The sequence below is a fragment of the Gracilinanus agilis genome, chromosome 1 (assembly GCF_016433145.1).
Source record: "Gracilinanus agilis isolate LMUSP501 chromosome 1, AgileGrace, whole genome shotgun sequence".
NCBI lineage: Eukaryota > Metazoa > Chordata > Mammalia > Didelphimorphia > Didelphidae > Gracilinanus > Gracilinanus agilis.
Window position 1 is genome coordinate 237,901,374 of NC_058130.1, and position 72,089 is coordinate 237,973,462.

A 72,089-nucleotide genomic window follows, 5' to 3' on the forward strand; every position below is an offset into this window, starting at 1 on the left:
CCTCCTCGCTCACTCAAGCCTGTTTGTGTGGGAGGAGAGAGTCTTGCAGACATCTGGCCCTGCCCAAACCATCAGCTTCCCAATATTTCTGTTATTACAAACATAACACTTTCTCATCACAATTATTAATAGTTTATGAAGGAATCAGAAATAACAAGTCACTTGAATTATGAAAATATGGTCAAAGGATGATTCCAATGAACAAAGGATCAGCGAGAGCAAGATTTGGTTGTAAAGACAATTGTCTTATTGTGGCTATACATTTAATAATTCACAAAATTGATTTATACTGAATCCTTCTATCAGAGAAATTGGCTTGGGGATAAAATTTTCTGGCAAGGGAATTAAACTTCTCTTGACCTGAGGAGGATATCACATACCATTGGGACCAGCAAAATGGCACTGCAAAAAATTCCTAAAGAACAAAAATGTTTCTAACCCTTATGTGAGAAATCCTATGAGAAAAATAAGAGTAAGGAAGATTTTTTTGAATAGGTTCGAAGTTGGATACTGGAAGCAGAAAGTTTCACATCAACTTCCTTTTTCACAAAACTTGTTACCTTTTGTAAAAAACCTTGTACTCCTGTGTGAGAACATTTGTTGTCACCTTTGTTTTGAGAATTCACTGAACTCTCATTGGTCAATTTACATTTAAATATATTCCTTGAGCAGCTGCTCTGGAGCTCTGTGCTATTTTCCCATACTCTGTGTCTCTGAGTCTTTTTTCTCTATATGGCTCCAATTTCTGACTTAGCCCCTTGCTTTCTAGTCCTCAGCTTCTCTTCACAGGTCAGGATAATCCACTCGTGTCTTGTTATCAGCTGGACCATAACAGTTTATGATTTTACTTTTGAAAACCATTCACATATTTTTGAAACATCTATTGGTGAATGGTTTCTGGTTATATAGATATAGACATGTATTATAATATTCATATTTATTAGTTACCTATATAGCTTTAGATACAATTTATATATGAAGATTTTTTGCCAATTTTATTTATTATTCTAGATGGATTTTGTTTGTGCAGAAGCTTTTGAATTTCATATAGTCAGAATTATATATTTTATTTATTGTAATTTTCTCTATCCCTGGTTTAAATAGTCTCCCTTTTTTTATTGCTGTTTCAGCCATTTCAGTTGTGAATGACTCTTCATGATCCCATTTAGAGTTTTCCTGGAGAAGACACTAGAGTGGTTTGCCATTTCCTTCTCCAACACTTTTTACAGATGAGGAAATTGATGCAAATGGGGTTAAGTGACTTACCCAGCATCACATAGCAAGTGTCTAAGGGCACATTTGAATTCAGGTCTTCTTGCTCTAGGGCTAGCACTCTCATCCGCTGTGCCACCTAGCTGCCTATACATGTTGTATGCACAGCTATAAAAGGTATATGTCACATCCCATCTGCCCAGCTTTTCAGCTATCTTTTTATGGGGTCTTCCCCCATTAGAGTGTAAACTCCCTGATTGCAAGGAATGTTTCTTTTTGCTTGTCTTTGTATCTCAAATGTTTAGCACAGTGCCTGACATAGTACATATTTAATATGCCTCTCCTCCTTTTTTTTAAACTGTATCACCTTTAATATTGAGGTCATGAGCCTAATTTTGAATTTATTGAAATATATGGTATAAGACATTGGTCTAAACCTAATTTCTGTCAGACTTATTTCTAATTTTCCTGACAGTTTTTTATCAAACGGGCAATTCTTTCCTAAATATGTTATGCATCATATTTATCAAACATTATTTCCAATTTTTCCTTGTCTAGTATGTTCCATTAATCTACTTTTCTATTTTTTAACCAATGTTAAACATTTTTGACAGTTACTACTTTATAACATAGTCTGAGTTTTAGAAGTGATACTCTCCCTTCATTCTTACCTGTTTTCATTATCTCTCTGGATATTGTGGATCTTTTGTTTTTAGGAAAGAATTTTCTCATTATTTTATTGTCTGTAGAGTATCCCTTTGATAATTTAATTAGCATGTTATTAAAACTAAATTAACTTTGGTAGTAGTACAACTCAGCCATAAACATTGAATATTCTTCTTGTATTTCAATTGTTCTTTATTTCTTTAAGGAACACTTTGTAATTTAATCTATTCAAGTCTTTTGTGTGCTTTGATTAGATCAATCCCCAGATACTTTATGCATTTTGTTGTTTTTTGGAATAGAACTTCCTTTTCTCTTATCACCTCTAAGATTTTATTATACAGAAATATTATTGATTTTTAAGAGTTTGCTTTGCAATCTGCAACTTGATATTGTCTCCGTTAGCATCTTTGCTGATTCCCTAAGATTTTCTAACTAAATCTGTTATCAGAAAATGGGAAGCTCTATCTCTATTTGCCTATCTTTAAACTTTTAATTTATTTCTCTTTTCAATGCTATTGCTAATATTTCTAAAACCAAAAAAAAAAATAGTAGGGAGAACAGACATCATTTAGTGGAATTTTAATCCTATATTTATTATAAAAGCTTGTTTTTTTTTTTAATTTATACTTTCAATCTATTAACAACTCTAATACAAAAGGGCAAGAGGTAGGCAAATGAGGATAAGTTACTTGTTTGTCTCATGTCACATAGTTAGGAAGTGTGTGTGGCCAAGTTAGAACCCAGGTCTTTCTTACACCAGACTTAACACTCTATCCCCTGAGTCACCTAGCTGTTCCATTAAGGAATGGTCTACCGTATTCCCATTGTGTCTGATATTTGCCTTTGGTTTTAGATAGATGCTTTTTTATATCTATGCCTACACCCCTCTATGCCTCTACTTTTTAGGACTTTCAGTATAAATGAATGTCTACTTTGTCAATGTTTTTTTTTTCTGCATCAATTGAAATAACTGTGTTTTTATGTTAATTTTTATAAGTAATAATGTTAATTATTTTCCTAATTTTGAACCATCCAAGCATCCCTTGTACAAATTCAACCCTTTCACAGTTGTCAACTTGAAATCTTAGAGACCCTAAATTTGACCCTGTCCCATGAGAATTCATCCCGAGAGAGGGTTTAGCAGACTGTCTGGCATATAGTTCACAATAAATGTACTATCAAAAGTATATGCCTCATAAATTGAATATGAGAGAGTTTCCTATCTTAATTTTTAAGAATAATTTGTGTATTAATATTGATTATTCTTTAAAAGTTTTGATAGAATTTACCTTATGAACCCATCAATACCAAGGGCTTTTTATTAATTTCCTTTAAGTTTACATCTATTTCCTTTTCTGAGATAGTATTAATTATGATCTCTTTATTCTTTTGTGAGTGTGAGTATTTTGTATTTTTGAAGGTAATCCTTATTTTGTGTTTTCAGTTTTGTTAGATAGAACCATGCTTAGTAAGCTCTGAAAATTTCTTCTGGTTGTGATTTCACCTTGTTCATTTTCTATTTTGATTTTCTGCTCTCTTCTTTTTAATTAAGTTGGGAAAAGGTTTGTCAATGATGTTAGTCTTTTCGAAGACCCAGCTTTTTGTTTTATCTTTTCCATAGGCTTTTTAGTTCTCAGCTTATCTATTTTTCATCTGATTTGTAATATCTTCTCTTTGTGCTTATTTGGGTTTGACTTTCTAATGTTTTCAAATGTGTATTCAGTTTAATTAATCCTCTCCTATTTTATTGATGTATTTTTAGGAATGTAATTTTCCCTCTAAGGATTATTATAGTTGCATCCTAAATATGTTAATGTATTGTTTCTTCATTGTTATTTTCTATTACATCATTATTATTTCTGTGATTTATTCCTCGACCCACTTATTATTTAGGATTTTGTAGAGACTTCATTTTGTTCCATGCTTTGTTTGTATTCCCTGAACACAAACTTTTTATTATATCATGGTATACAAAAGATATGTTTACTAAGTCTGCATTTTTACATTTGTTTCCAATATCTCTGTCATAATAAATGGTTATTTTTTTTAAGTTTTATGGGATACTAATGAATACAAATATTTTTAAAGGACTCATTTAGAAGTTGCCACAAGTCATTTCACTCCAATTTCTCAAGCAATCTATTCAGTTCTTTATTTTTCTCCATCTTCCTCTTAAATTTGTCTAAATCTGAGAGGATATAAATGTCCTTTGATTATAGGGTCTATATGTCTTCTTGTAATTCGGTAAAAACATTTTTTATGAACTTAGAGGCTATAGCATTTGGAACATTTAAGTTTAATATTTATATTGATTTTTTTGTCACTTGTTCCTTCAAGCATTATGTAATTTTCTTGTTTATCTCTTTATATCCTAAATTTTTTTTGCGTTATCTGATAGCATGATTTCAAATCTTATTTTGAATTTTCTTGATGAAAAATCATTTTTGTTCCAGTCCTTCAGTTCTAATCAGTGTGTCTTTGATTTTTTTAAGTTTATTTCTTTTAAACCAAAGATCCTGTTTTTTTATCTATTCAATTTTATTGGATTATTTAAACAATTCACATTTAGAATTGTGACAGGTTAATATTTTCCCCATTTGTATCTCTAACATTGTTCCCTAAATTGTTTTTTAATTTAAAATTTTCATCAATTTTAAAAATTATCTTAAACCAATGCATTGCTCTTTTATTTATTTTTGTTTATTTTACATTAAAGCAAGCATCGTCTACAGGCTCTCTTCCCCTTTATTCTCAATCTATATCTTTCCCTAGTTTTGGAGTTTTACTTGTTGACTTGCTTTTAGTTAGTTATCTAATTCTCCCTCCATTTCCCCCTTCTTAGTCAGGTATATTTAATCAGCCCTCTTTCCTATCTTTCCCTTATATTTAATTTGTTTTTTAGGGTTGGATTTTTAAATTTTATTTTGTATTTATTTTCTATTTTATTTATTTGTTTTTTATTTCACTCATTCATTCATTTTTTTATTTTATTTATTAACTCTTTGTTAATTCTCACTACTTTGTATTCTTTGATTCATGATCTTTATATTTATTTATTCCTTCTTTAATCTTTTGCTTCTTCATATAATTAAAGCTTTTAAAGTACCAAATTTTAATTCTTTAATCTAAATATTTTGTATGTGATTTCCTTATAGATCATATGGAGATAGACAGTGAGCAGTGAGGGGCAATAATAGAAGCAGGACCTTCATATTCTGAAATCTTATATTTCTCACTAGATAGCACTAGTTAAGCATAAACTGCTAAAAAAAGTTTCAGCATTAGTCAAGCATAAATTGCAGAATCTATATTATTAATCAATTACCCATTGTTAATCACTGATTACTGTTCTTTCTGCTCTGGACCCCAGCTTTGTGCAGTTCTGCATTATTAATTGCTCATATTGTTCCATATTTACCTTAGTTCTGAACTGGTAGGCATTATTAATTACTCATAGTGGTCGTCTCCTATACTGTATCACCCCACGCCCCATGTTCCCATCTTTGAAGGCATTCTAGAAGGGTAGTGAGACCTCTCCTACACTGACAAATGATGACAAACAGGATAATGAAGGGAACATGGGATACACACACTAAGGGCTCTGGCAGTCTAGGGGAATCCCCCCAAATCTGCACATATTCCTTATTCCTGTGTGGAGTGAGAAATTAGTGTGTTATTCTCAAGTTATTAATAGTTATTAATATTGCCAAAAAGTTAGTAAAAGCCAGTCCACCATCCCTATTCTTACAATGGCTTTAAAGCCTTAAGTGAGTTTGTCTGGGAATTTGACTGAGGCAGGAGTCCCAGGCTGGACTGTTCTTAGACCCTGAAGTACCAATGCTTTGTAGTGTATTTATTGAAACTTTTTCCAAGAAGTCAAGCCCAATGGTTTGACTGATCCTCACATCCTACTGTAAAGTTATCCTCCAATTTCCTGAAGATGTTAATTTGCTTGAATGTGTCCAACCTCTTGGATTTAATTCTACTGTATCTTCCTATAAGTTGGGAGTGTTTCTGTAAACCTAGCATGATATTTTAAGTGATGGATTTCTTTGGGTATATTGTTTAATGGTGGTTAAAGAGGGTGAATTTTGGAATTTTCAAGGTCTCCTCAATTCCCAGTCCATACATTCCCTTTCTGGTGTCCTCAAAGTCACCAATGATGGTCAAACCCAAAACCACACCTCCACCTAAATTTGGCCATGTCCATTAGGAAAGGCCAGCTCTCGCCAGGCCAGTCTCTTGGGAGGAGGGCAACGTTGGTGACACGAGTGAAAACAGCCAGAGAGCCTGTGAGATTTGCAGAGGTGGTTCTGGGGGGCCATTTGCTGATCTTGATTTTTATACCTTTTTTTTCCTAAGATTACATACATGTTGGCATGATTTCCATTCCCACCATACATCTCTTCCCAGAGACAATGTATTAAGTCATACTTTTCATTTTCTAGTAACTTTTGATATTTTTCAGGGTGTGTTAGACATATCTCTTGGGCTACAGTAGTAGGAAAGTATAGGAAACAATTTCTGCATTTATCATTTCATTGTTCTTTTATGTTAAAGTACTGTTCCAAATCGAGGACTAGGGTGGGGGGGGAAACTTGGAGACTATTCTGGCCTGTTTTTGCAGGCACCTGTGTATGGGAACCTAGATTAGGGTTTTAAAATCTATAACAAGAACTCACTATTTGTTGGTTTGTTGTGAAGTGACTTCTAGGGGAATTTCTGTATTACTGCATATAAAGGTGGAAATTTCCTAGGAGTTTGTAGGAGGGCTGTAAGGGCTCTAAAAATAGCCTGTATTTTTTTTCTGTGTTTTTTTGGGGCTGAGTAAGGATATTGATTATAATAATTCCAATAAAAGGGAGTATTAATGAGAAAAGAATCACATAGGGGAATCTGAGTGGAATTACCATCCTTCTGTCATCTGCTATGTGAGTTTCAAAACTCATGTGGAGCTGTGTGAATGTCATGAATTTTGATGGCTTCCAGCACTCATTTTCCAGGGTTTTCCAGTTTTAAGGAAAAAAATGGAGATTTTCCTGGAATAGGAGATGACAAGCCCCCAGATCCTAATAAATATGCAAACCCTGATCCATAGGGCTATGGAGTTGCTAATCTACACCTGGGATTGTTAAACTATTCTTCTAGTCCCAAAACTACTCTATTAGCCACCAAGCTAATCTACTAGTCCCTAATTCATCAGCCCTAAGGCTATCCAGTTAACCCTGAGGCTATTCTGCCAGCTATTAGGCTATTTCACCCCCTTAAAACTCTTCTTCAACTAAAATGGGGTGAGACCCTGCTACAAACTTGATGTGTTTCTTACACAACATATTTTACTCCCTGACTATTTTCTGTTGTTTCTCAATCTTAGACAAATCAACAGGAAATAAGAGAGTATAAAAGTTTTACTGCCTCATGGCAGAAATTTCTCTTTCCCTGGTCATGCAGTTGAATTCTACCCATTACCCTTTCCATGATGATTTTCTTTTACCTTTGCAAATTAACTTCCTGTCTTGGTTCTTTCTTTCCAATCTTTCTAGATGCTGGTTACCCCCTAGAGCTCCAGTTTCTCATTTCCTGAGGTTGGATGTTATCCTTGGAGGCAGAAAATTCTCTTGTAGGTAGCAGTTTTTCTAGGGACCGAATTCCTGCAGATTATAGCCAGTCCCCATATCTCTATAGAATACATCTGTCCTTACCATAGTGTATTTTAGTGGCATCTCTTTCACTGCTGAATCAAGATTTCACTCTTTTCCTCCTGTTTCAATTCATCTCTTTGTCTCACCTATTCTCCCTCCTTTCTTTTAAACCTTTATCTTCCATCTCAAAGTCAGTACTGTGGCTTGGCCCCAAAGCAGAACAGTCTAGACAATTAGGGTTAAGTGGCTTGTCCAGGGTCACACAGCTGGGAAGTGTCTATGGTCAAATTTGAACTCAGGACCTTCCATCTCCAAGCCTGGCTTTCCATCCACTGAGCTACCTAGTTGCCTTTACTCATCCCTTCTCTTGTAGCCCCAATTCATAATGAAAAAAATACAGGAGTTATCTTCCCATCACTATTTACCACTGACTTGATTAAGATACAAAATATATTCTCCTCTATCTTTTTTCTCTCATCTTTCATTTTGTGCCCTCTCTCTGTAGTTTTCTCCCACAAAATACATTGACATCTGTGTCAATATACATCTAGAGAGATATGGTTAAGGTTTATAAAATCCATGGTATTTCAGGCCTGTTCCTCCATAAATTCTTCTATCTCTTTAAGTTTTGCTTTCATCTTTATTCCCTTTTGGTCCTTGTAGTAAGAAATTTCTTAATAATCTATTATTTATCTCCAAAGATGGCTCTTCTTTGTTTTTCCATTCCTTTTAATAGTTTTGAAGATTAGAATTAATTTATTTCATCACTTATTCTTTCCTTGGTAATTGCATTTATTTATTTTACTTGTGTTTCTATAGTTCTAGGTTCTTACCAATACAGTAATTTGCTCATATCCTTTTCTATTGGTAAAAATGCTTCAAATTCCTCTTTTTTAGGGAATGTCTATTTTCATTGATTAGATTAGCAGGACATGTTGCTGTTTGAGTTCCTTTGATTTTATGAATATATCATTCCAATCTTTTATGTAGTTTCCAGTGCATAAAGAATAGTCTTATATTAAAATTTCTGTTCCTTTATCTTTTTCTTGTTAACTTGAAAAGTTTGTTGTTTGTCACTAGCATTATTCGACTTAAACACAGTTTGTAACAGGGAGTATTTTTTCTGGAGGATATCTGTGAATTCTTTTGATTGATACTTTGTTTTCTATATTCAGAAGGTTTAGGGAAATTTTATTTTTTATTTGCATTATGGTGTTCAAGTTTCTTTACTTGTATGCTGAGAGACCTAAGACCCTTAACTGTGTGCAACCTTTTCTCGAGATCAGTATGCTTTACATGTTTAGATATAATGATTTTTTTAGTTACTGCTTTTACCTTTCTTCTTCTAGACTCTTTAAATTAAGTATTTTTATATTATCAATAGTTTTTTCTTTTGCTTCTTTGGAGAGACTTGCCACTGTGAATTTATGTTTTTTTTTGATTTGCTGAGGTTTTTTCCTATTTATATAGGCAAAGAATTCTGCCATTTGTTCCTTTAATTAATTAATTACTCAATGTATTTATTTTTAAAATGTTTAATTTCTGTCTTGGAAACAATACAATGGTTCCAAGGTAGAAGAGTAGTGAGGTATAGGCAATGGGGGTTAAGTGACTTGCTAGCCACCCAGCTGCCCCTTATTTGTTCCTTTCAAATTACTTTCAAGAACCTGAATTTTTTAAAAATCCTTTTGGAAAACCCTGCTGTGACTTCACTCACTCTTAAAAATCCACATGGTAGCTGTGTGACCCTGGGCAAGTCACTTGACCCCCATTGCCCACCCTTACCACTCTTCCACCTATGAACCAATACACAGAAGTTAAGGGCTTAAAAATAAATAAATAAATAAATAAATAAATAGATAGATAGATAAATAAATAAATAAGTAAATAAATGAATGAATGAATGAATGAATGAATGAATAAATAAATAAATAAATAAATAAATAAATGAATGAATGAATGAATAAATAAATAAATAAATAAATAATCCACATGGTACTTTGTCTCACTGGGAATTAGTTCACTTTCTTTTGTCTTGCAATATTTATTTAATGACATTTTTAATCATTTAGATATCTTGCTACCATCTTTCTAATTTATCTGCTTTTGTAGGTTTTTAATTGTTTTTTCCCACTTCTTTCTGAGATTTGTTGAATTTAGTCTTTTTCCTTTCTATTCCCTTATTAATCATTTTCTAACTCCTACCTTTTGATAGTATTCCCTGGGGCTAAATTAGCTGTGGACTCTTACTTTAAGGAGTTCTTTTCTTATGGGTCAAGTCTCAGTCTCTGTCCTATAGGCTTTTGCTGGGAGAGGACTGGATCTAGCTGAATACATTTCCTTTCCTTTAGACCTGGTGCAGCCCCACACATGTATACTAGTGTCCTGTACCAGTTGCCTATGTTATTTCTATGGCTGACAGCTTCAGGCTAGGCAGCAGACACCCCCACTTTTTTATATTTCCCCTTCTTCCACAAGGGGATGGACAGAATTGAAATCTGGTTTTTGCCATTGAATGGTGGGCTAAGGGGCAGGAACAGACTGATCTGGCAGAGGATGTGGCAGCCTTTTATTTTAATTAGCCCCAATATCTCACATCCCTCTCCACTACAGTCTATCTTTCTCAATGCTGCCAAAGTTATTTTCTTAAAGTCTAAGTCTGATTATGCTACATCATGTGCCCTTTGTCTGGCTCTCCCCTTAATTTAATAATTCCAGTGATTCCCTATTACCTCTAAAATCAAATAATTTAATCTCTTTTGCTTGGCAGTTAAAACTCTGCACAGCCAGTGCCCTTCCTATCTTTCCAGGCTTGTTATATATTTCTTTCCTCTATGGTCAAGACATGATGGCTTGCTTAATCAGATGAGGTTATGCCTCATAAGAAATTAGTCTCCTTTGTTCTCTTATCAACTGCTTCAACATATCCTTGGAATGGTAATTCTAATGGGAATCTAAGAAAGTATATTTTTACTGGAGTTTTCCTTGTCTTATCCTACTCTTCTTTGATGTGTCTCCTTTCTCTCAGAAACCTAAGCCCTCTCTAATCATTCTGTTGTTTCTGTGATCTCCCTGTATGGATTTTCCATATGACCTATGGTTTTATGTTCTCACACCTAATTTTCCTGTATATGACTTAATTTCTTTACTTTCAGGAATAATCATTTCCATAGTTGATTTTGTGCCAAAATATCCCCCAAATAATCAATGTGTAATTTAGTTCTGTTTGATTAATGAGCATATACAACTATTTTCAAAGTAAGGACTTGTATGAAAGAGAGTTAATTACAGGAGAGTATACTTTTCACGAGATGAAAGGATTCTAAGTTCAAAAGACTTCTGAATTACATGTAAGTGAGGTAAATGTCTTAGGAAGAAAATTTAATAACAAAAGGCTGAAAAAAGTGTTTTTAAGATTAAAAATTAATATCCAAATACTTCAAGTATTTTATTCTTATAAGAATGTATTAATTAATAACTTGAAGAAAAAGGAAAATGATAGTATTAGCAAAAAGAGATTTTCCCAGACTGACAAAAGCAGGAAGAGAGCCAGGAGGAGAGCGTGGGAAAGAGAGTTAAAAAGGCAGGGTTACAGTAAAACTTTTATGTACAATACTTAAGGACTCTAAGTGGATGAAGGGAAAAGAATTCTGGAAGATGAAGTCCAAGGGTTCAAGATTTCTAATTACACATTTGAAGACTAAAAAATGAAGACATGTGTACATGGAAACTTGTTTAAAGAGACTAAGGGTTAGAGTTAACAGAGAATGTGAAATAAAGAGGAATAAAGATGAAGACTGGCTCATGATTTCATTGGTATGGAGAAACTGGATCCCTTCACCAATGCAGGTTAGTACTCTCTCCACAGATTGTTCTTACAGAATTGCCTAGAAACAGAGTGGGAAGAGCAAAGAAAGGAGAAAAGTAGTAATGTATAAATTTTATATATCTATATATACATATACATTTCTATACACATAGGCACATACAACCACTAAGAGTTACTCTTCTGAGTCAAGAAAAACCATTATTGTTTAGGACTCCTAATACAGCAATGCAGAATAATCTGCATCATGATATGAGAGTTGTAACTTAAAAGAACGCTATTACAAGTAAGAAGACTTGAGCCGTAATTCTATTAAGGTTATTATCAATCAACATTTATTAAGCACTTATGTGCCAGGCACTGTTTTAAGCATGCAAGACATTCCCTGTCCTGCTCCAAGGAACTTACAATCTAATGGAGGAGACAAAGAAGTTTGGACAAATAAGTCAAATACAGGAAAAATAGGAAATAACAGAGAGAAGGAAATATAATTTAGAGAGGTTGGGAAAGGCTTCCTGTAGAATATAGGATTTGGGTTTATGATGTGACCTTGGGCAAATCAGTTTGCCTGTTTCCCCTTCTCAAAAGTGGGGACAATCTCTCTTATAGACCTGTGCTCAAAACCCAATGATTTGAAAAAAATAATTAATTTATGTAGTGCTAAAATTTTCTTTTTAGCTATTTAATTTAGAATATTTTTCCATGTTTACATGATTCATATTCTTCCCCTCTCCTCTTCCCTAAACCCTCCCATAGCCAATGAGCAATTCAACTGGGTTTTACATGTGTCATTGATCAAGATCTATTTCATATTATTAATATTTGCAGTAGGGTGATCGCTTAGAGTCTATATCCCCAATCATATCCCCATCAAACCATATGATGAAGCAGTTGTTTTTCTTCTGTGTTTCTACTCCCACTGTTCTTTCTCTGGATATGGATAGTATTCTTTCTGATAAGTTTCTCAGAGTGCTAAAACTTTTAAAAGTCATACAGATCAATTCATTGACAAGCATTTACTTCACCTACTATGGGGCCAAACACCATATTAAAGATATAGAGACACAAATGAAGGAAGTAATAGTACCTGCCTACAAGGAGAGTAGCTTGGTGGTACAACGGATAGAGTGCCAGGCCTGGAGTCAGCAACACTTCTCTTTCTGAGTTCAAATGTGACCTTTCCTATTCCTACACTATAGCTGTGTAAGCCTGGTAAAGTCACTTAACCTTGTTTTCCTCAGTTCTTTCATTTGTCAAATGAACTGAAGAAGGAAATGGCAAACCATTCCAGGATCTTTGCCAAGAAAACCTCAAATGCAATCATGGGGCTCACATCCTATTAGAGGAAGTGGGGCGGGGCTATACACAAGTATATGGAATACAAACTAGTTTGAGGGAAAGGCACTATCAGCTAGAAGAATGGCAATAGGAGCTGGAAGGAATCAAGAAAGGCTTCCTAAAGGCCTTTGAGCTGTGCTCTGAAGAAAACAACGTGCTTCACCTATTTTATTTCATTTGCTCCTCACCACAACCCCTTTAAGAGAGGTTTAAGAGAGATACTATTATTTTCATTTTACAGATGGGGGAGGCTCCGGGAAATTAAAGTGACTTGCCCAGTTATACTATTATCTTGTCCTAGACCAAAAAAAGCTTTCAACTTTGTGGAGTCATAATTGTAAGAAGATCAAAAGGAATGAATTCCTGAACCTCTGAGTTGTAAAGAATCTGAGATCCAGTTGAACTAGTTCAATTGATAGTCTCTCTACAAGAAAACTCTGCTTTCATTGGCTGGTGGTTTGTTGTTGTTTTTTTTTTTTGTTTGTTTAAATCACCTTACATTCATTAACCAAAACAGGAGCTCTAGCTGGGGAAAGTTCTGTCATTCACTTTCTTTAATTTTCATTACCTGGGGTTATTTTCTCTCCTAGGATAAAGGAAAGCTAAGGCTTAATTTGGGAAATTGGGGGTGGGGGAAAGAGTCTCGGGGAACTCTGGCAGACGTCATGGCTTTCGCCTCTTTGCGCAGGCGAGACGACGCGTGACGTAACACGTCAAACTCCCAACTTCCTCCTCTTTGGCCAACTTCGACTTCTGTCATTGGATCTTGGAATCTCCCCTCTTCCCTCCGGGTGTCTGGGTGTCCAAAACCCCGCCCCACTAAAATAGGAAGCGGTAGACTACGGGTCCCGCCCATACGCATGATGGCGTATCTAGGTTCCCTTTCCCATTTCTATTCTCTCTGTCGACGGAATCAGCAAAGGATTAGAACGTGAGTGAAGAACACTGTCTTTCTTCTTGACTTGTGCCTGGCCGGAAACCTTCCCGGACTCGTAAGGTATTCCCTGGAGAACTAGGGTTTGTCAATAAAGCTTGTTGACTGACTTTCGAAGAGAATAAAATGGGGTCCGTGAGCGGACGGTGGGCGGATACCTTCCTGTGCTTGGCCAATCGCTGCTGCATGAGGCTGGACAAGTTGAAGGTTGGTAAGAAAAAAGGAGGGGGCGGGGTCAGGGCGGAGCCCTGCAGGGAAGGGGCGGGACTGCGGTTGCGGTCGTTAGCTGGAGGCAGCTGCTGCGGTGGCGGCTGCGGGTGAGTGAGGAATGGCTGGGGGGAGACGGGGGCGGCCTTCGACTTGATGTAGAGCAGCACAGCGGCTCTGGAGACTTCGCTCCCTGTCGGCTTAGGTCTCTCGTTCGGGTTTTATGTGTAAGAAAGTGGGTGTAAAAATTCTCTTGAAGACCTCTCCCGCCCGGTGGGCTTTTGGGGAGAACATAGCCTGGCGTGTAAGGTTCTGGTCAGTTTCGTTCCCTTTGCTGTCCCCATCCTCCAGGCCAGCAGGGTTGGGATTCTGGATGGTGACTCGAGGCTTGGGGGCACCTTTCCCCCGGTAGGGGAGCGAGACTTGTCAGCTCCGTGCCGCCCCGTTTGGCTGTGTAAGTCTGAGAGATAACGTGGCTGTGGCGGAGACGGAGTCAAGGGCTGGTTATCTGTCCCCTCTTTCCCGCGACTTGTACCCTTTTAGCAACCCCTTCCACACCCGGGACCGTTGTCATTCCCTCACCCCGTTCACCTAGATCATCCACCCACGGGTCAGGGCCCCCAGCCAAAAACTTTAGGCCTGTGTGGGATGGGCTGAACAGGTGGTGAACAGGAACCACTGCTGGGGGTGAAAGTTTACATTTTAGCTCCCCAACTCTTTGGGGCTACCCATCCTGACGAGGTCTCTTAAAGGTAAGGAGAGTAGAAAGATAAGATTGGGTTATGTTCTGTAACTTCAGGCAGCACACTTGTCTTAAAGCTTCTGTTTGCTCTTGTAGGGGAAAGGGGAACAAAACTTGCCAAAAAATGCTCCAAATGCTGCTTGATCTATAAACTTACAGCAGAGATTCTTCACCTGAGCTCCTTGTGGGTAGATTTTAGGGGGGGAGGAGGGGAAAAAAATCTCCATAAATAATCGCTTATTGTAATTTGACATTTAAAAAAATGATGGGTAGCTTTTATAGAGCACTTTTAGGTTTGCAAAGAGCTTATAAATAATAATGCCTTTGATCCTCGTTTGAGGAAACTGAGGCAAACGGATTTTTAAAAAGGATAAGAAACCCTGTGTTTAAACTCATTAAGATGACTGCATCTGGTTAGTTGTTGGTCTCTTGTATATAAAACTTGTAAAGTTAATTTATTCTTATGCAAAGGAAATAATCAGTGTGTATAAGGGCATCAAGATCCTATATTACAGTATTTTTGAAATTATTACACTATTATTATTACAGTAATTTTGTAAGATTGCACTGATTGTGAATTTACTAAATATAGAATATTTTATTTTTAAACCCTTACCTTCCACTTAAGAATCAATACTGTGTATTGGTTCCAAGGCAGAACAGTGGTATGGGCTAGGCAATGGGGGTCAAGTGACTTGCCCAGGGTCACATAGCTAGGAGGTATTTGAAGTCAGATTTGAACCCAGGATCTCCAGTCTCTAGGCCTGGCTCTCAATCGACTGAGCCTCTCAGCTGCCCCCTTAAATACACCTTTAAAAACAACAACAGCAACTAAAAGAGTCTGGAGGATTCAACAGCTGGGGATGAATTATATTTAGGAAGTCAGAATGAGTGGAAGCATCAAAGCAATATAAACAAAATGGCTGATGCTTGCAGGTACCTTAAGGATAACTTTACTCAAACCTGATGTAGAAGCAAGAATTTAGGAGCTAGTTGATATATACCAATATCAGTACTCAAAAAAGAAAGAAAGAAAATCTCAGTTTTTAAATAGCTATTATAACCAAACTAGATATTAAGTCCCAGGTATACAGATACTTAATTTAGACAATCTCTGGCCTCAGGGAGCTTACAATTCTATTGTGGAGACTTCCCAAAGGAGGGAAAGTTTGTCTGGAAAGTCCTCTGCTATGGTAAGCAGATCTTAAGTAGCTATTATGTGATTAGTTAACTGTTACCACTGCAAGAATTTTTGAGGAGGGATGCTCAGCATGCAGCAGTACAGTTAATAGGATGCAACCAAGTGAATGAATGGGATTCTCTTCACACAAATACTTAAAAGGCCATAGTAACTAACATGGCAATTTAAGACTTAGAAAACTATTTCCTAAGAGATATCACTGTCAGCAAAGGTCATGAAGCTTGAAAAGAAGGAAGTCATGTACACTAGTGAAACTGTACACAACTAGAAAATTTCACCTGCTTTAAAGAAATGAAAGTTGTCACTGGATTCACTCATTTGAGCAGTCCAGGACTGTATGTACTTTCTAGACAAGTAAAGACAACTGAAAAAGAGTTACACATCTTTAGAGAGATCAAATATAACAAATGGCATTGAGTTCCATGCTAAAGGACTATGTTAGTGATGCCAAATGTTCAAGTCTTGGACCTGTATAACAAGTGGAGATAATGTGTTTGAGAACTATTTAATCAGTGTCATCTATGAACTCTGCTTGATATTAACTGAATATTAAATGTCAAGAAAGTATAATGAGTGTACCAATGTTAATAGTGCAGAAAAGAAGTTTAAGAATACTGTAACAGAAGGCAGCTGGGTGGCTCAGTGGATAGATAGTCAGGCCTGTATTACAATTACTTAACCCCAGTTGCTTAGCCTGTACAGAAGAATTTCTGACTTGGAACCAATACTACAGGTCTATTCTAAGAAAGTAAAAGGTTTTAAAAATAATACTGTAATAGGATGCTAATACAAGTTGCCATGTGTTAGTCACCATTAGGGGTTATGGATGTTCAGGGTCCAAAAAAAATACAATATGTATTTACAGAAACACAGTTTCAAATAGGGTGAATTGATCACAGACTTTTAGTTAGCAAGAATCAGCAGACTGAATACTGGGCCTGGAGCCAAGAAGATTCATTTTCCTGAGTTCAAGTCCAGCCTCAGACACTTGATAACTATGTAATCCTGGACAAGATACTTAACTGTGTTTGTTTCAGTTCCTCATCTGAAAATGAGCTGGAGAAGGAAATGACAAATTCCTCCGATATCTTTTCCAAGAAAATTCCAAATGAGATAATGAAGATTCAGACACAAAAAGACTTGAACAAGGGTCAGCAGACTAAATGAGACTGTTGTACAAATCATAAATAAGGTAGTCCTTTTTAAGCAAAGGCTTAAGAAACAACAAAACCATAAACAGCAAAGACTCAAAAAACTTCAAACAGATGCTAACCAAAATTGTCTATGTAAAATGTTGGGTGAGAAGCAACATGAAAATGTCTTCTGATTCTAGACTCAGAACTATTATTACTTAAGGATCATTAGGCAAAACACTTAACCACTTTCAACTTAGGTTGCTTACGTGTAAAATAAAGGAGTTGTAATAATAGTTAATGATAGCATTTATATAGAGTTTTAAGGGTTGCAAGGCACTTTTTTTTTTTAATTTTAAACCCTTAACTTCTGTGTATTGACTCATAGGTGGAAGAGTGGTAAGGGTAGGCAATGGGGGTCAAGTGACTTGCCCAGGGTCACACAGCTGGGAAGTGTCTGAGGCCGGATTTGAACCTAGGACCTCCTGTCTCTAGGCCTGGCTCTCAATCCACTGAGCTACCCAGCTGCCCCCAGCAAAGCACTTTTAAAATATTGCATTTTTGTCCTCACAACCCCAAAAAGTAGGTGGTGTTATTATCATTTTGCAGATAGAGAAACTGAGGCAGAGATCAGTTAAGTGAAATGCTCAGCATCAAATACCTGTAAGTGCCTGAGGTTAAATTTGTTTTTTCTGACACCAAGTCTATCCCTCTATCCTCTATAGTACTATGTAGGTGTCCCTGGATGACTTCTCAGGTATAGTTTATGAAGACTTGTCTTTTTTTTTTTTTTTTTAAGAATGCATACTTCCTGGCAGGACAGTTTTTGTTGTTATTTTAAAAATTCTAATCTAGAGACTAGACGTAGGGACTAGCTAGATTTTTCAATTTTTAGTCAAAGAAAATTGAGTGTGTGTGGGGTGGGGTGGGGAGGTATAACCAGAAATTATTGATTCCCAACATACAAAATGAAATTCAAATTGAGAAGATGGGAATGGAAGGTGAGGATCTATGTAATAATCTTTATTTTTTTTTTATCAGTTACATGTAATAACAATTTTCCTCATAAGTTTTCTGAAATTATAAGAGCCATATTGGCTCCTTCCCTAGCTTCCCTCCCCCTTCTCAGAGATGGTAAGCAATTTGATCTGTGTTTTACATGTATTATTGTGCAAAATCTAGTTTTATATTGTTCATTGTGGTAAGAAAATGCTCATATAAAAATCAAAACCCCCAAATAAAAAATAAACTAAAGTGAAAAATACTATGTTTTGATCTGCATTCCAACTCAATAGTTCTTTCTCTGGAGGTGGATAGCATTCTTTGTTATAAATCCTTCAGAGTTGTCCTGAGTCATTGTATTGCTGAGAGTAGCTAAGTATTTTACAGTTGATCATTGTACAATATTGCTATTACTGTAGTGATCTCCTAGATTTGCTTTTTTTCAGTCTATATCAGTTCGTGTAGATCTTTCCAGCTCTTCCTGAAATCATCCTACTTATCATTTCTTGTAGCACAATAGCATTCCATCACCAACATATATCAGAATTTTCTCAGCCATTCCCCAATTGATGAATATGCCCTCAAATTCCAATTCTTTGCTACCACAAAAAGGGCTGCTATAAATATTTTTGTGGAAATTGGGTCTTTCCCCTTTTTTCCCTCTTTGGAATATATACCTATTAGTGGTTGTACTGGATCAAAAGGTAAAAACAATTTTAAACCCCTTCAGGCATTTATGCAATAATCTTGAAGAATCTCTGCAAAATCTTCAAGTATATCCTGGTCTAACTGTTTCCTGAAGGACAAAAGGGGAGAATGAAGAAACTTCTGTAGATTGTGGTCACAGCATGGTTTATCATAAATACCTTCCTTTGATTCATTTCCAAGGAGAAGACCAGGCAAGCTATAGTGAGTAAAGTGCCAGCTGAAAAAACCAAGGATTCTCCAGGTGGAACTCCATTACTTCTTTGCTCAAACAAGTTATTTGTTAGAATACAGAATGCCCTTCTGGCAATAGCAAAATTGTACCAAAAATACCAGGTGCTAGTTTAAAATTCTTATATATCATCTTATTCTGCAAGTGAGAGAGTGACCAATCCAGTCATATTGGATAAATTCTTATAATAATTTTAGGACACAAAAAAACAGATTATAATATTAACAAAACATTCTTGCTCTCTCTTTCCATGCAAGTTGTTCCAGGAGACCTTTATGATAAATCACCTCATTTTCTTAGGAATATACTCTCTAATACTGTATAAGTAGTATATTATATTGAAAAAAGGTCTCTGGTCTTATATCGGCCTTTTTAGATACATTTCCAAATGTGGATTTTCATCACAAAAGAAGACAGCATGCATGATAAGGGAAAGTGTCTACTAAACTTCCTGCCTGATAGATGGGCTAAAATCTACCCCACATAAATCAGCCTAGGTTTTCCATAAAAAAATCAGAAAGCCACCCTCAGATTTAATTGGGCTAGAGTGGCCTAAGTGCAAAAGCCAGCCCAGGAAGAATTTGTGGCTCTCACATTGATGTGAGCACTCCATGAAACTGCCCAACTTTGCTAAGTATTCCTTCTAATCTGTGACTAAGTAAACATTGTTTTGTAATTATATCATTTCATTCCAGTCTGGAACTTGAAACTGCCATATAGCCTGACAGGATTTTAGTGATAAATATTTTAAATGAACTTCTTTATAGTCATTATAGTATATAATTAGCATTACATTAGTTTTAATTTTTTAAGAAATATTTACCCTTAATCAAATTTTGCTTTATTTCAGTTAAATTTCTAAAAGAATATTTTCAGTTTAAGTAGTATAGCGGATGAAACACCATGGTATATGAGATAAAGTCAGTGCTTTCTGCCTAATACTACCTCTGTGAACTTGGTCAGGTCATTTAATATTTCACTGCCCTCAGGCATCAACACTCTAAAGCTATAAGTTACATATTAGTTGCCAATCTTCATCATGGGATAGAGATACACAACAGGAAAATAGGCAACATTGTGGAGGAAAAAAAAAAACAAGTGACAAATGATTTGATATAAGCTGGTTGAATTGTGTGCCCAAATGCAACAAGAAACAATCCTATAAAGGTCTTTGACCCCCACCCCCTTTCCTCCTTTTCACTACTATATACCCAGTATCTCAAGTTCTTTATTACCTTCTCTCCTCAACCCATTAGTTTGGGTTCTACACTCACCATTCTACTGAAATTGCTCTCTTAAAGGTTGTCATTGACCTCTTTATAGTCAAATCAACCACCCTTTTTCCATCTTCATTCTTCTTAATCTGCTTACACATGCTCATTTGGTTTCAGAGATGCCACGCTGAAAGAATCATGTTCTGGATTGCAACTCTGCTACTTAAGCACTTATAAGACCCTTAAGGTCATTTTTCTCTAAATTAATAATCCTCCTGTGTTAAATGATGTTCTGACTTCCAAGAGGCAGTGCAGTTCAGTGCAAAGAACTCTGAACTAGGAAATCTATGTTCAAGTAGATTATAATCTCAAGGGTAGAAACTCATTTATTTCTTAATATCTGTAGCATCTTTAAAAGAGCCCTGCACATAGTGTTTAAATATTTATTGAAGTCTCATCTATTACTTGTGTGACCTTGGGTAACGTATTTGACATTTCCTATTTCCTCATCTTTAAAATTAAGAGACCATAGGCCCCTCCTAACTTCACAATTTTATGACTCTTCCTCACTTCCTTTTTTTAAAAATTCTTACTTTTTGTCTTAGCATTAATAGTAAGTATCAGTGGGGGCTAAATGACTTGCCCAAGGTTACACAGAAGTGTCTGAGGCCAAATTTGACCAGCCTTTCTAGATTCCCAGCCTGGTGTTCTATTCACTGTGCTACCTAGCTGTCCCTTTCCTCACTTCTTAATGTGGGTCTGTTTCGGGGCCACTTTTCTCTTTATGCTCTTTGTTTTGGTAGTCTCATTTTTCCCTCCACTAACTTCATCTGTCACCTTTATACAGATGACTGACTCTCGCATGTATGTCTGTAGTCTTAAACTCACTTCTGAACTCCAAATCTTATCTCCATCTGCTTTTAGGACATCTCAGGTTAGATTGAGAAGCATCATGGAACTGTAGAATGCTGGTCTTGAAATGAGGAAGACCTGGATTTTAGTGCTGCTCCAGACACTGATTAGTCCTTTAAATTTGAGCAATAAGTTCTGAGCCTTTGTTTCTTAATCAGTAAAATGGAAGTCATAGCAATTACCTCTCAGAGATTTTTGTGAAGATCAAATGGAATAACGTATGTGCTGTACTTTGCAGACCTGAAAGTTCTAAACTTGAGGTGCTGCTATTTTTTTTTTTTAAACCCTTGTACTTCGGTGTATTGTCTCATAGGTGGAAGAGTGGTAAGGGTGGGCAATGGGGGTCAAGTGACCTGCCCAGGGTCACACAGCTGGGAAGTGGCTAAGGCCGGGTTTGAACCTAGGACCTCCTGCCTCTAGGCCTGACTCTCACTCCACTGAGCTACCCAGCTGCCCCCGGTGCTATTATTTATGATGATAATATTACAGCCCCACTAACATTTTGAATTCAACATGTGCTAAACCAAATTTACTACCTTCTTAGTTGTTTCTCTTTTTCATGTTACTCTTTCTGCCTATGGTTCTGTCATTCACCTTGCCTTCTATATTCTTAACTTTGCTATTATTGTCAACTTCCCACTTGTTTACTTTTTATATCTAATCAGTTGCCAAGTCCTACTGATCGCATTTCCATGACATCTCTCACATCTATCTCTTCTGTTTTCCCAAAGTCATCATCTTAGTATAGAACTTCATTACTGATTCACCTAGATTTTTACAGTAGCCTCATGACAGGGCTTTCTATCTGCACACATTTTTCCAATCTGTCCTTCATATTATTGTCAAAATCATACTTTTTTGTACATGCATTGTCACTTCTGTTGAAAAATCTTAAGTGCCTATTTTCTGTTGAGCAAAGTACAGATTTTGGTTTTCAAAACTCTAAAATCTGGCATCACTTATCTTTTCAACCTTATCTCATATTTCTTTGCACATATCCTAGCCAAACTGAATTATCTTCTAATCTCCAAAAATACATAACACTCTTCTGTCTTCTTGGATTATTTTTACACTATTCCCTAATCATTTCCTCCCATTGAATTCTGTGTGTCCTTTAAAATCCAATTCCCATATCATTTCCACAAAATCTTTCCTTTTTTCCTCCCCCCTATAGGTTTTCCTCAGATGTGATATGTACTATGTGCTTTGGTAGTGATAAATAATAACTCTAAGCCCCATGAAAGTATTCTTTTTGTCTTAGCTAAACCGTATTTTCCCTAGCGCACAACTGACTACAACTGTAGGTGACTAATAAACATCTTTTGAATGATTAAACATTTTACAGGACACTTCATAGAGTCTCACTTTTCATTTTTTATGAACATAAGCAAATATACTACTATGAAGAACTGTAGAACATATTCCAGTGTCTATTGTAGTGGATAGAGAATTATATGAAAAACCTGGCAAGATCTTCCAACCTGAATGTATAATTGGTGACTTTATAAAGGTGGATGTGAGGGAATATGGTGAAAATTTGTTTCAGAATGAAGTAGGTCAAAGTCTTAGAGATGCCCCAGAAACCTCATGCCTTTACATCATGAATGTTTTATTGGAAAAGTTTCTACGTAGGCTTGAGATATGACAAGCACTAATATAGGGGTTAAGATTAAGGTTAGACTAAATATGAGAATGTGGTCACTGAAATTAATATATCTCAAGTCAGATTACTTTTTAGCAGCTTTATTTACAAAATAGAGAGAGAGAGAGTAAAGTAGAGAAATGAGAAAGAGGGTAGTGAAGGTATCTATCCTATCACACTAGATAGTTACTCAGGCTCGGTTTGAACCAGGCAGGACTCGTTAACCTTCCACTGGAGGACCCTCAGCCAGAGGGCCTTTTAGCTGGAGGACCTGGTGGTGAATAACTTACGTGGCCTTCTCCGGCAATTAATCTCTCCAGAAGCCAGGAAAGTAATCAGCCTTTTCACTCACCCATGTGGTAGTACAAAGGGGAAAATCCAAGAGCTGCCTTACCAAATGCAGTTCAAGTGCCAAAGTCTCAGCTCTTCCACAATCCAGATTCAGGACAAAGCAGCATGATCACAGGAAGTTTTTACCACTTTTAAAGACACTTCTTTGCATCACTTCCTGTGCTTTCCCCCACTTTAATGGGACCAATAGTAGTCTATAACTTTGCTTAGGACTGCCCAGGGGCAGTCAGTCATTTCTGAGTTATCACCCACTTAGGAGTTAAGTAGGATGTATACTCTTCTGGTGATTAAATTTAAAAGTAGGTGAGGGGAGAGTTAATCCCATCTTCACACTAAGCATCACAAAAAATGAAAATAAATCTGCACGACAGGAAAAGACTCATTGTAGTTGTAGCAGTTATTTCAGAAACAATTAAACATGTGCCATCAATGGTCAAAATAAATATCACTCTTTAGAATTACAGCACTTAGAATATACTCCAAAGAGATCACATAGAAGGAACAGGACCCATATTACAAAAATATTCATAGCAGTATTTATTGTTGTATCTGTTATATTTAAGGAGGTCACTACTATCTTTTGATGTATATGAAGATGATGTACAGAGAGGATAGGATGGTACTTCTCCTTTATAACAGTTGCCCAGGCAGGATCCTTCAGGTCAAAGTGGTTTATCCCTTCAGGACCCACCTGGGGTTAATTGATATTATTAAATTGGGCTCTTCAGCTGGGATAATGTTGGTAATCTGACTGCGTTGGCTCCCTTCCCAAAATAAGTTATAAACCGATTTCAGGAAGGTACTTTAAACTTTAAATATATTTGGTAAGAAATATAATGGTAAAGGATTGAGGTATTAGGAGACCCTACTTTAAATTGCTACTAATGAATCTCTAACTGCAGGCAAATGAAGGAATCAGGATGATAGCTTCCCTCTGGTCCAGCCTGGCCAGGGCAAAACCAGAGTAGGTAAACTGCTGGGAAATCTTCAGCTTCTTCTTCTGTAGATCTTAAGTCTTAACAGTTGAGCTATATCCACCCTTTCCACCCTCTTCTTCGTCTCCTGCCACTTCCCGGATTCCTCCGGGCCCTGGGAAGCCTAGATAGCTAAGATGATGAAACTCCTAATATCTAGGGCAGTAGAACAGAGATGGTGGTCAAGTACAGGAAACACAGGCGGAGCTTGCAGGGTTGAATTTGCAAGTCACTATCTCCAAAGACCAGGATCTCTAGCCTCAGGACAGGAAAAAGACCCCAGAACCTCTCTCAGGGTTCTCAACTGCTCTCTCTCCTGAGTCCCGCATGCCTCTCTGGGAACATTCTATCCAGCTGACTTATCTGTCAATCAAAAGTGAACTTCAAGCTCCCAGAGATTCAATATAACATATCAAAAAAAGTAGACTCAGTATGGGTGCCCATCAATTGGGGAATATTCAGCTGAACAAATTATGATAATTGTTGGAATAAAATATAAATGTACCATTAGAAATTGCAAAAAGGATAGATTTAGAAGAACTGATACAGAATGAAATGAACAGAACCAGAACAATTTATACTGGGATTGACTTTGTGAAAAGAACCAATTTTAAAAGACTTAAGAACTGATCAATGACCAAACACATCCTCACAGATCTAGTAGAGTGCTTCCTTCCTCTTGACAGAGATGATGGACTAAAGGTTCAGAAAGAGGAATTTGTTTTGTTTTTTAGATATGGCCAGTGAATAAATTTTAATTGCTTTCCTTTCTTTTGTTTTTACAAGTGAAGGATTTTTATTCATGAAAAGTGGGAAAAGAGGGCACACACTAGCAATGCCAAAAAAAGCATCAGCAAAGTATTTTGATCAGAACATAAAGTCAAAGGGAAAACAGAAAAATGAGAAACTGGAATTAGCCTGCTGACTTATATACTTTAAAAAAATGTGTATTTTATAGGATGTGGCTACTTAAATGCTCTTCCTTTTTCTGTTCTTTACATAGTTAGAATAACAAACTCTTTAAAGCGAATAAACAGTAACTGATTTTTATAAAGCAGACCTTTATAGTCACAATGGAGAAAATACAAGATCTTGTCAGACTAGTTGGTTTTTTAGTCTTTGGCTCAAAGGAAGAATTGCTTTTCTTACATACATAAAAATAATATAGAATTCCTCGGATTTAACTACAAGAAAACTATTTGATGAACTAAACAAAAGGAGGAATGCAAACAGAAGGGACAGGCTCACCTGAACTGTTCACTGGTGAAAAGGTATCTTGTGCTCAGTCAAAACAGATTAACTTTCTATGTTTGAGTTCTCCAAATGATCATAAACAGTTACTGTTGTGCTTACTCCTCTGAGCCTTGGAATACTTGTTTTCCTTAGTTAATTCCATAAAAAAAAAAAAAAAAAAAGACTGAAAAGACCATCAACAATGGATGAAAAATGCTTGATACCCAGACTTGCAGCTTGATAGAAAACCCATTTACTTAATCCCATCATTGTGTAAAAATTCCATCAGATTTAGAGCTAGAAACCATGAATTTAATTCTAGATTCTAGCACTCAGACCTCTCAATCTCTCTCTCTCTCTCTCTCTCTCTCTCTCTCTCTATATATATATATATATATATATATATATATATATATATATCTCCTTTCTCAAAACACTCCATTTTTCAACCTGTTCACCTCCATATTCTCCCACCCCATCTTAGCCACACACACAGAGATGGTCACAGACTTGATCTTGTCATCAACCATCAACCACACATTGTTCACAAATTCCAAAATCCCCTAATCTGTTGGCTTTCTGCCTTTTCCTCCCCTTGCCTTCCTTACATAATCCTCATTTGTACAGGCACCTCTCAATTCTACCAAAAACCAGCTTTCCCATAGTAACCATCTTTAATCCATCTTGACCCTTGAGGGAACCAATTCAATTGTATATTACACTCTTTTTAGATTCCCTAGGTGCCCTATCATTTCACTGACAGGTCTCTGCCAGGCTTCAGCCTTGGATCACTCCCACCATATGCAGTTTTCAGTGCTACACACATTATACTGAGCAAAGCTAGAGAAAATGATGTACTCAGAGTTCACTATAATTGTTACACAATCTCAACTGGGCCCTCACTGCCATTAGACAATCCGACTATACCTTGTAAAAGTGAAATTTGGGAAAATGTATCAAACTACATTTCCCGTGATCCAATGTGGTCCAACTGGTTTCCGTTTCCGGGGCTTTGGGCATGGGGAGGCCTACGTCGACGCAGAGAGGAGTTTATAATCTCCTGGGTTAGGAGGGCTCGCTCTCTTGGCCAGTAGACTCAGGTAGAGACGGAGACAAAATGGGAGCGGCAGTTTTGAATGCTTACAAGCGCGTGGTCTAATAACTTATCTATCAGCATGGCTTTAATTAAAATACTAATATATATATTTATACCAGCCTTTATCATTTTTAATATTTATAACCTTTGATCAACTCATTATCCTACTCCACAGGCACTCCTCAAACCTTCCATGGCTTCTCTTTCTCCCACCTCATATTTGAATCCTTCCTCATACCAAAAAAAAAAAAAAATGGAGGCCATTCCCAATGTACTCTCTCCTCTCCTCTCTTTTCACTCAGATGTTTTCTTCCACTTTTTCCTCCTTCACCCCTGTTTCACATGATAAAGTGAACTTATACGTTATCAAAGCTAACTCCTCTACCTGCTCAACTGAGTCTGACAGATTGCTCCACTCTTTCACTTATTTTCACTTTCACAGCTTATTTCCTACTGTCTACAAATATGGCCCTCCATCAAAAACAAACAAACAAACAAACAAACAAAAACTTGATCCTTCTATCCCCACTAATACCTTATACTTCTGCCCATTGTGGCTAAACTCCTTAAAAAGACTGGCTATAATAGATGCTTCTGCTTTCCCCCCCCCCCTTTTTTTTTAACCCTTTACAATGTGGCTTCTGACCTTAACATTCTACTGAAAAAGTTACGAGTGATCTCCTAGTTGCCAGATCTAGTGTCCTTTTATCATTCCCATTCTTAAACTCTGCACTTGGGCACTGTTAACTATACTCCCCTCTTCGATACTCTCTCTAGGTTTTTGGGACATCTCTTCAGCTCCTGCGCATTAAATTACCATCCCAGGGCCCATATTTGATGGAGATGTAAGACTAGCTCATATTTGGGAATTTACAAAGTGTTTTTATTGATCCTAAAATGTTTGCTTCTATTAAAGTTGGTCTCTAAGAGTCTCCTGGTGGTGTTATATGGAATCACTATGATGTCAGAACAATAAAAATTTCTGATAGTCTGAAAATTGCAACGGAAAGACTTGGCATATATATTACTTGCAAATAGGAAGTAATGTTTAGCCACATATGAGCAGAATAGGGCATAAGGAAGGAATGGTCATGTATCAAGAATGAGAAGTAGTATACAGGTAGCCTAGATACTAGGCCAGTGATCACTAGGCGGTCAGCACTGACACATGTAGCCATTTTCGATGACACGGCCGCATGAGGCCTCATACAGAGAAGTATGGGGCCACCTGCCGAGGATGAAACATTTGTTGTGATGTAATATAGACACTCTGTGCACTATAGATGGCAATTCTACCTATATTAATTTACCTATTTTGTTTTATTAAATATAGTTATGTATTACAATTATACATTTTTGTTTAAACTATAAATATCATGAAATTATGGTGTTTTTTTTTCTTGAAGTGACACACCACCTGAGTTATTCTCATTTTTTTGGTGAATTTTGACACACCAAGCTCAAAAGGTTGTCCATCACTATACTAGGCCCTCCTTGATGAGTCCTTGGTGAACCATTTCTGAGTTCAGGGGCTCAGAGGGCAAATTCAGACTTTAAGTGAGCCCCCAGATTAACAGAGAGAGCTGAGCTTGCTTTAGGCAGCTGGACATGGGATGGGGCATGCAAAAAATGTCCTCTGGTACTGGGAAGAGGAAGAACTAATCAGTTCCCTTACTGCCAGCTCTGCCTTCACCAACGGTGTACCAGGCTGTTGTGCTTTTTAAACCTTACCTTTTATCTTAGAATTCATATTAAATATGGGTCCCAAGGCAGAAGAACAGTCAAAGCTAGGCTATAGGGGTTAAGTGACTTGCCCAGGGTCACATAGCTAGGAAGGGTCTGAGGCCAGATTTGAACCTTGGCCTCCCTGTCTCTGGTCCTGGTTCTCAATCTATTGAGCCACCAGAGCTGCCCTCTGGGTCCACTTCTGCCCTAATACCCTAATATTGCACAATTCTTGACACCTTTTATACTTTTGCCTGCTTTTTAAAAGGCCTATGGATTGATTTTTGTCAAGTGTCATTTTTTACAACTCATATACATGCTACTATCATTCTACCTTTTCTAATTTTCTGCTTATAATCTATAATTATGGGGAAATATAACCATACTTATTAGAATTCTATAAAATGAGAATAAATGGGTTCTGAATAAGATCTAAAGGGGCTAGATATGTAAATCTTAATGAGATTTATAGGCTTCTTTTTTCATTATTTCTTATTCTTATTTTCTATCCTATTACTATTGGCTATTTGAGTTTGGTAGATAAGTGATTGCTGGGAAAGTGAATTTATTTACTTTATCAACAAATATTTATTGAATATATGTTATAGTATGTATTATCCTAAATCTGTATATCTATCATTATCCAAATGGAAGTCACATTTGAAAATCTCTTTACTTTAAAAAATGAGAAAACAATGTGAAGACTGAGTCAAAATTATCTGTTATTATGAGGGTTTTTTTTTTTGTTTTTTGTTTTTTTTTTAAACCCTTAACTTTCGGTGTATTGTCTCATAGGTGGAAGAGTGGTAAGGGTGGGCAATGGGGGTCAAGTGACTTGCCCAGGGTCACACAGCTGGGAAGTGGCTGAGGCCGGATTTGAACCTAGGACCTCCTGTCTCTAGGCCTGACTCTCAATCCACTGTGCTACCCAACTGCCCCCTTATGAGGTTTTAAAATTTTAAGATATTAAATTGTGCTTTAAGGAATGTTGAGCAGGATGATTTCAGAAAGAACTAGGAAGATCTACATGAACTGATGCAGAATGAAATAAGCAGAACCAGGAAAACAATATTATAGATCAAATGTAATAGACTTTTGTCAACCTTGAAAAAAACAACCACCAAAGTAGTTAGAAAGAACAAGTCTTTAATCAGGCCAAGGAATACAATGCTCTGTTGAACACTACACAGAGTCAAGCTCTGGGACTCTGGGAGTGTTGTCTCTGAACTGAAGAATGTGTGTGTCTGTGTGTGTGTGTGTGTCTGTGTGTGTCTGTGTGTGTCTGTGTGTGTATCTGTGTGTCTGTGTGTGTGTATTGAAGGGGGTTTGATGTTGGAAAGAGTGACAGACCTGGTGTGAATGTCTGTCAACTCCCCTCTCAGTACTCTACTTTTATTAAAGACAACAGAGGAGGTTTCTCTGGAATGGTGGACATTGTTATAAAACTAGATGTAGATGTTGTTGATAGAGAGGGAGAGGGACCTAAACTGGATACTACCACTGGTAAATATGTGACAACAGTGATAGCCCAGATAGGTGGCTAGGGCAAGATCAACTGAGGCTTGCCCTAGCTAGATGATATGACATCTCCCTCCTTTATAACAGTGCCCAGGCAGGATCCTTCAGGTCAATGGGTGATATCCCTTCAGATCCCACCTGGGGTTGATTGATAGTGTAAATGGGCTCTATTAGCTTGGTAAGGATTTGTCTCTGACTGCGTTATCTCCCTTCCCAAAGAAGCTATGAATAACCACTTCAGGAAGGTACTTTAAAAGGCTTTGACTGTATTTAACAAAGATGGGGTATGGAGATTGGATAGAGGTATTGGGAAACCCTAACCAGATTTGGTAATGATAAACCCTTAGGACTATAGGCAAGTAATGAGTCAGGATGGTTAACTCCTCTGGTCCAGCCTGGCCACAGCCAAACCAGAGTAGGCAAACTGCTGCTTGATGTTTCAGCTTCTTCTTTGCTAGATGATAAGCCTAACCAGTCTTTGGGATATCCACCCTTTCCACCCTCTTCTTCTTCTCCTGCCCACTTCCCAGATCCCTCCCGGGCCCTGGGAAACCTAGATAGCTAAGATGATTGATTTCCTAATATCTAGGGCAGTAGAATCAGAAGAGTGATGGTCTGGGTACAGGTTGATGATGTTAACAGGAACAAGACAGGAGGATCTTACAAGGTCGAGCGCAGCAAGTCTCAATCCCAAAAGACCAGGATCCATAGATCTCTGGTCTCAGGGAAGGAAAGGAACCCTCAGCCAGGGCTCCCAGGGAATTTATACCACCCTGGGCCACCCCTGTCCTCACAGCCCTCTGGGAACATTCTGATATCCAACAGATCCACCTGTCAATCAACTGTGGACTCCTGGCTTCCAGAGATTCAATATAACAACATCCAGAGAATAGGAGCCAGCCCTGGCTGCTAAAGGGAAGGCTTTTCTATTTGGAGAGATGGGTGGTAACGTTGGTTGATCAAGCAGGGACTCTCTCCCTACAGAAACCTTCCCCACGGCCAATGTCGGCACTGCAGGGGGTCTCACTCAAAATGGGGTCTGAGCAAAGCAGCTGCTCAACCCCTTTCCCTTCTTTGCCTTGTGAAATGACTTCTTGATATGACTGCAAATTGGTTTATTTTGTAGATGAACAAGGTAGCTGGAGAAGGGATAGAGGAATCAAGGGGGGATAGGTTTGAGGGAAAAGGAGACCCTATTTGGGGTTTCTTGTTTTCTTCAGCTGAGCCAAGATGGCCCCGCTCCAACTTAACTCTCCTCTTCTTATCTAATTAAAGTCTCTCTCCTACCTTAACCAATGGCAAGTGTCCTTCTTGGGAATGTCAAGGGATAGAAAGGATCTTCAGGGTGACCCACTGAAGTAAGGGATCAGCCCCTTCTCAGCAGTTGTAGTTTTTCGTTCTTCCTCAGTTTTTGTTAGCTCAAAGTGCTCTGAGGTACAATAGAGTCACAGGTTTATTATATAGGAAGTTTAAGATCCCTTTTACTCAAAAGCCCAAGGAAAGTTTCCCACAATTACACAGAGCAGTATTTTTACCATAGACAAAACAAAAGCCTTAGAAGCTTCAAGGTGTAGATAAAATCTATGCTAAACCATCAGCTATATTTGTTGTCATCAAGCGAAGTCTGGGACATTTTGGTAGGACGGAAAGCCCCTTAATTTCTCAGCTTTGATGGTATTAAACAACTTTTTTGAGACCCATTAGTTTATTCTAAATCTGGGCAAAATGCCCCTACTAAGGGTTTGGCCTTGGCTGTATCAGGCAGCTGCATTCCTGGCCAAAGGGGAAGAGTGTTAACCTCTTTACTGCTGGTTTGCTGAGAGCTCAAAGCTTTTTCAGTAAGATTATATTGCTTTTTAAAGAAAGGTGTGAATTATGAAAGGAGTCAAAAGAGGAATCTCAGATTTTTATCTTAGATAACCCGATCCAGCCTTACCCTGGGCTCTGCCACTCTGCTGGGCTGTGTTGACCTTTTGATGGGGTCCATCCAGATAAAAATGTCTATTTGACATTATAATTTCTCTCAATGGCTTCCCACAGGTTTTCAGTTCTTTTGTTTGTTTGTTTTATAAGATTATTCACTTACAAAAATGAACAATATGGAAATGTTTTGCATGATAATATATGTATAACCTAGATTGAATTGCTCTTGGAGGCAGGGGGGAGGGAAGGAGACAATTTGGATCATATAACTTTGGAAAACTTATGTGAAAATTTATTAAATTGTAATTGGTAAAAAATAATTTTTGAAAATGGAATATATTTCAAAAAGACAAATTTAGTAACCTTTTTTTGTAATTTCATTTTTTAGGTTGTCACCTGAACATCATGATAATGTGACAGTTAGGATGCAATCATGTCAACTCTCTGTCCACCACCATCTCCAGCTGTTGCCAAGACTGAGATTGCTTTAAATGGTGATTCACCTTTATTAGCAGCTACTTTTGCATACTGGGACAACATTCTTGGCCCTAGAGTAAGGCACATTTGGGCTCCCAAGAAACAACAACTACTTCTTAGTGATGGAGAAATAACATTTCTTGCTAATCATACTCTAAATGGAGAAATTCTTCGGAATGCAGAGAGTGGAGCCATAGACGTGAAGTTTTTTGTGTTGTCTGAAAAAGGAGTAATTATTGTTTCATTAATCTTTGATGGAAATTGGAATGGAGATAGGAGTACATATGGACTGTCAATAATACTTCCACAATCTGAACTCAGTTTCTACCTTCCCCTTCATAGAGTGTGTGTTGATAGATTAACACACATCATCCGGAAAGGAAGGATATGGATGCATAAGGTTAGTAGATTGTTGAGTCCAGCATTTTATTTACTTTATTATTGTTTTCTATTTGATCTAGAGCAGTGATTTCAGTTGTTTAGGGAATAAATTTCTTCTCCCGATGCAGATCAGCACTTGTTCTACATTTTTAGTTTTAGTTGCCTATGTCATTGAGAAATTAAGTTAATTGCCTAGTTGTTCAATACCTACTACTTGAGTGGGGATGGTCTCCACTCCTAGGAATCCTAGTCTACTGCAATATTTCTTGAAAGGTCAGTGTTTCACAAGTTAATGGTAACAAAATACTTTTCAAGGATAAAATAGAACCAAATATCTTTTATTCAAGGGAAGAATTTTGGAAACAAAGAAAAATTCTTAAGATAAGAGGAAATAAAATAATCTTAATACAAAGTCGGTTGATCCTTTTGAAATTCTAAACTACCAAATGTTAGTTTTGCCATTTCATGTTGTATAATTCATATGGTACTTGTACTGTTAAACATAACTTTTTGATAATCCATCTTATTACATTTTATACCTCTATACCTGCTATATTCTTACTTAACTTTGTTTAACCACTTATTTTTGTCATTTTAGTATTTATCTTTATCATTGTTTTTTCTTTGTCATCATGGAAACGGAAGTGCCTAGATCCAAGGTTTTACCTGGAAATAGAGGCATTTCTATACTAGCTCTGACCCATTGTTTGTGTATCTAACTTAATTTAACTACATGATTCCAAGAGATAATACCATATAAGAGTTATCCACTTCTGCACTAACCTTTAAAAAAGCTATATGCTTAAGTCTTTCAGTAGTCATATAGCCAAATCTTTTAAAAATATATTTTATCTATTTGATTCTGACCTGTGATTTTATTGATATAGAGAATTCCCAGTGAGGAAATTCCTTCTGTAACTTTGAGAGTTGCCTAGAACTCTGATAAGTTAAATTCCTGGTCACACAGGAGAGACATTTGTCAGAATAAACCAGAATCCTTGTCTTCTGACTAATTCCAAGACCTACTCTCTATTTATTAAAGTTTAGCCACTCTATTTGGGATTATTAACCTGGTACCTATGAACTTTTTCTTTTTTAAAAAACATTTTGATAGCTTTATTTCCATTTAATTGATTTCCTTTGCAATCCTGTATATTTTAATCATTTAAAAACATTGTTCTGTATAGGTATCCATGGCCCCTGAAAAATAGTAAGAACCCCATCTTAGAGTAATGAAATAAGTTTATTACTTATTTTGTAAAATGGGACTTGCTTGGTTAATATGATGTGGGAAGGGAAATGAACCTCAATAATTTGAAATGGAATAAAGCAATAGTATTTTTTATATTCAGATAATTAGTAGGACAGACAAGTATAAATATTTAAAAACCATTGCAACAGATGGATTGTGAAATATTGGGAAAGATCTCTGATCTAAAATAGAAATCCATTACAAATAGCAATGTAACTTGTTTTTCAATTTATTCATCTCTAAAATGAATTAAAGTAGATTATGTCTAAGGTGATTTCTAACTCTTAAATTTTCCTAATAGTTGAACTTGGAAATGGAAAGTGTTTAAAGTAGTATGTTGCTTATAATTTCATGGAAATTTTTAGCCAATGAAGAAAAAAACAACTTAACCTTTTTTTTTTTTAAGTTTTACATATGTCAAGGTAAAAATCAACAAAAGTATATTCTTGACCTTTAATTTCCTGAATGTATTTTGATTCAGATCTATAAAGGAAAAAAATTTTCCCTTAATTTTAGGAGCATCCAGCTGTATTTCTCATTTAGGCATTCAACAAGCTTCCTGTTAGAAATTCTTATTGAATTAAACATTTTACCCCAACTCAGTTTGGTTCGATTGATATTGAAGAATGACTATATTTTGAGATTTATTCATTTATTTTGTTTGTTTGAACAGAAAATAACTATACTGAGTAATCTCATAGGATCATAAGAATTAAGTATAGAATATCCTTATAGATATCTATATCCTGACAGCTTTTTTCTGGTCTTTTGTAATCTTTAGTCAAATCTTATCTATTTCCTTATCTTTCTTCCAATTTCTTTTACACCTAGTGAAGCATCAATTTTCACTTTCAGGGAGTAATTTTGGAATATTACAAAAATGCTATTTAGATTAAACATGAAATTTTCCTTTCCATTAAGTAATTGGCATTTACTTTCTGGTGTTGTAAGTAATCTTTTTAGGAGTATATATTTCATTTCCTATGCAGTAGGAGCTACCTGAGGGCATGGCCTGTGCTTTATATTTATTTGTATCACCAACAGTATCTTCTTAGATAGCTTCCAGATAATAAACACTTGGTAAATATTAGTTGATTGACTACTTAAATTTTTTGATGACTGAGAACCTAGCATTAGACAACAAGCTTCTATTAAGTAGTCAATCAGCTAGCATCTATTTATATATTTATATATTTATTTTTGCCAGGCACAGTGCTAACCCCAGAGATTTGAAGGAAAGAAGTATATATTAAGTACTTATTATGTGCCAGGCATTGTGTTAAATGCTTTCCAGCCATTATTTCATTTAAACTTCACAAAAACACTGAGAGGTAAATACTATTATTGTCCCCATTTTACAGCTGAAGAAACTGAGATAGAAATGGGTTAAGAGAATGTGGCCAGAGTCTCACAGTAAATATCTGAAGTTTCAGATCTTCCATCTAGGCCTAGCACTTTGTCCAATGGGCCACCTAGAAAACTGCCCTCAAAGGACTCAGAATTTGATAAAAGAGACAGCTTGCCAAAAACAAAACAAAACAAAAAACAACTACTACATGCAAACAAAGTGTATTCAGGATAAATTGGAGGTAATCTCAGAGGGAACGTACTGAGATAAAAGAATCCTGAGGAAAGCTTCTTGTAGAAAGTGAAACTTTAAATAGACTTAAAGAAATCTAGGAAAGCCAGGAGATATAGTTGAGGAGGGAGAGCATTCTAGTCATAAGGAGATGGTGAAAACTGGGTAATAGAATTTTCTTTGTATGAGCATTATTAAAGAGGCACATATCACTGGGAGTTGTAAAGGACTTTAAATGTCAAACAGATTTTATATCTAATCCTGGAGGTATTAGGGAGTCCACAAAGTTTACTGAGTTGAAGTGGGAGGGAATTGGGAGAGGGTGGCATGGTCAAACCTGTACTGCAGGAAAATCATATTGGCAACTGAACTAGGATTAGAGTAGGGCAAGATCTGAAAGAAATTGAGGCTGTCAATAAATATTTATTAAGCCTCTATGTGCCAGACACTGGGGATATAGAGAATGGCATACTATATAGTCCTTGCCCTCAAGCAGTTCACAGTCTAATGGGGGAAGACAACTGGTAGACTCAAGAAAGATTGGGGTGAGACTTGGAGAAGAGTAACCAGCCTGGGGGTTATATAAAGTCTTTCTGGGTTGGGACTTAATCTGCAGAGGTGTGAGTTTCTCAGTTGATTTTGCAGTGATGAATTTCTCGTGGTAATCAAGTCCAAGAAAGCAGTTTGGTGAGAGATGGTGAGAATTCCTAGAATGCCATCCTTAAAAGTAGGTGGCATAGAAGATCTGAGAGGAACTCTCCAGTGTCCATCCTTTCCAATCCGTGGGAGGGAGATTCATCCCCAGGAGCAGGGAGTGGTGGGAACATTTTGAGTTGATTTTATCTTGCAGTGATGAGAGAGAAGGAATGAGGGAGGATCAGTCTGTTGGAGAAAAGAGAACAGGGATGCATGTAGAGGAGTTTGTGTAGATGAGAAGAAAGACCACATTCATGTGAGATGGATAAAGGAAGTGATAATGGAAAAAGATGATTGAATGATGTTTGATAAGGAAGGGAAAAGAGGGAACTCAGCAAATGGACTCAATATATTTAGCCAAGAATGCAGTAAAAATTTTCTTAAAGGGAAAGAATGCAATGGGAAGCTTGAAGAAATATGAGATTGTTTAGAAAACCTGCTATAGTGAATGGGATTGCATATTGATTAGGAAGATTTGAAAATTACTTTGCTACAGTGAAAACTGAGGTGAGATTATGTAACACAGATTTGTAGTGTACTAATCAATAGGATTTTGTCATTTTCCCCAGCTGTCTCAAGCAGAACATTAGGAACAATGGAAGCAAATAGTGCTAGTAATCCAAGGTTGGGGTTTGACATGGCATGATTGACTATAAGAAAGGGGTTTGAATGCAGAGGGGAGTGTAGAGCCAAACATAGGGTCAGAATAGGAAAGGGAAGACAGTGTGGCCAGTTCAAAGGTGACAGCTGATGAAAGACCTGGAAGGATTGGAGGGCACAGTGAAGTTGAATAGGATTGGAGATCATAAGACACAGGGAAAGATGGAGTGATTAGAGTACAATTAAGTAAAATAACTCCAGAGTTCATGAATGTGGAAATGAAACACTTATAGATAATGACAAGTTGAAAGTGTTTGATTCTTATGTGTAGTGAATTGAGTGGAGAAGGGAGGAGGAGGTCATGGAAATCGATTCAGGAAACTGGAACTAAAAAGAGATTTGGAAGTATCAACAATAAATACATTTATTTCCTATAGTCTAAGGGCAGAAGCTGAAGTCAAAAGAGGACTTCCTTTATGGAGGAATGAAGGAAGGAGAATGTGGTTGGGGTCCATAGATAATATCCTTCAGGATCTAGTTTTATTGTTATTCAGTTGATCTTTGTGATCTCCTGGACTATAGACAGCAGGCTTTTCTGTCCTCTGCTATCTCTGGAGTCTGTCCAAGCTCATGTTTATTGCTTCCATGACAATATCCTTCTCACCCTCTGCTATCTTTTGCTTTTGCCTTCAATCATTCCCAAACATCAGTCTTTTCCAAAGACTCCTGTCTTCTCATTATGTAGCCACAGTTTTTAAACTTCAGTATTTGATCTTTCAGTGAGTAGTCAGAATTAATTTCTTTAAGTATGGATTGATTTGATCTCTTTGCTCTCCAAAGGACCCTCAAAAGTCTTCTCCATTGCTACAATTTGAAAGCATTGATTCTATAGCATTCAGCTTTCCTTATATTCCAACTCTTATAGCCATACATTGCTACTAGAAAAATCATAACTTTGACTACATGGACCTTTGTCAGCAAGGTGATGTTTTCTGCTTTTTAGTCTGGTGTACAGATTTGCCATAGTTTCTCTTTCAAGAATCAAGTGTTAATTTCATTGCTGAAGTTGCTGTCTACTGTGATCTTTAAGTCCACTCATATAAAATCTGATACTGCTGCTATTTTTTCTCCCACTGTTTGCCAGGAAAAAGTGATGGTACCAGTTACCAAGACCTAATGGGGTTTTTTTTTTTATTGTTGTTGTTGTTAAGCTTCAAACCAGTTTTTACACTTCAGTTTACCCTCATAAAGGGGCTTCTTAATTCTTCTTCACTTTCTGTCATCAGATTGATATCATCTGCATATCTGGCATTGTTAATTTTTCCTAGCAACCTTAATTCCAGCTTTTGATTCATCCAGCCTCTCTATGTAAATTAAATAAGTAAGATCACTATACAGCCTTGTTCTATTCCTTTTTCAGTCTTAAACCAATCAGTTATTCTATATATGGTTCTACCTTTTGCTTTTTGACTTACATACTAGTTCCTCAGGAGATAGGTAAGATGATCTGGTACTTTCATCTCTTTGAGAATTTGTCACATTTTGTAGTGGATCCACACAGTCAAAGGCGTTAATATAGTCAGTGAAACAGAAGTAAATGTTTTCTTTTTTTTTTTTTTTTTTTATGGAACTTCCTTGCTTTCTCCAATGTAAATGTTGGCAATCTGGTCTCTAGTTCCTCTGCATCTTCAAAAAACATCTGCTGTTCAGGCAATTCTGGATTCATATATTGCTGAAGCCCAACTTGTAGAATCTTAAGTATTACCTTGCTGTCATGTGAAATGAGTGCAATTGTTCAGTCATTTGAACATTCTTTAGGATTGGGACTTAAACTGATCTTTTCCAATCTAGCAGCCACTGCTAAGTTTTCCAAATTTTGTGGCATAATTGAGTACAGAATTTTTTTTTAAGATTTAAATATTTTTTTTTAGAAAAATTTTCCATGGTTACATGATTCATGTTTGTACTTTCTCCTTCACCTCCACTCCCCCCATATCCAATGCACATTTCCACTGGTTTTAACAGGTATCATCAATCAAGACTTATTTACATATTATTGATAATTGCATTGGTGTGGTCATTTTGAGTCTACATCCCCAATCATGTCCACATCAACCCATGTGTTCAAGCAGTTGTTTTTCTTCTGTGTTTCCACTCCTGAAGTTCTTCCTCTGAATGTGGGTAGCATCTTTACCATAAATCCCTCAGAACTGTCCTGGGTCATTGCATTGCTGCTTCTAGAGAAGTCCATTACATTCGATTTTACCACAGTGCATCAGTCTCTGTGTATTGAGCAAAGCATTTTAATAACATCATCTTTTAGGATTTTAATAGCTTGGCTCGAATTCCATAACTTCCACTAGTCTTGTTAGCAACACTTCCTAAGACTCACTTGATTTCATTCTCTAGGATATAAGTAACCACACCATCTCTGTGATGTTAAGATCTTTCTCATAGTTCCGTGTATTCTTGCCACCTCTTCTTAATCTCTTCTACTTTTCTTAGACAGTAATTTTGATAATGTGGAGGACCTTAAAGGGAGAAAAGTTAGTTTTAGGCAGTAGTTAACAGGGAGTATTCCAATTCCCTAACTACAGTCAGTGGATTGGTGATGCACTGGAGGAAGGGAGGTGATAGGAGTTTGGATTTTACTTTGTAAAAGTCCCTTACAAGTTTTATTAAATCTTGGAAGACTTTTACTAGGTGACAAAAGAAAACTATTTTTTCCCCATAAAAAAAGTTGTTTTTCACTATTCAACCATATCTGTTATATCTAACTTTATCGTTTTCATTTGAGAAGGTATATAAGTTACTATAAGATCAACATGATATTCTTGCAAACGTGTTCTTTTTTTTTATTGGAAAGCAAAGCTTCTTTTATTTTGTCCTTTCCTTGTCTGTGTGGACCATAGTAGATGATAGCATAATTCCATATGCTTCTTCTTTCTGCCCAGAAAATGAAAGCCATCCATATCAGGCTCTGGGAATGTCTGAAGTAAAATTTTGCCTAAAAGTGATTTACCAATTTATTTTGTTTATATTAACATATACCTACATATATTATTTTGTTTATATTAACATATAGCTACATATATTATTTTGTTTATATTAACACATAGCTAAATACTAACACTGTTCTAAATTAAGGACTTTTTTTTTGCCCAGGAGAGGCAAGAGAATGTCCAGAAGATTGTATTAGAAGGAACAGAGAGAATGGAAGATCAGGTAAGAAGAATATGCCATCAGATGCTACTGTTGTTAAAGATAATTAAAGGTTTCATATCTGTATGTATATATATACACACACATTCATACAGATATATGTCTTTGGGTAAGGTTTGTTGGATCTTTTGGTTGACCTAGTAGTAAATTGGATTAGTCAGCTGCCAAGAATCTTGAACCTTTGTGAAGAAGGAATTAAAAAATTACTGAACAAACTAAAGGAATCCATCCAAACACTTTATCCATAAAGTAGAATCTAAAGCACAGATTGAAGGGTGGGGAGTGGTGGGACAGTCAGTGTAAGAATTATTTTCACAGATGAATGCTTTGCTGCCTTTATGCTTTCTTTTCCATAGGTTGTTTTGAGTAATTTGTTGATCAGCAAAGCCAAAATCCTCACATCTAAGACGATTACATTATGTCTGAGATACTGTAAAGGACAAATGTTTACTTTTGGTTCAAGAAGAAGCATATTTCATAACTCTTTATCTTTGACCTGTACTAATGAAAAATGTTCTCTTGAGACCAGAGGATAGTTTTTTATTCTTAAAATTAATATAATTATGTATGAACTTCCTTTTACTTGTAGAAATAATATTTTATCAAGTCATAAGGGTCCTGGTATGAGTCCAGGCTTCAGTATTTGAAATTATTTGATAAAAAAGATTTTCAGATCTATGCTGTCTTTTAGCTTCCCTAGCTGTAAAATGTGAGAAGCAGTAAGTGTCCTTGTAATTAATTTTTATATCTCAAGTAATAAATTAGAAATATTCATTTTTAAACCAGGGCGCTCACATAATGACATTCAGCAGTGTATGATAAGCCATGGTTGGCTGTGTGTGACAAATTCAGTGATTGAAAAAGACTCTGGAAAAATTAAAATCATCTTTGATTAGTACATAAATCCCTAAAAATGTTGAGTGGGAGACTTGTTTTATTTGGTTATTTTTTTGTTATCAAGCATTTCTACCAAATGAAAGTATTGGTTTTTGCATTCCTGCCATTTTACTATCCAGGACAATCTCATTTATCCCTTGATTTCCTTGTTAGTAGTTTTATTACCAAGATCTTCCTGTTTTGCATGATCTTTTTTGACCTCATTTTACTTTATTGTGTAGGGTCAGAGCATTATTCCAATGCTCACTGGAGAGGTTATTCCTGTAATGGAACTCCTTTCATCTATGAAATCACATAGTGTTCCTGAGGAAATAAATGTAAGTTCATATTTGTATTATGAATTCAAAGCAGTGATACCTTTTCACAGTTAGCAAACTCTTGATGTAAAGGAATATATTTGTAGGGGGAAAATCCTTTAGCAATGAAATAGAAATATTTTAGGTAATTTGTCCAATGTAAATCAATCATTTTTTCTCATATTACCTATATTATCTTTGCCACTCACCTACTAGCTGGTAACACAAAAACTCTTATAATATAGTGCTTATTTTTACAAATGACAAAGTGTACTTATGAAATTTTAGTATGGATGCATGCACATTTATGGTGGCCTTTTGTCACCATGATCTGACTTACTATTAAACATACAAGTGATTTTTTCATGGCATTCCTTGATTTAAAGTAGTGATGCCAATGTACCCTTTCAAATCTTCATGCCACAAATCTTATTCAGCAAGCATTTCTTAAGCACCTATGTACCACACAAATGCTAGTGACTAGATTAAAATGTTAGGGACAAAAAATTCTTTCCATATTCTGTTCTAACCTGGTTAATTTTTTTTTCTTTGCACTTTAGATAAGTGATACAGTACTAAATGATGATGACATTGGGGATAGTTGTCATGAAGGTTTCCTTCTCAAGTAAGAATTTGTTCCATTTCATAAAAGCCAATTAAAGTAATGTTTAATATATAATGTCAGGCATTTGATTTTGGTAGTTAAAAAAATAGGATTGAAAAACTTCCCTAGTTTCTCTGAAAATGACAACTAGCATCTGTTTTCTGCATATTTTTATATGATTATGTCTTTTCCAAAGTTATTTTGGTTATCCGAAGTTAATAGGTAAAAGAAACTATTAAATAATCTTTATGGTTTGCATTTGTTTGATTTTCAATATATAAAATTGTCTTACTTAGCCAGTATTTTAAAAATCTCCCTTCATTTAACTTATAGTGCCATCAGCTCCCACCTGCAGACCTGTGGCTGTTCTGTAGTAGTAGGTAGCAGTGCAGATAAAGTAAATAAGGTAAGTCACTTTACATTCAGTGACTTATATTAGAATCATTAGTATTGTCAGTATATTGTATACAGTAATTTAAAGCTTTAAATTAAAGAATTAGTGTACCATAAAAACATTTGGAAACAACACTCTGACCAAGTTGCTGTCATGTACCATGACAAAAAGTAAGAAGTCATCATTTGGTTTGACACTTCAAAAAAGCCATTTTTAGTTGACTGTGAATTAAAAATAAACTGTACTGAGATTTTTTTTTAATATATTCAAAGACATTTTACCCTAAATGTTCCATACTTTCTTTACTTTTTGTGTATCCTTCATATCCTTTTGCATTCTTCTTTCCTACATTCTAATTCTTTTCCTTTTCTCTTCCTACCTCTTACTTTATTCTTTTTTTATTCCCTTCCTACTTTTTCCCACTTACTTTTCTACTTCTTTGAGTCCCAAATTAATCTATAATGTACATTCTCAGAGAAGAATTGAGATGTAAATAGCGTCATTGCTGTTTTGATTGCTCTCATTTCCTTTTATTTTAATGAGGTGACCAACAGGATCAGACCTATTAGTTTAATTATTTTCTAGAGTTGATTATTTATAATAATGGTAGAAGAAAATTACACCAGTAATTTAAGTATTTATATTTGGTTTGGATATGCATTATTTTACTTTTTAGTAGCATATATGTTCCTACTTTTTTTCTTAAATTAATATTAAAATTTATTTTGAATTTTCTTATTTATATATGGATTGATGGTGGAACAAGCAGTCTAAAAGTATATGCTAGTGACCACAAGAACCCAATTTGAAATTTTAATATGCAAAGTGAATAATCCATATTTTAATTCATTTTTAATATAGTTTTAATGTCCATGTTGTTCACAATATAGTGTCATATCCCCAGAAAAATGCAGTGCTTCTGCTCTCAAAAAAACTTTCACATTTTTATATTCACTTAATACAATGAGATTATTTTCAGTTCTCAATATTAGTAGTCTCCAGACCTTGATTGCTACACTTTCAGTAAAAAAAAAATGCCAGTAAAGCTCTACTTAATAAATGTGTACTTATTTTTAAAATATATGCATGCATTACTGTTAAAATAATTCTGTTTGCTAAACAACTCTTAATTTTTAAACAAGGTAATAAAGATAAAAAAAATTGTTCTTAGAACAAATGAATGTTAGTATGTTAGTTATGTTCATTAGTTAAATGAACTTTAGAAACAAATGCTAGTGAGTCATTTGAGCAACTAATTAGAAATGTAAGATGAGAGAAAGTAAGAAGTCCAATAATAATAATGCCATTTTTGAGAACTTAGGTGACTAGAGAGATATTCTTAACAGAAATAAGGACATTACAAGAGGAGTTGGAGTTATAAGTTCTACTTTAACAAATTAAGTTTGAAATGCATATGGGACATCCAGTTTGAAAAAATTGATAGACAGCAAAGATTGTGGTATAGACGAATCATCAAAAAATATTGAAGGGTAGTCAGACAAGTAAAAAGAGAACCAAGAAAGCAGTGCCGTTCTCATCCTTTTACTTGACTAGGATGCCAACCAAGAGAGAACAGTGTCATGAAAACCTAGAGAAGAAAGCAACTAGGGGGAAAAGGTAGCCAGTAATGTCAAATGCTGTAGAGGAGTTAAGAACATACAAAGATTTAGAATAGACAATGAGATTTAGTAATTAAGAGACCACTGGTAACTTTAAAAAGAACAGTTTCAAGTCAATCAAGTATCAAGGGGCTATGATGTGTTAGGCAGTGGGGATTTAAGTACAGTGAATGAAATACTACTGACAAAATAGCTTACTACTAGGAGCTACTAAAGATTTATATAAGTCTATGTGAAAGAGAATAAATACAAAGAAATGAAGGAAATTAGATAGAAGGTAATCCAAGACAGAATGTACCAGCAGGGATTAATCACTAAACATTAAAGTCCTTACTATGTGCCAAGCATTATTTTAAGCTGGCTCAGGAAAATTTCAACACATCCCTTTGCAAATGTCCAGTGAAAGCACAATCTTTGCTTGCCCAAAAGAAATGAAAAGAAAGATTGTAGAAAATCTCAAAACAAGCCCAATTGACAAGCACTCTCACATCCTTTCATGACTTGGGTAGGCCAGAGGAAATGAAAGATAATGGAACCATTAAGCCTTGATGGCACTGGTTAATGAACCAATATACATCAATTCAACCATGTTGAAAATAAAGAAGTATAAATAGCCAATTGAATTATTTTTGATAGCTATAAGAGCCCTGCAGAAATAGCACCTCCAGATCTGTTGCCTAAAACATGCTCCAATAATTTCTTTTCACAACAGTATTCTTGATACAATAAAAAGGATGTCTGAACTCTAGTCATTGGACCTTTTTTTTTAACCAATATTTGATAGAACAAAATTTCATTACTACAAATCTTCATCACTACAAAAATCTTTGGACCAGGATAGCTCCGTGGTGGTCTTTTTAGAATTATATTTGTATAATTCTTCAGAAGTGATCTTTCATTGGAAACTTGTTACTTTTGAGGGATTCATTCTTCAATGAATGTAAATTAAGTTTCTAGCCAGGATTTCCTTCTTTGGTAAATCAATGACCTTTTTACTATATTTTTTTCCTACTGAAAATCTCTTTTGTTTTACAGATAGTAAGGACATTGTGTCTTTTTCTAACTCCTTCAGAACGAAAGTGCTCCAGACTTTGTAGGAATGAGTCTTCATTTAAATATGAATCCGGGTTATTTGTACAAGGTCTGCTCAAGGTACAACTTGTGCCCTTTTCTACAAAATGAAATCTCAAATCATTTTGGAAACTCACTAAAAAGATTTACTGTTTGATGTGTTATCATTTAATGTATGTTATTTGAATTTTATATCTATCCTTTACGGAAATAAAAAAAATTTTAGTTGTGGAATATATTCCAGGGAATATAAACTCTCATTGTTCCTAGCATGTTTCCTGGGATATGTTGATTGTCTAATCAGGGGGACAGCACAATATTCCCCACCCACTACTAAAGCTCTACATACAATGCTTTTCTTATCTACTTGGTGTTTTTTACATACCCAGCTTGCAAAAACCCACTACAAATATATATTCATTTTGTTTTTGTTTTGATTTGAGAGGAAATTTCCATCATTTTATATAGCTCAAATTAGAATATTTCTCTTTTTTCCTCAGCAAACTTAGTAGTTTTGCTACATAAAGTTTATGCCACCTTGGATATTAAGAGGAAAAAAAAAAGCTGTTTCCTATAATTTCTGTTTGCATTTTAAAAATTTGTTCTGCTCTTCTCTTTTTTCTACATTTCAGGAGTAGAGGACCAAACACTTAAAATTTAAGTACTTATTTGGATGCTTAATGATACTAAAATATCCAAAGATGAAATGTCCCTGTTTATTTCTTTGAATTTTTTTTAACTGTAATGAAATTATCAATAAGATATGAAATAACAACTTGCATATTTTTCCGAGACCTTTATTTTATCCTAGGACTGCTTTCTTAAAGCAAGGCAAAGTGAAAAAGGAGGAAAATGATAAAAAAATAAGTGCAAATAGAACATTGTACCTAACCCATATCCTACTGGGCACCAACAATGACAACTTCAATGTGAATGCACCTTGGGGACTATAAATGCCAACTTAATTTATGCAAATTTATCAAAAGTTGAAATTTTATACATGCTTGGAATGTAATCAATCGAAGTATTCAGTGTTCTTTGTTAATAGCTTCTCCTGATCAAAAACTCCTAGGACATTTAAAGCTGGAAGAAATCTTAGAAATCATTTAGTCCATTTTCTTTCCTCTGTGTCTCTGCCTGCCCAATTCCTGCTTGTTCCTAAATTCAGATAAGTTGTTATTTCTTCCCTTTCCCAATCCCATCTGCACATAAACACACACACACACTTCCCCTTCCCCAAGTCATTTTGTATCTCACTAAATTTATACTTTTCCCTTCTCGTTATATTATGGTTATTGGTATAAATATGCTAACCCTCATGAGAAGTAGCAAGGTTATAGTGAAAAAAGAAAAAAACAAACAAACACTGGATTTGGAGTCAGAACCTGAACACAAATCCTTTTTCTCTGCTACTTATTAGTTAGTTGTTTGTTATTGGTGAAGTCCCTTAATCTCTTAGAACATCAATTTCTTCATCTGTCAAATGAGGAAACTGGTTCAAATGATTTATAAGATTCTTTCCTGCTCTAAATTCTCTAATCTAGTAATATTTTTATCTCTCACAGTACTTAATTTAGTATATAATGGTTATATTGGGATTTGGGCTAAATAAGAGAGTTATAAAAAGTAGTTACTGATTATTATCCCTTAAGTCAGGAAAACTATTAGCAGTTTTTAGCAATTTTGTTTAATTGGAATATTAGTAAAAGGAAGGGAAAGAGGTAAAGAGACTGCCTAGCCTACCTTAAATGCTAATTTGGTGAAATGAAGCTCGCTTCCCAACAGAGTTCCAGTCTCCATGTGGGAATCCTAGTCACTTACCAGCAAACCAGGCAGGGTCCAGGCAAGGTTCCAGTGCAGAAAAACCCTCATGAACTAAGCTCACCAAGGCAGCAGTGAACTCAACAAGATAGTCCCCGACTCCAAGAAGCTCCAAAGCCAAAAACTCCAGTCAAGAGGCCCAAAGCTTCAAGTCAAAGACAAAGTCCAAAAGCCCCAAAGGAGCCATCTTCCAAATAAGAAGTCCAAAGGAGAAGATCCAAGGAGCAAAAACTCTAAAAAAGAACTCCAGAGTTAAAGTCTTAAGAAGTCCCTTGGACAGGAAGTTCAGGACTTTTTATAGTCCTTTTCCCACATCAATTCCTGTCTTCCTCACTTTACAGGAACCAATTGCAGTCTTTCAATTTGCCTAGCACAGTGATGGGCAAACTATTCCCTGCAGGCCAGATCCAGGTTGTAGTTTACCCATTACTGCCTTAAGCAATTCCCTAATTCCCTAATCACTAGCATTACCTGTGTGGGGAGGGGCAATGGCCTCTGGAGTTGTCACCCACTCTAGCAAGTGACTTATGAACTCTCATACTTAGTGACTGGTAAGGTACTAAGTAGGGGTACTTAAGTTTTTGATTGATTAACTTAAAAGTCACTGTTTGATAGACAAAGAGAGTTTGATTCACTCTTCACAAGTATATGAATGAATAATTAATGAATGAATGAATGTTTGCAGATAAAAACCTAAGTCTTAAAGAGTTAAAGTGACTTGTCTGCAGTCACCTGGAGAATTAGTTTATCCAGACCTTTTGGTGTACAGCTGGTATACAATAATCTTGCTCTGTATGTGCCACAGAGTTTCCCTCATGCAAGGAAAAAATGTTTTTATCTATTAATAAGTTAAACACCTACGTTGAGGATTTGGTAGGAAGGGTGATGGATGGCATTGATATGAAAAGAGTATAGTTGGAATTATCTGGAAAAAAGATAATTTTCCAAAATGGGAATCATAACTAAACAGAAGCTTAATAGGCTTTTTTGGTAGCTTTTTTAAAAATAGGAAAGTTTTGTCAGCATGCTTATTAATTTTTATAGAACAGGGAAAAATCTGAATCCTAAAAAACAATTGAAAGCATGGTAAAATTATCTAAAATTTTCATAGTAAATTGAATTTATTTTTTATTATGACAGGATTCAACTGGAAGTTTTGTGTTGCCCTTCCGACAAGTCATGTATGCCCCATATCCTACTACACATATAGATGTGGATGTTAATACAGTGAAACAGATGCCACCTTGTCATGAACATATCTATAACCAGCGTCGTTACATGAGATCAGAGCTGACCGCATTTTGGAGAGCCACTTCAGAAGAAGATGTGGCTCAGGATACAATTATCTATACAGATGAAAGCTTTACTCCTGATTTGTATGTAATGGCTTCCAAATTATACTTACTTAGTATTGCTCAATTTCTACAAACTTAATTATTAACTCATTGTTGCCAATAACATCTTTTTTTTTTAATTTTTATTTGTTTTTTATTTTAAACCCTTAACTTCTGTGTATTGGCTCCTAGGTGGAAGAGTAGTAAGGGTGGGCAAAGGGGGTCAAGTGACTTGCCCAGGGTCACACAGCTGGGAAGTGTCTGAGGCCAGATTTGAACCTAGGACCTCCCGTCTCTAGGCCTGGCTCTCAATTCACTGAGCTACCCAGCTGCCCCTGCCAATAACATCTTAATGCATATAATTCAAATAACATGTTCAAAATAAAAGGAACATGATTAATGATAATGTGTGAAGGAACATTTTCTAAGTTAAATGGAATTAACTGCAATTTCCCTTTTTATCACTGTCTTTTCCTCAAATGATGCAAAATTAGTTCTTTAAAATATCAGTAGAATTAGTATTAATTTTATAGCTTGGTGAATAAACAAAAGGAATGGAAGTAGGCGGTATGCCTTGATCATAGTACAAAATACATTTCAATAAATGAGTTTAGCATTGTAGCTCTTTTTGTATTTTACAGTGAATTATTTTTTATATACCATTTTATTCATTTCAGTTATGGGATGTGGCTTTTAAATTCAATGAAATGAAAATCTATGATTGTAAAATTATGGATTGAATATCTTTTTCCCAAAAAGAAAAATGGGGACTATAAAAATGGATAATGCTCCATTATGAACAACATATAAGTGATTACACCAAAAATAAGAGATTATAATTCTCATCTTTTAATATTATCAATATTATCAATTTCTCTAATAATGTAAATCATCAGATTAAATTGTCTAAACCAGTAAAGATGGGAAGAAAACAGAAAGTTCAAGGTGTAATCTTAACCTGAATAATTATCCAAAAAAGTTCTTTCTCCATTTGTTCATGCCAAGAAAGGTAGGGCTATAACAATGTTATTCTTGGTCACTAGGATAAAATTTGGCCTAGAAAAAAAGAGAACTGATGTCTGGATGAAGATATAGAAAATGGAAAACTTAATTACCAACTAATTAACCCCTTATCTCATATACAACTTCCATTGAGACCAGCAGAGAAATAGAGCCTACCTTGTCTTGGTTCTAGTTTTCTTGCAGCCTCCCTTAAAGTAGCATCAGTAATTTATTTAGCTTAGCAAGTTTCCTCAAGCAAGTTTCCAACTTAACTTAACCCAGCTTAAGGTTCATCCAATGCTACTCAGTGTCTTGGAAATGGAAATATTGGTATAATTTATAAACAAGTTGTTAGAAATAATCATTGCCTTAATTAACTGCCTATGTTTGCTTTAGGTATGGCTTCTATTTTCAGAGACAAGTTATATTAATCCACATAGTGATTTGATTATAGTAGAAAAAAGAAAATGAACTGACCTGAAAATTTCTATTGGAAATAATCCAAATACTAAAAATTACATTTCTTTTCTACTATCTTTAAACTATTTCTCTATTGTCATTTTTAACTGTCTGATTTATATTCTGTCTTTATGCTATCTTCCCAGGAATGTTTTTCAAGATGTCCTACACAGAGACACACTAGTAAAAGCCTTCCTGGATCAGGTAATAGTTGAATTAGAATCAACAACAATAAAATCTTTTATCTAAAACAGATGTCCATTATCCTCCTATCATCCATTACAAATTTAAATACTTTTTTTTAATATTGCCAGTATTTCTAAATAGTTTCACAATTATTTTCTTCTGCAGTACTAGGTGTTCCCACATCAGATACTGTGTATTTTAATTACAGTCCCTAACCATAGATATAATGCTAAAAATTCCTGGGTTTTGATTCAATTGAAATAAGTAAACAATACTTTCTCACTTACATAGCAAAAGAAGGAAAGAAAAAGGCATTTTTTGGCCAATTCTTTAAATGGCCAAATGTAAAATCCCTATCATTATAAAAAGAATCAATCAGCAAAAATTCATTAAATACTTGTTTTGGGTTAGGCATTGTATTAGGGCCTGGGAATATAAAGACAACAAATGAAATCATCTCTCTCCACAAGGAGCTTATATTTTGGTGGGGGAAATAACATGTGTACACATAAATATATACAAAGTAAGATAATGGAGGTGGGAGAATTGAGATGGAGATATACAGTATTTTGTTTCAAGAATATTAAAACCAGTTCAGCCAGACTCCTGAGTGCATTAAAGGATAGGAAAAAAAGATAGTAGTTGAATAAAGGTTTTAAATGCCTTTAAATCCTATCCTTAGAGGTAGGTGCAATAAATTTATTGAGAAACCAAGGGACTTGGCCAGATCTGTTTAATTAAGGCTTGAATTAGGTTGAGAAGTGAGACTGACAAGACTTCAGAGATGATGTGAAGGTAGAATCATTAAGACTTGGCAAGCAGTTGTTATTCAGCAAACATTTTTTAAGTACCTACTGTGTGCCATGGGGATCAAAGGACAGGATAATACAACCCCTGTTTTTAAAAACTTTACCTATTTGGGGGAATGTGGGAAATGAGGGCAGGGAAGATGACTAGAAGGTTGCAAACCTGAAGTGCCTGGAAGAATGGTGATTTCATTAACATAAATGATGGAATAATTAGAATTTTTCTTATTTTACTGTGATGCCATGTTGGAAATTCATATGATAGAATCATACTGGATTAATGAGTTCCTTCTAGTACTACTAAGAATTAAAAGACTCAAATAAACCTAAGGTTGTTTGTTTGTTTTTTAAACCCTTACCTTCCATCTTGGAGTCAATACTGTGTATTGGCTCCAAGGCAGAAGAGTGGTAAGGGTAGGCAATGGGGGTCAAGTGACTTGCCCAGGGTCACACAGCTGGGAAGTGTCTGAGGCTGGATTTGAACCTAGGACCTCCCGTCTCTAGGCCTGACTCTCAATCCACTGAGCTACCCAGCTGCCCCCCTAAGGTTGTTTTATATAAGGTTCAAATTTCACATTCCTTTAGTACAAATTAAATTACATTCTCTTGCTCTAAGAAATATCCTTCAGTACTTCTAGTCTTAAAGATGTGGTCAAATATTGGTCATAATTGAAACTCATCCATATGCTGTCATACTTTGTCATTCTTACTGGTATTATCTGAGAGATTCTCTTCAGATGGCCTAGCTAGAGACCTTTTTGGTTTTTGTGAGTTACCAGCACAATATTCAGACTCTCTCATCTTTTATTCCTCAGTCTAAAGAATTGACTGGTCCATTTTTTTCTATTGTACTTTTTCTTGATTAAATCCCTTATGACTTACTTCTTAGACATAGTTCATTTTTTGAAATATTCTTTATAATTTAATTCTAGACAAAACTCAATGTCCACCTCCAATATGTATATACATACAAGTAGATGTGTATATAATATATATAGCCACATGTAATGTGCATACATGTTTACATCCATATGCAATAAATATGCTAACTCAGCAAACTGACCATTCCAGTATACATGCTATAGAAATTTTTATCCATTTAGTTTTTCCCAGAATTGAAGAAGCCTTATGATATTCTAGGACTTGATGGAATCAACACAATACTATCAACATTATTTCTTGTTTTTTCCCTCTAAAGCCCCTACCAATTTATGAAAAAGTCAACAAATATTTGAATGCCATAAATTTCTAAAGCTGTCAAAAGGACAACATATATACTAAAATAACATTTGAAAATACAAAAAAAACCAAGCAACTTGTAAAAACAATTTTCTACAAAAGTCTCTCTTCTCAGTCAAAAAATTGACTGGAAGTGTAAATAACTATGAGACTTCATTATATTTGCTTGCTGACCCCCCTCTCCACCCCAAATTGATTTGACAGAGCAAAATACTTAAAACTCTTCTCCTATAAGGGTTCTTATACACATACTACAATCAGACAAAATTCCACAACACATGTAACTAGTAGTAATGCATGGAAAAAGATTTTTTTTACTGTTAGAGATATTAAAAAGTTTTAGAGCCTATGTGGAAGGCTAGTTCATAGATTAGACCACTAGTATGTTTATCTTCATTTAGATACTATAAATGGGCAATGAGCTACACAGAGCTGAACAAGAGGAGAACATGTTGAATTACCTTAGGGAAATAGTGTAGTGTTTTTAATGACCTTCAAGCTTCTCCTCTTTTTTAGAAGTCATGGAATACAAGTTTCAGGGAATGAAAATTGATGATCTGTTTCCCAAGGTCAATAGAGAGACACTATCGATGTGAATATAGGTTGTAACACATTCCAAATGAGGAATTGTGTGGGAGAAGCAGCATAAAGTATATCACTTTCTAGTGATAGATTTATGCCTAGAAAAAAGGACTGATTATGTAGCAAGAACAGAATAACCAATGAACAACTTTCATCATCCACTGGAATCCATCCAATGTCAAGATATTATGTAAACTCCCTATGCTACATACAAAATCATGTTAGTTTGAATTACAGTCTGTTCTTTGGAGGAAAACCCACATTAATGTGATTACACATCTATCAAAGTGTTAAAAGTGTTTTCTTTTTGCTGGAAATGGTTATCAGCAATTCTGTCATTGGCTTTAGTCAACAAATGAGCTTTTGGTTATAGTAGAATTTTACATACCACAACTGAATCAGAAATAGATTTTATGTAAAGCTTATCATTACAACATAGCTTCTTTCATCTTCACCAGTAATAGGCTGTACCTAAAAGTGACAAGGCCAGAAGCAATGAGGATTTCTAGCCTCTTTTGACTTCCTCCTTTTGATGACTGACTAAATGGTGATAATCAAAGATAATCTCTGCCTTTTCCCATTTTTCATCTTTAATAGTTCATTTGAATAGGGCAGGCTGAGGCTGTTGCAGTTGTATCCTATATTTTATCTTTCTTTTTCTAATCTGACATTGAGTTTGATCTTCTTTGCTGTAACCAGATAAGTCTGACTACATACAGAAAACTGATTCTAATAACTTCCACATCAGTGAACAACAATTTCTTGCCTAAGATAATTGTTTAATTTTTTGTGATGTTCTTAGGATCATAGATGTTGATCTGGAGGGGACTTCAGAGGCCATCTACTGAGTGCCCCTTATTTTACAGATGATTAAACTGAGGCTCAGTAAGGTTAAGTGACTTGCTCAGTGTCACACAAGTAGTAAGTATTAAGGCAGAATTTAAGTCCAGGTCCTCTGATTCCAGAGTTAGTGTTCTTGCCTTTGTTTCATACTTTCATCCAGGACTTGTTACATCCTATCCCTTATCTTTCTCTCTCTCTCTTTCTCTCTAGATGAAAGTATTGGTGGTACTACTTGGGCTTAATTTCCAGAATAGTCTATAAGCTTTCTTTTGGCTCTTATGTTTTTCTAACCTAAGCAGCATTTACCAACATTTTCTGGGATCAGCACCCATCTTAACATTAATCTCAAAAAGTATATAAGTTGGTTATCTTGAAGACCAACAAGTTCTTAGTAAAAAAATTTTCTTAGACACTTCCCAGCTGTGTGACCCTGGGCAAGTCACTTGATCCCCATTGCCTACCCTTACCACTCTTCCACCTAGGAGCCAATACACAGAAGTAAAGGGTTTGAAAAAAAATTTTAAAAAAATTTCTTGCTTTTGTAAGAAGAGGGGTTGATTTAGGAGGATTAGAGTATAGTTGAGAACCCACTAGTAAGATGTATAATATCCTCTCCTCCCTCACATCCACCCCTCTTTACTAGAAGACAAATGGGGTTCATGGAGTAGAAATGGGGAACCCCTGTAAGGTCATGCTGGAGTATAGGGGTCGTAGGTGTATGGTCCCCACAAAGGGAAATGAGTGAAACCCCGAAAAGATGTTGGTGCCAGTCGGGGTGCACAGAAACTTCCCTCTTACTCACAGCAGGGTAGTCAGGCTTAAAATGGAGAACAGCCTGTCTCCCTTCACTACCCTTACACTATGCCTCCCACTAATAGAATTCACACAAATCTGACTTGCTAAACTTAAGGATTTAATTCAGGAACTTATAACAGAGGAATAGGAATAGGGGTTCACAGGAAAGAGGGAGCAGGGTAATTCCCTAAGTCCAAGTCCTTCACTACTCCAGGTACCCCCAGAGAGTCAGATCCCAAGATCCGATCCCCGTGTTCCGCAAACGCAGCTTCACTGTCCCATGTCCCCTATTGTATTTGCTAAACTATAGTTGATATGAGACAAGAGGGATACTTTGGGCAATGCCCAAGGCAAGTGGGTCTGGGGATCAGCTTCCCAAAGGAAGTCCAGACACCCCTCCCCGCCACCCACCCAAACTCTGTTATCACTGTTGTTGGTATCAAGGAATCACAGGACCCAAGGATTGTAACAGGAGAAACGCTGGTCTTCTTTGAATATCTGAGAAAAACCTCCAAAGCTTACTTCTGAAGGATCCCATTGCCAATTATCAACCACCTCCCTGGTCCAACTGTTACTGGTTCTCCTTCCTCAGCATTCTAACTGCCAAAGTTCCAAAATGCCAGAGTGGCATTGCATTCTTACAGTATCCCCCTTTGTGTTTTGTGGGATCTTTTCCCAAAAGTCCCACGTGCAGTCTCTCTAATCTTACTCTATTCCCTTACTATTTTATGTTCCCCCCTTCCTCCAAAATAACAAAACTTCATCTTGTCTTATCCTATGCTAAGCATGTATTTTTCTTCTAAGATGGGTTTAGGAGAGGTTGGTAGGAAAATAAGGTTTGCAATTTACATAAAACTATTTCTAGGGTGTAAAACAGTTTGTAACAAGAAGTTTTCCACTGAACACAATGTCTAATTTTACAGTGCGACAGTTCTTCTATCCTTAAACTCTTCTAAGTTATTCTTTAACCTGTCTATGCTTTTAATAGAACTTCAACTTGTTTCTACTTTGAATGCATAAATCTATCAAATAATGCACACAATTCTCTTATTATTCCTAACTTATCTAAGTTATGCTTTTACGCTAGCTATGTATTAACTGCAATGTTAGTCTTCCTATTGAAAATCTATGTTAATATGTTAGTAACCTTACTTATTTTGTCTCACTACACTATGCTTTCCCTACACTAGCTTGCTAAAATTTTGGAATTTCCCTAGCTAATTCTGCCTTTTCCCTGAATTTAATGTCTAATTTGTTAGTATGCTACAGTATCTACATGGTTAAGGAATATTTACACTCCTGCTCTACTTTTTTCCAACCTATGTTACAGATATGTATAAGATTTACAGTATTCATTATGATACACCATGTACAATACTCTCTTCATCCTCTACAACCAATGTTAGCACACATGCTACAGTTATCTTCATGTTATTTTGTTTGTGCTTATCGTGAGTACAGTAAGAAAAGTTGACCAACTGTCCCATAAAATGGTGTTTCTTGTTGCCTTTGTGTGTACAATGAAACCAGCTCCTCCAACTTCATTTGCCTCTTTCCAAGGAGAGCATGTGAGCAATCATCCATTTATGTGCAACAATATTAATGTATATTAGTTTCAGTATATAGATTTGTTGGTCCTTGGACAAAGATCTCATGATTAGAGTATTGGTAGTAAAGTTAGTTTATAAATGGTCAAAAAAATTTTTTTAAATCACTGTCTGTATTGCTTACTCCATCTTTGCCACCACAGAAAGCATAATAGGTTCCCACTGGGTGATAGAAATGAAAATTTATGGAAAGAATTCTAAGAAACATAAATGTGAACGAGGTAATTTTAAAGTGTATTTTGTTTAATAAAATATTATTGTTTTTCCTATAGGTCTTTCATTTGAAACCTGGTTTGTCTCTGAGAAGTACTTTTCTTGCACAGTTTCTACTTGTCCTTCATAGAAAAGCCTTAACGCTAATAAAATACATAGAGGATGATACGTAAGTAAAATTCCTAGTAAAATGAAGATAATTTTATATTTTTTCAGGTGAGCATTTTCTGAAATGTAACAGGGTTTTTCCTTGTAATTTTCAGGCAGAAGGGAAAAAAGCCATTTAAATCTCTTCGAAACTTGAAGATAGATCTCGATTTAACAGCAGAGGGCGATCTTAACATAATAATGGCTTTAGCTGAAAAAATCAAACCAGGCCTACACTCTTTTATCTTCGGAAGACCTTTCTACACTAGTGTACAAGAACGGGATGTGCTAATGACATTTTAAAAAAGTAACCTTTTAAGTTTATTTCATCATACTCATGAGTGCAGCTCAAAGAAAATTAATGTTATGAAAAACACTCTTTGGGTCATATATCCAAAACTCTGCTCTACATTTGCAGCTAAAAGTTATACTGCAGACTTTATGAGATAAAATACTTTATAATTACATTATCAGTTACATCATTTATAAGTGGATCCCTTTTTGACATGCACTTTTTCAGAATTGCTTTTTGTTTACAATTACAATATTCCTTAATGTTAGGGCGATATATAAATTTTGACAACAGCTGCTATCTTCAGAACCTAAAAATATTTTATTTATTTAAATTCATCTCAAGGTTTTCTGTTAATTTTTCACACGTTATTCCTTTCCTAAATTTTTATTTTTCCTGAGGGTGTTAGATTGCTGTACTTTGTATTCTGTAGATTAAACAATTGAAAATCAGACCAGTTTACCAAAATAATTTATAGAATAACAAAAAGGGAAGGTGAACATAATTTAAATTTAGAAATAAAAATATGAATCACGCAGTTATTAAAACTATAATGCTTAGATGCTACTTTAAAACTGAGTCTTTAAACTTTATTGAAAAGCCAAATAATATTCAGGGTCCCTAATGATAATGGGCTACCCTATATTTCTCATTTTATCCAGGCTAATTGAACTATGAAGAAAATATGGGAACTTGAACTTTTTAAGGAAGCATTTTTCTTTATTAAGAGCCAGACTGAAATATTTATGTTGTCTTCCCCTTGAAAATAAAAATTTGAGGGAGAATATAAGATGTTCCTAAAGTAATTTAATTTTCCTTTTTCTTATGTTTGTACTGATCTGGTTTTGCAATCACTGTAGTTCTGAAGTTCTAAAAAGTTGTATCGAAATGCATTAGAAAAAACCTTTTTGATCACTGAGAGATTTCTACCTGCTTACATCTTCAAGTCCAAGTTCACAAGGGTCTTGTATTGTCTTTTCTGGAGCAAGAAGTATTTTTGCTGTTATGTATTTCTTCTTCTTGGGCTTTTTTTGTTTTGTTTTTTAGAAACACTCTGACTAACAACTTTAAATGGATGATATAAGTGCTTTAGAGGACTTGGAATTTTGCCAATTTGTGACTTACACTGGAGTCATTGAACTATTGACTTTGTGGTGCTGACATTTTCTTTACCTTTTATTGTTACCCCAGAACCCAAAGGTTTTATCATACACAATTGTATTGCTGTTTGGATCTCCAGTGATACTTTAATTATTATTCTTAGAAAACCTTTTATTGAGATTTTTCTTAGAGCGGATTATAAGAGATTCCCTTGCTCCATTGAGTAATTTGTTCTTCCTCTTGAGGCTAAATGCCACTTGTTACTAAAAGAAAAAATGGAACAATTTAATTGAAAAAGAAATAAAATGTAAGTTTTTAAATATCCTGAAAGGGACTGTCTTAGGCCACAATGAAGGTCAACATACCTAATTGGTAATACTTTCTATATTCTGCATATTCAGTACATCTAATTTATCCTGAAGAAATAGATACTATTTTGGCAGAACTTGGATATTGTTTGATTCCGTTCTTGTTTTGGACTCTACTGGCAGCTGTACAATAATTGATTACTATTTTTCCACGTTTAGAATGTTGTTGATGTGAACATTGTACTAGTGCCCAAGAAAATATTTCTATTTTAAATTGTACTAGAAACATAGAATAAAAAGAATTAATATTTGGAAGAGAAACAGAAGGATAAGGTTTGTGTCAACTCCTTTCTAAAAAATTTTACCCACAAAGATATATCTTGTTTTAAAAGATAACAGCTTTTTCTCATCACTGTTAGCAGCTATCAAAATCTTAATTTTTAGACAGAACACCAATTTACTTACATAATGCACTAGCTCAGAGCTTTGAATAAATTGATAGACACTACCAACTTCAATGTCTCATAGCTCAATCAAAGCCTTGATTCTTAATTTAAATGCTGGATGGTTGTTCAAATGCTGGTTTTGTTGTATAGAATATATAATGTACAGTGAAATAAGTTATTAGAGCATGAGCAGATTCTATGTCATATATCTTGTTTTTTCAGGCAGGAGAATTTTGAATAAAATATATTTGAAATTATTTTTGTCTTTGAAAGTCATTTGTTCTAGGCCTATCAGTATTTAGGTCATTGGAAATCTGATTGAGCCTGCTTAAGCTATTCAGTGTGTTTGTGATAACCTTTTTATTAGTCATTAGCATGCTTGCTATTGTTTTTCTTTTTTTAAAAAACCCTTACCTTCTGCCTTAGAATCAATGTATTGATTCTAAGACAGAAGAGTGGTAAGGGCTAGGCAATGGGGGTAAAGTGACTTGCCCAGAATGACACAGCTGGGAAGTGTCAGGCCATATTTGAACCCAGGACCTCCTGTCGTTAGACCTGGCTTTGAATTCGCTGAGCTACCAGCTGCCCCTAAAAGGAAATAGATTGTATTTTGAGGTCATATTTGATAACAAGAATTCTTCTATGGAAGAATCAACTAGTTGACAAATTTCTGACAGGATAATTTTCCCTTTAGAGAAGCATAGTCATCTCTCCATGTGTTTGTCAGCCTTCTCTACAGGAAAATTATTCTGTCAGAATTTTGTCCAAGGTTCTAAAATTAGTTTCTTAATACACTGATAGCCTCATTGTTAGGAAGTTAATCTAAAACTTAAAAGACATCTGTATCATGATAAGACTATTATAACTTTTATTTTTATCCAATAAATATTCAATTGCTATTGTCTTAGCTATCTATAATTTAAACCAGGTTTAGATAAGCTCCTGAAAATTACCAGAACACCTTTTTAATGCACTTTATGTACTTTGTACTTCATAAAATGTTTTCATTTTTTCTTTTCATGATAAGTCTGTGAGATATCCATGATCCACATGGAAACAAATGTTATCACCAAAAGGAGCCCAGAAAGCATTGCTAGTGATCCTGGAGAAGAAAGTAAAAGACTTCAGGAGGCAAAACTTATTGTTTTGAAGGGGGTCAGAAGAGATGGCAGATTTGGGATGTGAATACCTGATTAAGGTGATGTCAGAGAAGAATTTGTATCTCAAACCAGTATATTTTTTTAAACCCTTTCCTTCTCTCTCAGAACCAATATATAGTATCATTTCCAAGGCAAAAGAGCAGTAAGAGCTAGGCAGCTGGGCTTAAGTGACTTGCCCAGGATCACAGCTGTGAAGTTCCTGAGACCATATTTGGAACCAGTCCCTACCATCTCTAGGCCTGGCTCTATCCACTGAGCCAACTAGCTACCCCTAGTATTTCCTTTAAAATGGTTGTTGGTCAGAGATGGAATCTGCCTAGTGAGGGCCAATGAAAGTGTTCACTCAAAGATGTGTGAATCTTATCAGCTGGGCTGCAAATTAAGTAGAGATCAGAAGACTTATCACATGTCTAATAACCTAGAAGGAGAAGAATATCATAAGATTTAAAGGCCAGTAATTCATAACATGATATCAAAGAAAGGGGTGTAAGAATTAAAATTTAGTTATTATATTTATATATTAAAATTATGTGGCCGCCAGGAATCAACAATTCAGGTTGATTCCGTAATTAAATCAGACCCAAGTCAGAATCGGGTTGAGGAGTTTATTTACAATCAGGAAGGTGAGTAGGGATAAAGAGAAGAGGGAGGTTAGAAGTCTAAATAAATGAAGCTGTAAGCCGCAAGGCCCAACAGCCGGATAGGCAGAGTTTAGAATTGGCCAACTAGGCCAAGGAAGCCAGCCTAACTTACCCACGTGACAATACAGAGTGTAATCTGTCTGTGGTCTCAGGAGATGCTTCTTCTTCCAGTTCCAGACGCCAACTCCCTCTACAGGAAGTTCACTGACTTACTTAAAGAGAATGTGTCTTTCATCACTTCCTGTGGTCCACCTCTAATTCAAATGGACAAATGGCAGTTTCTACATTGATTTGGACTGCCCAAAGGGCAGTCCCTTATTCTTGATTTGTTACTTATTGTCACGTGTGGGTCACTCTCTCCCCTCCCCACTAAGGGAGGTGGGAGTGACATCATTAGCACGCCCGGGTTGGGTAGATTTTTGACTATTAATGGGATAGAGCTAATTTCTATTTACACAGGGGTTAGTAACAGCAAAAGGTGGTCCTAAGTGCCTGTACATCAGACTTAGAATATGAGTGATAAATCGAGTCCCCAAGCATTGATTAAGTGTGTGCTGTGTGCCAGACACTGTGCTAAGTACTGGGGATATACAGAAAAGCAAAAACATCCCTATCCTTAAGGGGCTTATCCAGTGGGAAAACACGAAAACAACTGCATACATACAAGGATAAGCTGCATTAGATACTAATGACCATATAGTAGAATTCTGTATCAAAAACATATGCTTATGAGCAAATCCAAGTATTAGGAGGTGCCATGAAAAACAGCATTTGGTTGAGGAAAATTTTAGAAAGAAGCAAGCAGTTGTGTGGTGTGAATATGCTACCGTTCCCCTGGCCAAAAGGAAAAAAGGGTTCACTAAGCAGGCACAGAGAGGAACGATGGGGGAGGTGTTTGCCAGACCCCTCTACCAAAAGTAGAGCAGCTGAAAAGCTCAATCCACCATCATTTCATTCTTTAAAAGGTGATGGAGGTGACAAGGGGCACTGCTCTTCTGGATCCGAGTGACTGGTTTCTGATGTATAGAAAGGATGCGAGCTTTGGAATAAATGATCACTCCATATTAGATTTGTGATCTAGGAGATGAAAGGTGGGAACAGTCAGACATAAACCATAAATTTTGGTAATGGTGATTTTTTTTCCTAAGTATTTAATGAAAGGATTGGCAAGATTCCTTTGCTTAAAATATTATGGGCATTGGCTCAGTAGATAGAGAGCGAGACCTGGAGACTGGAGGTCCTGGGTTCAAATTTGGCCTTAGACACTTCCTAGCTATGTGACCCCGGACAGGTTACTTAACCTCCATTACTAGCCCTTGCCAATCTTCTGCCTTCTGCCTAATACTGATCTTATGACAGAAGGTAAGGTTTTTTTAAAAAAAATGTTATGGAGGTATATGTTCATGAAAAAATCTGATGACAGAAACAAAAAGTATTCTGAAGAGAAAAGAGCTGACAGAAGGGCCTATACTTAGGGAAACAGGTAAATAAAAATCTAAATACAAAAATAGGGCCAGGTCCTATATGAATAATATGAATATTGAAGCTCAAGACAAAGCTATGGCTAAATGCTAGGAACATTGAAAGGGGACTTCAGCTCTGTTGGTAACAGAGGGAAAACAAAAAGATAGATCTCCTTTGTGGCGGTGATCAGTTGTTCATGTTGTGTCCGACTAACCCCAGGGTTATCATGCGAGACCCTATTTCCTGAAGTCTGTCCAGGCTCACGGTCATTACTTCCATGACGATATCTATCCATCTTCTGCCCTCTTTCGCCTTTAGTCTTTTCCAACCTCAGGGTCTTTTCCAATGAGTCCTACCCTTTCAATATGTGACCAAAGTATTTCAGCTTCAGTATTTGATCTTCCCATGAATAGTCTGAATTAATTTCTTTTTAAATATTGCCTGATTTGATCACCTGGCTGTTCAAGGAACTCAAAAAAACTTCTCCCGTGCCACAATTCAAGTGTCGATTCTGCAGTGATCAACATTCCTTGGGTTTAGACCTTTACTTTGCTTCTGTCTTACCTTTACCAGGCTACCAACCTTTGTACTCCCAGCCTTGCCCCTCAAGTCATCGTTCAAGGGAGCAATACTTGGAGAGATGGAATTTATGAATTGCCTATGCATATACTAGAACTCACCACCTTTCATTTCATTCCTCATTCGCAACAGTTAGATACTGAAAACCCAGAAAAGAAAGTTCTCATCATTAATGTCATTGGCACAGTCAAAGGATTCATTATCAAATGAAATGTACAAAATATTTTTCAAAAACAATGTAAATATTTGCTATAATATATTGTCACAAATTAGATTATGGTTTTCTCAGTGGAAATGACACCAAAACATTACCATCTGCTTTGCTTCTACACTCTCAAAGATGAGAAGAAGGCCTTTCCAATCTGACTTGCATTGGAAACCTCCTGTTGAATTCTGTCATTATAATATGAGCTCCCAGAGGGCAGGGACTATCTCTTCCTAGTCTTAACGATGAATGAATGCTATGTGCAAAGCATTATCCTAAGCACTGGAAATACAAATTGAAAAGCAAGAGATGAGCAAAAATTGTTTATAGGGAGCTGAAACAAAAGTTAAGTGAGAGTAAATTATTTTTCAATGTATTTAGAATCCCAGGCCTGCGGGACTTTATCCCAGGATTCTAAAAGCTCTGACCATCATGGTTGTAAATAACCAACATACTAAGACATGAAGAGTAGCACTTTTTGTAGTAGAAAAAAAAAAAAGAAGCCCTTTAGTTGGGGAATGACCAAAAAAAAGTATATTTGAAAATAATAGAATATTACCTTATTAGTACAATAACTTATAAGTCTGAAATATACAGAGAAATCCTGGAAAACTTGCAGGAACAGATCTAAAGTAAAGGAACTAGAATCAGTAAAACAGTGACTACAGTAAAAACAGAAGGGGAAAAATGGAAACAATGCTATAATGACCAAGTTTGATCTAGAAGAAGAGATAGGAGAATATGCTTTTTATTCTTTGGATAAATGGGACTATGGGTGTGTTAACACTACATATAATATCAGACTTCGTTGATATGATTAATTTTGTTACCCTGCTTTTTTTCTCCTTTTTTATAAAAGGATTCTAAGTGGAAAAAGGGGAAACATTGTAAAAAACAGAAGAGGTGCCATTGGACTAGAGAAATGCAAATATTGTTCCAAAGCTTTAAAAAAGGATAAAATCTTCAAAAGATAGGACAGTAAACTTGCTTTTAGTTCCTGACAAAATCTTAGTATGTATTATGTAAAAGAATGTTTGCTGAAGGAAAGTGATGATTATTAAAACTTACACTAACCTTGTGATTGGTTTGCTTTTTTGTTTGCCAGTTTTCTTAGGCAAATCTTGCACAGGAAAATTAGATTATATGTCCCTGCGTTTTTGTAAATGTTTAACAAAATCTGCCAGATCCTTTTTTGTAGGCAAGATGTAGGCCCAAATGAGAATGCAATTAGGTGGATCAGCATTGGTTGAATGACAGGACTCAAAAGATAGTATTTAATGGATCCACTTTAGCTTGCAACAAATTTTCTAATGGGATGACCCAGGGATCTGACATTATTAATTCTGTGCTGTTTGGCATAAAGAGAGAAATAGCTAGCACATTTTATAATAGAATAGGAATCAAAATGATCTTGAGAAAAGGATAGGCTAAATATGATAAGATAAAATGTAATTAGACATAACTGTGAAGTCATACTCCTGGGTTCTTAAAAGTGAACTGTAGAAGTACAGGTTAGTGGCCACATGACTAATTAACAATTAGTATGGAAAAGATCTGGGGATTATAAGGTACTGCAAGTTTACTAGGGGTAGGCAATATGACATGGCATCCAAAAAAAGCATTTTTTTTTTTGGCATTTTAAGATACAAAGGTTTATTAAACAAATCCAGAAATCAACAGGCATTATATAAACTAAATAGCAGTAATATTTCACTAGGGTATATATACAAATCACAGTGATTTGTGTTGTGCAATGAATTGACATGACTTTGGACAGTACTTTTACATACGACTGAGTACTAGCAACCAACAACATTAATGAGCCTAAAATAACCTTGCCTCTTTCTCCTTTTGAACTAGTTATGAAGTGTACAAACCTGTGGCAAGTATTATTACCTGCTGTTCATAAAGTAGTCAGGTTTGCCATAGAAAAGCATAGACTATGGCAAGTTCGTATGTGAAATAGGACAAAAAAGAATTGTACTACAGTTTTTGTTGTTGTTAAAGATGAAAAATTAGCATAAGGAAGCACTGCATTGCAATTCTTCAGGATCACAAGGCAATGGACTGAATGGTAGTCCTATCTTTTACTGCCTTTAAGCCTGCAAATCCTGAGTTTAGTGCCTAACTTTTCACTCAGTGATGTTTTATAGAGGATGATCAAGTCAAAAAAAGCACTTGTAACGAATAACTTGAAATATAGGATTAAATCTGGAAGAAACTTAAATGTTATCCAGTTCAACCCCTTCACTTTTTGGATGAGGCACAGGGAGGTTGTGAGGGCTTTCCCAGAGCAACAGGCAGGATTTAAACTCAGATCTTTTCTTTTTCTCTCTTCTCTCTTCTCTCTGCCTCTCTCTGTTTCTGTGTCTGTCTCTGTCTCTGTTTCTCTTTCTCTGTCTCTCTTCTCTCTTTTCTCTTCTCTTCTATCCTCTCTCTCTCTCTCTCTCTCTCTCTCTCTCTCTCTCTCTCTCTCTCTCTCACTGCCTCTGTCAGTCTGTCTGTCTCTCTCTTACTCAATCTCTCTCCACCCCACTTCCTCTTTGCTTCTGTTTTTCTGTCTCATCTTCCTAATGTACCATATGGAAATACTACATTCCTTCCAAGTAGTTACTTAATGATCAACAGGCCTTTATGATGGTTTCATCTGTGGTCCTATGATGTGTGGACTTAAAGGCCTATGTTATATAATTAGCTCCAAATATACATAGTGTATTTTTTTTTCCCTAAAAAACAAATCTAAATTGAGCAAAGGGAGAAAAAAAAAGCAGGAACAAGAAGCGTTTCTTTATCTAACATGAGCATTGCTCTAGAACAGGAAGAAGAAGCTTTTGTTCTTTTTAATTGCCCACCACTGAACCACAGAAAACATTAATTAAGAACCATTGTTCATGGAATTTAATTGATACTTTCTGTTGGTCAGTAGCACTCAGATAATTTTTAAAAGTTTTACATTCATCCCCACAAGAGAACATTTTCGGGATATTCATGGACGTAGAGTTTGGGGGTCAGAAGAAGGGGTGTTTTAGTCCCTTTTTTCAAATGATAAATATTGAATTAGAATAATAACAAAAAGCTGTCATTTTAGTTCCATTTCTACTCCTGAGCATAGAATAATTTCTCACAAATTTCCTCTACTCTTTTAGCCCCCTCCTCTAATTGATAAGTTCCTCTCAGAATCTCCATTTGAGGAAGTGCCCAGTCCTGCTATCACTCTGCCAATATACCCCCGACCCAAACCTTTTCACCTCCTTTTTATGTGATGTCTCCCCCGTTTAGACTGCCCTTGAGGGCAAGGACTGTCTTTTTACTTCTATTTGTATTTCCAGGATTTACCATGATTCCTAGCACATAGCAAGCACTTAAAAAAAAATAAATTTATCATGGAAATCACAATTGTATTTTGTTGTTATAGGATGTTTTTCTAGAGTCCCTCTGACCCTTTTTATTTTTTTCTAGTGTAATTTATCTATAAAATTGCAAAAGCCTTGTAAGCCAACAAATTAATCTTTAATATAGCGATTCCTAGCTTCCTAACTTGATTCCTTATTAGCACATCTCATATTTCCTTATCTTCTCGGTGAAGCGTTCTTTTAAAATTGGTTTTATTAAACAACTAAAGTAGATGAAGGGGGAGGAAAGCTTTGGCACTTTTCATAATGCTATTCATGATTACAATTTTAAGTATCCATTTGTGAAGTATGAATATTTAAGAAATCTGATTTAGTTTTTAGAAAGCCATTCCTGGGCTCTGAGTTGGCTGAAACTGGGACCTACTAACATTTGCTTGTGGGTGGGGAATGTGGAATACTCTGAAAGCTAAATGGTTTTGTCAAGTTTTAAAACTTCCTAATGCCTAGAAGAAAATAACATTCATTGTTTAAGAAAACACATCATTGTTCCTTTTTTTCTCTTCTTTTTCTGGTTTTTAGGAATCCTGCAAAAAAATAATGCCCTGTGTTTTATTTCTTGTAGCTTCCTACTCCACTCCCCATGTCTCCCCAAAAAAGGTATTTGTGTGAATTTCAATGGTTTGGAAGTCTGTTTTGTTTTTAGGTTTGGTATTTATACTTGAGGAAAAGGTAAGTTTGCTCTTTGCTCATCATGTGTAGGCAAGTAAATATCTATTTTCCAGAATTTGGTTATTAAAAATTACTTTTCAGGCTTCATTTCATCCTTATTATTTTTGTCAGTAGAAAATAAGTAACAGTCTCTGTCTCTGTCTTTCTCTCTCTCTCTCTCTCTCTCTCTCTCTCTCTCTCTCCATCATTGTTTCTCTTGTCTCTTCTAAGATAGAAGAGTGGGAAGGGCTAGGTAATCAGGATTAACTGACTTGTTCAGGGTAACACAATCTTGGGATTTGTCAGATGCCATATTTGATATTTTTATATCTTCAAGGATAACCTTGCAATAAAAATGCCCAAAAGTTATCTAAATGAAAAGAGAAGAAACTAAAGATAAGAAAGGCCACTAGTTCTAGAAATTTTGGCATTTCTTTGGGAATTGTTAGCATAAGAATATTCAAGTCCTTTCTTGGGATGCATTTTGGGATGCAAAGAAAGAAAGGTGAAAAGAAAGAAAGATTCTTTCCCTCAAGGAGCTTATATTCAATTGGGGGACACAGCAGGCAAATAATTGTATGTACCTATAGTTAAATGGAAAGTAATCTTGGTCCTGAGAGATCTGGTACCTGATTTTTTTCTTTTTTTTTTCTTTCTGTCTTTTTTTTTTAAGAAGCTGATTCTTAAAGGAAGAGAATAGTATTCTGGGTAGGGGAAAGAGGACAGTCAGTGAAAAGGTATGGAATATGGATTTAATTGTGCCTTGTGCAAGGAAGAAGCATGTGTAGCTGGTTCACTAGGTAAATGAAATGGAGTAATGAAATAAGATAAGTTTGTTAGCAATCTCCTGTTGTGGGAGAGCTTTGAGATAAAACCCCAGGTTCAGGACAGTTTACCCTTTGCAAGAATGCAAGACTCCAAAACTTAGCTCAAAAATAAAAAGATAAATTTATTAAATTGGAAGCCCTGGTGAAAGGCTGGGAGACAGTGTGCAGATGGAACACTGCCTCCCCAAGAAGATAGGGTTTGGGGTTTTTATGCCCTTTTGACAAAAGGGCCTACATTCCTATGCCTCAAAGTCAAAAGGGGCGAACTTTCCAATTTAGAGGATAATCAGATATCTGGGATATAAAGGAGATGTGTATCAGGAGCAAGCTGGGAAGTTACTATCTGTGCTCATCAAGAACAAAGACAGAGGCCAGAGGGGATTTTCCTCTTAATCAGAGTCACCTTCCCTTAGGTGTATACTACTGGAATGTAAGGCAAAACAAGTCTTTTATGTACACTCTGACCTGACACACAATCTGGGGTTTTGGAGTATCTAGGGGAAGGCTGTACCCCCAAATATATATCACTTCTACCCTTTATCCCTTCTGAGAGAATAGCTAAAAATGCCTGCTATGCCATTAGACTCATTTCTCATATTTCATCAGTTCTCTTAAGTTTTCTGTTTCTGTTTTTTAGATTTAAAAACCAGAAATCTCTGTTCTTCTTAGCATGAGAAGCTCCTCATATTGGTCATTTCTCCACTAATACAGATATAGCCTTCTATGACTTTGGTAAAGCCCAACTACTTGGGCTTTACCTTCCCTCTATTTCTCCTTTGCTTGTAGAGCTGTCCCCAAGAGGGTCCCAGATATGCAGTCTCATTCCTTGATCTTTACTTTGTCCTAGTACAGTGAAATTCCTTCCATGGAGACCTCAAGAATGAAATGCCACAAGAACATAGTAGGACAAAGTTTGGGGAGACTAAGGGCAAAACTTTTAATCAAGAGAATGCTTAGCAATTTTTGTTTTATTTTGGTTTTGCAATTTTGCTATGCTTAGTAAACCATTTGGCTACAGAAAATTGATTGCTTGTGTAATATAAATCTAGACAGTCAACCTTGAGCTAGGAAATTTAAAGGTGAGATAGAGATGAGTCAGTGACCTTTTTAAAAAAATTAATTCATCTGAGTAAAATTTTCCTATCAGCCATTCCTTAGGCTGGAATTTAAAAACTAGTCAACAAGGATTCTTGTTATTGTCCTTTTTGAAGTCACTTGGCAAGGTAGAAAATGTTTGTGTTTATAGATAGAGAAGACTTTCTGCACTTATTAGAAATACTTTGATAGGGCCATTGGACTGGTGGCTATGGTCTAATACTACATAGAGAATAAATTATATATTTTATTTCCTCCTTGATTAATTATAAAATGATGCTATCTTCTTGGAGTCTGAGCATAACAGAACATCTACAAATATATACAAATAGACTATTACCTAAAGTGACCCAGATATCACCTGGGATATTTTCCAAATGCAGACAGAGCTTATAACTTTGTCATATAAAGGTGGACCTGTGCCAAATACTTTGAACATCTGTTTTCTCCTCAATTGTTTTTTTTTGTTTTTTTTTTTTTTTTTGCTCTTTCATGAAGTTCTCAATGTTTTCTGAATGAATTTGTATTCTAGACTAGTGTTGGCTTTGGTTGCCATGTCTCTCTTTTCATGAGTTTTAAGTATTTGCTGGCTTATAAAGTTTCCAGCCTCTTTTCTGCCTCCATTTTTTGATGACTATTTTGAACTGGTAAAATTCCTCTAAGAAATAGTGATACTCAGTATCTTTACTTTTACCTGATTTCCACTTTTTAGTGGTATCAGTTTGAACAAGTAAGATTTAGAGTATGCAATATTTTATCTCTTATCCTATCTTCTCATCTACTATTGACATTGATGTTTATTCTAACCAACTAATGATCTGAATACAGACACTGATTTTTTAAATGAATGCTATGTCTGGACTCCCTTCCCTATCTAGGAGAAGCTTATAGTAAAAACTTTGCTTGTAAGCATATCCTAATTACACACTGAAGTCTGATTATTATATATCACTTTGGGAATTATGACAGGAAAATATGAGGCAGAGGCCCATTGAGTGTATACTTAGGTTGGATAGAACTGTTTGCAGATGGTCTCTACTTTCTTAATTACTGCTATTGGTTCATCTTCAAAGAATAGAGTGCCTTGCTTAAATCCCTTGATATCAGTAGGAGTAAATCGTGTTCTGGATTAAAGGTTGGCAACTCTCATAGAGAGTATTTTCATCTTTTTTCTGTGTTTTGGGCTTTGATTGTTTGAATTGCTAGAAGCAGTGGCTGTCTTTGTATTAGTATTAGAGTCAGCGGCAGGTTTGACAAATTTGGCTATCATTTCATTTTGCTTAGAGATCGTTTCAGTTAATTGCATGATAAACTCTTCTAAATACAGTAGCCTAGTTCTGGTATTATAGTTTCTTAGCTGTTTCTTCTTTCTAACTAACAATTGACCAACTATGATGTATAGTTGGTAACCATGGACCAATCTTAATTGTAAAACAAATCCAAAAATTGGTAAAAATTGTAAAATATCCTAATAGTGATATATAACATCTCACTAGTAGTTTTTGGAAATGGTAGGTTTTGGAGATATACAGGAAAGTCTTCCTATACCAGCTGCACCATGGTTTGTAATACCATTGTTATTATTTGCTTATTTCCTATTTCTGACTGTTAATCTAGAAGATTTATAGATTAATTCGAATCCTTGTGGCTCACCAAGCTGTTATATCTGATAAATATCTGTTATAACTAATAAATATTTATAGCCAAGCTGTTATGGGTCAATAATATTGTATAGAACACTGATAAAGTTGTCAGGGGTTATTAGATATTGATAGGAAGTTGATAAATGTTGTAGAGATCTTTCTGATAAATCATTAGCTCTATTTTTAACAGAGGATAAGTTTGAATAGGAGTAGGAGGTAGGAAAATAGGACAGTTTATCTTAAATTCTTATAGTATATCTAAAATTCTAATCCTATACTAAAAATATCTAAATAAAACCCCCAAATCTAACTGCTTTCTTTGTAGTTTCTTCTTGTCTGACAGAGCAGACCTTCTTAAACTTATTCTCATTAGTGAGACTAGTATGGCTAAAAAAATTAATTTGTTAAAGTTCTTTTAAAAATATTTTATTTCCCAGTCTCTAAGCCTATTTCTGTGAGCTGACATTCCATGCTACTCTTATTCATATCTGTGTAAGATAGGAAAAAAAGTGTGCTAATATAAAAATCCTCTGCTTTTGAATTTCCTTTAGATTTATTTTACTTTTATATTTTTTTCCTCTTGATTTTTGACTGTTAGTTTTTTTTAATAACATAATACAATACATTATATTCAAATATCACAAAATATTCAGCCATTTCTCCCAATCTTTACATTTGTGTTACAAAGCTTCTATGAATATTTTTATACATACACAAAATTTTACCCTCTCAATAATGCTCTGAGGCCCTAATCCTAGTAAAAGGATCACTAGGTTAATGAACATTAACAACAGCTTTACAACTCTTGTATATTTCAATCTTGTTTTCTAAAAAATAATTCAAAACTGTTTTTGCAATGTAAAATTAAGTCTTTTTCTCCATTTCCTAACAACATTTAATTTGATCAACTTAACCTATCTGGTTCTCAGTTATCAAAAATCACCAAGATCAAATTTAACTAGATTGATCCTTAGGTAGTAGACATAACTCTTTTGCCAGTACCATATCCTTTCCAAAACCAAGTCTTACTAGCTTGGTCATATCCAGTAGAACTTTTATTTCATTGCTACAACTTCTCAGGAATGCAGGCTTACTTCCATGGATAAGTGTTAAATTGTTTTTGTCAATTATTTACACTCTCTAAACCTATTGTCCCACCAGAAACTATGTTTGGATTATGTGTATGCTCAGGTTTAGTACTGCTAGCCTCATGCAAATCTGTGGAGGCTTTCCAGATAGCTATCATATTTAACTAATTTTAGATCCTATTCATTTCCGTAACTTCTTATTTATTTTTTGGTTACATTTATCCAGTTCTAAGAGGAGAAAATTCCCAGGGGCCATAGATAATATTTTCCCATACAGGAATCAAACAATTTGACCCTTTGGGTGGTTTATGATTAGTCTTTTATTACCTTTGTATGTTTCATATAAATTAAATTTTCTACCAATTTATGGGTTTTTCCATTGAAATTCCTTTAGTTCATTAAATATCCATTTTTAACATTTATTATGCTTATCTTTACTTAATATATTATTCTTGGTTGTAAGCTCAGTTTTTTGCTCAACAAAATTCTGTGTTCCACTTCCTGTGTTCTTTTAATGTTGTATCTGCTAGGTTTTGTGTTATTCTGTAGCTCTATAGTATTTAAATTGTTGTTGTCTTGTTGTAGTATTTTCTTCTTAACCCGGGAGCTACAGAGCTTAACTATGATGTTCCTGTGCATTTTCATCTTTGGGTCTCTTTGAGATGGTGATTAGTAGATTCTTTCAATTTCTATTTTGCCCTCTGGTTCTATAATTTCTGTGTAGTTTTCCTTGATTTCTTGGAGTATGGTGTCTAAACAGGTTGTTGTTGTTTTTTTTATAGTGACTTTCTGGGAGGCCAACTATTCTTATATCATCTCCCTTTGATCTATTTTCTAGGTCAGTTGTTTTTGTGATAAGATGTTTCATTTTCATTTCTATTATTTAATTCTTTTGATTTTGCTTTATTATTTCTTGTTGTCTTGGAAAATTTTTAGCTTTGCCATGTCCAATTCTAATTCTTAGTACATTATTTTCTTCCATGAGTTTCTGGATCTCTTTCTACTTGAGTGGTCTTTCTTTCATAATTTTCTTGCATTGCTCTTTTTTTTTCCTAATTTTTCCTCCACCTTCCTCATTTAGTTTTTGAGGTCTTTTTAAAACTCTTCCAAAATCTCTTTTTGAACTTATGGCCATTTATTGTATTTCTTTGCTGTTTTTGAAGTATGTGTTTTTATTTTACTGCCCAATGTAAGAGGGAAAGAAATATGGAAGTTTATACAAAAGTCAGGTGCACAGTTTTGCAGAAAAGGACTGGCACATGCACAGAACAAAAAAGGAGAATAGTTTTTTTTTCACTCTCTCAACTATTCACACTCAAATATACATAAATATATAAGAATATAGGGAAATTTAAAAAAATTACAAGAATATACAAAATTATGCAAAACCTATACAAAATCTATACAAAATGTACAATATCTACATATTTTACACACCTATTTACACTCACCCTTCATTAACTGATACAAATTCTACATACAAAATATATTACATATATATATACAAAGTATTTTACAGATATGTACATGTTTATGTAAGAAAATCTCCACCCTCTGATAATACTAAAAAAACAAAAACAAAACAAAAAATCTATATAATCCTATATGTGTCCTGATGTTACTTGAGTG

The 72,089-nt window shown here is 35.5% G+C and overlaps 1 protein-coding gene across 1 annotated transcript; it reads left to right on the forward strand.

Moving 5' to 3' along the window:
* Positions 1–13,896: 13,896 nt before the first annotated feature.
* Positions 13,897–55,900, forward strand: C9orf72 (C9orf72-SMCR8 complex subunit). Its single transcript, XM_044660594.1, has 11 exons — positions 13,897–13,935; positions 31,817–32,305; positions 39,579–39,638; positions 40,754–40,849; positions 41,389–41,453; positions 41,766–41,838; positions 44,481–44,597; positions 47,478–47,713; positions 49,279–49,336; positions 55,463–55,572; positions 55,667–55,900. The coding sequence occupies exons 2-11, from the start codon at positions 31,862–31,864 to the stop codon at positions 55,851–55,853; spliced, it is 1,446 nt and encodes a 481-aa protein (XP_044516529.1). The 5' UTR covers positions 13,897–13,935; positions 31,817–31,861; the 3' UTR covers positions 55,854–55,900.
* Positions 55,901–72,089: the final 16,189 nt, after the last annotated feature.

Bases quoted from the DNA above. Each gene is read 5' to 3' on its own strand.
- C9orf72 (XM_044660594.1), top strand. From the start codon at position 31,862: ATGTCAACTCTCTGTCCACCACCATCTCCAGCTGTTGCCAAGACTGAG. The intron at 32,306-39,578 runs GTTAGTAGATTG...TTTTTTGCCCAG, and splicing joins GAAGGATATGGATGCATAAG to GAGAGGCAAGAGAATGTCCA. The intron at 47,714-49,278 runs GTATGTAATGGC...CTATCTTCCCAG, and splicing joins GAAAGCTTTACTCCTGATTT to GAATGTTTTTCAAGATGTCC.